The sequence below is a fragment of the Epargyreus clarus genome, unplaced genomic scaffold, assembly GCF_041222505.1.
Source record: "Epargyreus clarus isolate Ecla_fem2 unplaced genomic scaffold, WU_Ecla_fem_2.2 ptg000023l, whole genome shotgun sequence".
NCBI lineage: Eukaryota > Metazoa > Arthropoda > Insecta > Lepidoptera > Hesperiidae > Epargyreus > Epargyreus clarus.
In genome coordinates, this window is record NW_027332230.1 from 2,443,115 (window position 1) to 2,515,203 (window position 72,089).

Consider the following 72,089-nt stretch of genomic DNA (forward strand, 5'->3'; position numbering starts at 1 on the left):
TGTATTTATAGCAAGATAAATGAATATAAAATTGTAACAACTATGTATGAAACCAATTAATATGAAAATTGACCAAATATTCCTTAAAAACCTGGGATAGAAAAATCGCATTTACCTGTGAAACGTATAGTTCCGTGGATTATTTTTCCTTGTAACGGTACACTTGACAATAGAGCAAGACACTATATATTAATACTAGTTATTAATTTTGGTAAAACAATAAAACTAGCCGTAGTCGGGGGAGCTTAAGGCCGCTTATTATTAAATATAACTCCTTGCCGCCATTGGATAATTTAAACCAATTCGAAGTAGGACAGGAGTCGCGTGATAACAGATGTGTTGCTATCCCTGAGGATTAAATTCAAACTCCCGTAGTGTCTGCCCTTTTACAACAGTGAATAAACTAAAACTAACACAGTTATTTTATAAGCTAAAAGTATAGTCTGGTAGTGATATCCAAATATTATATTGTTTTCCTAGAAGTGTTAGTTAATTATTATTAGGTTTTGTTATGTTGGTACTTTTTTAAGATCCAAAAGCCATTGGGCAAATACGGAACAAAATTACTGCGCACTTGGTCAATTTATTGATTAATAAAATAAAAAAATGCTCTTTATTGTTGATACAAAGTAAAGCGGCATCACGTCTTTACAATTATTGTTATTATTTTAATCTAAAATCGATGAGAGATTATGTATTATAGTCATTGATATATTATCCTATGTATGTCAGTATAATCTATGATTATGATATATTAATTAATCTGTGTTATTTTCATGGTGTGTTATTTTTATATTAATAATAATTTATATAGCCACTGGCTGATACGATTATGAGTTTGAGTTACGATTATACGTGTATGAGTTAGCATAAAAAAGAAAAATAACGCTCTTGACCTTTGAGTTGTATTTTACGCGGGAATAATAAAAGTTGTAAATTAGTTGAAGAAAATTAAATAGTCTTCACTCGTAGATATTTGTTATTTTTTTTCACTATGACAAAATTATGAGATGACACATCTATTTTCGAGCGTAAATTAGTTCCTTTGACTAACTGACAAGCAGTAACCGGCTCAGTTCGGTGTCACACGCCACCGCAGCGCTAAGGAGTTAATTATTCAAATAGCGGCTCTCTGGCTGAATGGCACTTGACTTGACGAACCACATCACTAAAACTTGGTAAGATTAGCTCACACAACGATTTCGAGTTATCTCTTACGAGGCTGGAGTGTCAAGCGTGGTCAAGCTTTGAATGCGGTCATATTGTTTTTAGTGGGATTAGGGAAAATTATGTTTATAAGTTAAATCTTAACTACGAAAAAATGGCAATCTTAAAAGTATGAAACAAGATCCTTATAGTATGTTCAGAAGATAACCATATAGCCTTGGTCTAAGTGTAAGGATAAACCCTTAGAATAAAGTGACATTAAATCTTATTATTTTTTGTTCAAGTGTATGTCCTCTTGTCAGAGTCCGATCGGGGCATTGCGCTTGGAGGTCTCCGGTTGTGTTCCGTCGGAGATCCCGGAGTTCTCCAACAAGCGCTGAGGATGGCCACCGGGGGGGTTTTTGTGCGCTAAAAATCCCACATAACCCGGCGTCGCTTCCCCGTTGTCGGGTACTTTTTGAAGGTTTAGCCCTCGAAAAGAAAAAAAAAAGTGTATATCCTCTATGGAGCGCTATATTTAATTCCATTTCATTTGTAAAATGATGATAAGTAGTTTAGAAATTATGAGGGAACATATAAACTTACATTACATTTATACATACCAGTCAAAACCATAACCAAATAAGTAAATGATACGATATGGTTATGAGGGGCTTTGTACAATTTTATACAAAACAAGCAGAACCCGCGGCTTCGCCCGCGTACAAAAATATGATATGATTATTTGTATATAATTGTAATTGTAAATTTGTACCTTTAACAATTTTAACGATATTAATATCTCATCAATAAAAGTTTTTTTTATTAATTAAATATTTATATATATTTGAACAACAATACAAATTGCTCAAACTTTCTTCAGATAATATAATTTTATTTAAGTGGTACTGCCGTGTTTTGGTTTGACGGATGTCTTACGGGAGACATACTTTTCCGAGACATTCCAGCTTAGTCCTCAAGGGCTGCAGCTAGCAGCGCATCTGTGGCTTAGCTTAGGTATGAATCTAATCCTATCTGGATATCAATGGGCGATGACAGATGGATTGCTCGTCTCTTAGTCGTATATTATATTTGTTATAATATGTTTTTGTTAACTTAATATTTTCCAGTTAAGTGAACACAAAATTCTAAACACATTCATGATATTGCAGCTCAAGCTGTTCGATGATTTTGCAACTCAAAGACCATGCCGTTCGTGGCAGCGATATTGCAATAAGGCAAATAAAGCCAGCGGCTGCATGCAGATCAACTGCACTCGATACAGATTGAAATGGAGGATTTTCACGATGCATTTTATAGTGTAGTCTGGAGATTCGCTGTTTGTGAGATAAAATACTAATTGTAGATAGTAATAGCTTGGCTTTTTATATTGTTCTTCATTATCCTATTTCTCCTCGATTTGAACTATACATTTTACACTTTCCGTTCAAGGACTTCAAAGAAGATATTTATTAAAATTCAACACAAAAAGAAGGTGGAGAATATTATGGTAAAGCACATGAATAATTTAACAAGCCTTCAAAATAAAATCTTGGGTTCATCCCGTACATTGGATCATTATTGAAGGTCAGTCACTATATTTCGAATATAAAAAGTTCTCTTATTCTACTATACTTCATTTATACCAACAAATATTTATACCAAATAATTTTCCCCGCACGCTCGTTTTTTATATTTTCATGTAAAAAACCCATATCTTCGGAATCGGAATTTGCACGGTTATCTCTATAAATATTTTTGTATCTCTGTAAACTTTTTCGAATTGACGTTCAAATCGTTTCAGTAGTTTTTAAGATCGCGTAAATTAAATCGCGTAAAATAACACGACTAAGCAAATTATAAACATTTTTTTTTTAATTTGAACCAAGATTCATTTAACGACATTTCAAATTTTAATATTCAAAAAGTTGTTTATGGCCTAAACGGGACAAAACATAGACATAACATCTTTCGAACTCCGAAAACTTAATTCTTCTTATATTATTTACGTTTTGGTTACGTAATTATAATCTTCCATTTTATTATAAGCAAAAAAATCAATCATCAGCTTCAAATGAACCTCAAACTGCGTTAACGTGTAAGAACTTCAAAGAACTGCACTTAAAGTTATGTTTGCACTTACCAGCTCGGAACTTGCTTATCCCGCCGGAATGATCCGATATGCAAATCGTATAGTGCAAACACACTTTACATGCATATAGCTCTGCTTCTGTTGAATATATGAATGTAAAATTGTCTTCTATCTCTTTTAGATGAGCAAAGTTCAAGTGTCTGTCTTTAAATTAGATACACTTGACAAGACTAGACAAGAGAGGTACCAGTCCCTCTTTCCTTTACTTTGTAGCCTAAAAATAAGGGATTACAGGGTTGTAAGGTTTTTGTAATATGTTATCTTCACCTGCGGCAGCGTCACTTTTATAAATATTTCTTAACACAGCAAAGTAGACCTTCTATGATCTGATTTAAACGATGTAGTAAATAACTAAGCCTATTAAAGGTCGACCACCAAAGGTTCTCCACCAAACGCTGAGGACGGCCACTGGGGGGGTTTTAGTGCGGTAAAAATCCCACATAACCCGGCGTCACTCCCATGGCGTCGGGTACCTTTTGAAGGTTTCCCCCTCGTCAACAAAAAACCTTGACTATAATCTTTGGTTGACTTTAGGTAGGAAGTTGATTTTTATGAGGCTGTAATCAACCCCAGATAAGATGAGATTCCTATCTTAGGTTGCCAGAAATGCGTTGAGATGCATCGCTTAAGTTTCCTTTACCATGTCTCTCAAAGCGATAACAACAGCTCATAACAATGCCTTTATTAGACAAAATAGGTGTTGCGGTGGTGCCCCCTGAGTCGAACCACAAAGGTTTCTACAACCTTCACATCAACGTTCTGTTCCCAAGATTTTACAGTTTCTTAATATAATAACATAAGCCAAAATATCTGAAAGTGTTCGATGAAAGGTATTTAACTTTTGGTGTTTGATAGTAGGATAGATAGTTGAAGGGGACGCAAAGCCAAGTTCCATATAAAAGTGAAATGCGCAAAGACGATTAACTCGAGCTTGGGATGTTTAATGGAATGCTGATCGGATTGCGAGAAGGCGATTTATGTCGGAAGTGGGACATGGAACTTTGGTAGTGAATTAGAATAAAACTAGGTTTTATTTGAAAATTGCTGAGGTATTCTTTGTGAGTGATAGATTACAAATGCTTATAAGCTTCAATACTGAAAAATAGAGGAATGAAAGTTGTATTGTTGTATGTATTTCCATTGGATGAACTGGTGAGCTTAGTACTAAGTTAATAAATAATTTGGAAAAGTATCTAAATAAGAAAATGTTATAGTTTGGAGTTATCTTCAAACTATGAAATTCTTCTTTTCTTATTTATCAGTACTTATATACTATTAATATATTCTAACTGAGTCTTCGGGGGTAACACTGGGTCTAAGGCTGATCGCAGCGAATATTCAAGATCAATTTATGATTGCAGTTGTACTATCAGGTATGCATTTATTAGATACTGTAGATATCCATGGGCATAGAAACTTGATGGTAAATTTAAAGACCGTATGCCAGTAGCGGCAATAAAAAAACTTTATAAATATAGATTTAAATGTTCAATATGTGATGTTTCAAGTCCGAGCAAAAGTGGAAACCGCATAGACGATTAACCCGAACTCGGGCTGTTCAATGGAATCCTGACACGATTGCGTCCGTTGCGAGGATGCGATTTATATCGGAAGAGGATTTCGAACTTGGCTAGGGAATTAAAATAAAACTAGGAAGGTTAACTCTTTAAAATATATTTCATTATTCACTGGAGATATTTTAATACCGTATTTACGTATACTTCGTGCGACTGAGGTGGCATCTCAGACTGAAAAAAGTAACGCCTCTTCGCAAGGATATTTATAGATGTAAATCTTTGAACCCAATGTTGTATTAGATAGGTTAAGTCATAGATTAGTAAAGATTACTGTTTTTTAACAAAAATGTAACCAGTTTTGACAATTGAAATTGTCACTGTCATCTATTTTCGTGTTTGAAAAATATGAAAAAAATGTAGTTATTATATCATTAATTAATGAAACAATATTTCTCCGTACTTTTTCTTCGATTTCGTGTCTTAACTGCGCATGTCGGCATTGTTCCGCGCTGATAGAATTGTCAGTTGTTTAAATAATTTAATGGCTTCCTTCAATTAAAAGGCGGTGAGATATCTATATTTATCTATGGGTTAAGTTACCTTTTTTGCTTTTAAAGACTTCACTGTGACGCGTCACGGTGGTGCCCAAATTGGATCATTGTACAAACATATTTCTTAAATAGTTTTTAACGCCCGTTATTAACAATCAATCTATCTAATTTAATGCCTACCAAAGACCAACATTCGACAATTTCTTTATAGACATTGGCAAATTTCGAGCTTTGGTAAATAAAAATTGGATAGATTGATAATAAATAGGGGCTTAAGTTATCTCTGACTGAAATATATCCTACATTAAGGCCAGAGCGGGCCTACGGCTAACCAACACACAATTTATGACGAAAAACTTCTTAGCCCAAACAAATACGATCCCAAAACATAACGTTATAACTAAAACCGACGTTTAGTTGTAAATGAAATATGAGTGAACAAAATACATTAAACTTAGTTTCGAATTACTCTATCAACATTAATTTCGGCTCGCCCATTAGTCGGCCTTGCAGCGTAATTAATTTCAATTCAAATTCAGTAAGCTGTTTCAAATTATTGCCGTCCGGGGCCTTTTATTTATGCCCCGTAATGTATTCGTATATTAATGACACGTAATTTGCTTCGCTAAAAGATAAATACTATCTAATGAGAAAGTCGAAAGTTATTCGCTTACAGACGTTATTTATTTTCGGACAGGACGGACGGTAGTTATTTTCGTATTTAAAGGTATAAAGGTTGTATTGATCCATATAATCTGTCATAGATGTGTTGTCAATTCTGCAGACATAGATAGACATAGACATAGTCGCCGCACGTGTTAGTCAGCCGACATCCATATCATTATATGTGTTTACTTTGTCCATGACTATCAACATTAAACATGATTACAAGTAGAGTTTCGTCTCATGTCGAGCAACTCCGTTCTGCGTTTGTCAAACTGATCTAGTAGCGACGTTAAACTGTTGCTATTAGGTATGATAGAAAACATAACACATGTTTTACATATAATAAACAAAAATTTTACTTTATAAAATACTGACACTGATTTTCTGGCAGACGACAGGCAGCAAAAACTGGCAGCTCTTGTATGATTAAAATTTGCTCTGGGGTTTCTTAAATTAAAATGAACATAAGATAGGATTTATGAAAGTTTATCTTTTGAAAAGAGGATGAAATCTAAAAATTTCATTGTAGCACCATTTTATCATTAACTGCAAACAAAAGATTTCTTCTTTTTGAACATACTTGAAATATCACCCCGAGCTACCCATATGACCAAGTATGTCGTAAAACTAATCAACGCGGCTCAAAAATTCAACACCACGAGAGACCTCAACATTAATTAAAACCCCAACTGTCAGGAGCACGATAAGCATTATAATTAATGGCACTATCAACAGTTGGGGAAGTTGGGACAAGTTGGGACAAGTTTGTCGAGACGCCGACGTATATCTAAATTTACTTTGATTTAGAACGTAAAGCTCTTTACTGATTAAGTGTGTTGATAGACTTATGAGATTCTCATTCTTTGGCATGCTTTACAGCCAAACAGCTTCACAGATTTTAACATAATTACGAGGTGTCGTTGGATTTGTTTTAATCTTGAGATACACACGCTATAGAATTTTTAAATATGGTCAATAGATAAACAAGACGGAAAGGAGACAAGATTCAGTTTTAAAATTATTTATTGCGAGTATATTATAATACTTTTTTCCATGTAAAATCTTGTTAAATTTTGTTATATAAATAAAAGATGTTATTGAAATTACTACCGATAGGATAACGGGAAGCCTGCCAGCCACGGTTACCTATGTTGCAGATTAGATTGCACTATAGGCTTTTAGAAGATTACAATCAAGTTTCATATTCTGATAGGAATGTAGGATTTAAATTATTGATGGGTTTTATTATTAGAAACTATTACAGTTTGAAATTTCGACAATTTTGTTACATAAGAGTGATCTTGGGTGTCAGTGACTATTTACCATTAAATGGATTGAGGCAACTCCACACAGTCCACGGGGATAATGTGGTTCAATTAGCTGTTCGATAAAAATAGCAGTAATTTTTTTTTTCATTTGAAACATTGACCATAACCCTTAAAATTAAAGATGAAAGATAATAATTTAATACTTGACAAACCTTCTTTTGCGTTAAAATTACCGGTAAATAAATGAATAAAATTATTTTTCTAAGTGAACTTTAAAAAATCATAACTGCGGTGCAGGCGGCAATAAGAAAATCTCAATTTATTATTGCCGCTAACTTTTCAACACAATAAAAGGTTGTTATTATGAAAAACAATTTCAAGAAAAACTGGAATTCGCATTCCGACATCTGCGAGGAAGGCTTGGTGAATTTAATTACCGCGTTAATTAAAATTATTCAACTTAACATTTCCATTAATGAAATGCCTTATTAATTAACTATATTTTGACGTTAAGTAATTTAGACTCTTATCCCTCGCTGAGATGGTACCGTACCTTTTAAATTGCGAGATGAAAATCGGTTCATAAATACTTATTACAAATTATAAGAATGCGTGTTTTCCATTTTTTTCTTAGAAACTGATTTTTTTGCCTATTTAGATTGAATAGGACACTCTCTGAATCTATCATCCAATGCCGATCGAACCATCTCAATAGGTTAAGATATAGGGACTTCGCGGTTACTTAATCGGTGAATCGACTGCTTATATAACTTATGTTACTTGCATAGTTTAGACGAATCCAACGACAGCACATGTGTTTAAATCCGTAAAATAGTTTGGCCTATAGTGTACTCTAAAGCATGAGGCATACATAAGCTCGAAAAACATTACACTCCGCAGTCTGGTGAATAAAGACATACATCCGACCATAATATCTCCTCCTATTGCAGTCTGTAAAAAATATTATGGTGCCTTATTTTTGAACCTCTTACGGTTCAAAATTCGAATCAATAAGAAACACGTTTAGTTTTATAGTTTTTTTTTAAATATTTTTTGAAATATTTCGAGTATAACGACAATAATAATGAAGTACCGAAGCAGGTTATGAAATTCGTATCGATCGTCAATTAATCGGTGAGTGCACGAATAATTAATGAGATTTCTACTTAATGCAGTACTTATAATTAAATTATTACTGGCCTCCGCTAGCTTTTATAATTATTATAATTATTGATTCGCATCAATTTAATGGGACTTCCACTAAATTTTCAATTTTTAATTGTTCATTAACCATTCTAGATAACACCTATTAAATTTCTTAAAATTATGATAGTACACTGAAATTATATTTCTTTGCTACTAAAATAAAAGCTCATCCTATAGAGCAGAAAATCCTATAGAGAATTTCACGAAGATTGAACGGTACCACATAGTTAAGAGGCTGTTAATTAAATGCCTAATTTAGCTACTTGACTATGTCATGTATATGTCATTTTGATGACAATAGGTTACTATTTGGAATCTAGGAGCCCAAATAGTAGTACCTTAAATAGATTACATCTGTAAATAAAAATCATAGATAACATTTTATAAAATACATGCACAAAAATCTATTCGTACCTAGATTTTTGTGGGTTCATTGAATAATATATGACTGGCTATACATTGTGGGATCATACCGTCGCCCTGCAATGTAGTATCTCGTGGGAAATTTATTCTCTTTAGACGATCGTAAGTCGCCCTAATGTACCTTTAGTGGAGGGTTACGCGGAATTATGATCACAATGATCGGAAGTAGTATAATTGTCTAGAGTTTGGGAGGTAAATAATAAAAATAATATATTTATCTGTATTTTCAAAAAGTATTTGTTTATCTGTTTCGTAGAGGCTCGCGTACAAATTTCTGAACCCATTTTACCCGACTGCGTAGGGTAACGTTTTTTGAGCTTAATGAATCTATTTCATTTTTGCCGCTTTGCCGCCCGCTTTGCCAACATGTCTCGGCGGATTTTGAAATGTATATGAGGTATCAATTGACTCGTCTAAATTAAGGTAGTGACAATGGCTATATTTTTAGGCATTTGGATCATTAGCTTTTATTATAGTTTTCTAGTTTATATTAAGAAGTCAGGTTTGAATGTTACATGTTCAAAAAAATTTTAATAAAAAAATACAACCGACTTCTATGTCACTACAAAGTAAAAAATAATTCAAATAAATGTTGGTTTAGTACATATTTCTGAAGTCGGCGCTCATATTAGACACGCTGTTTACAGCGTTATCCAACGAAATATATTGAGACTTAGAATCCGGTTGTATTTTTTTGTTAATTTTTTTTCACCCTTTTTAGTGATGACATAATAACATTTATATTAATACAATATAAAATTGTATAAACGTGATCATGAATAAAGGTTAGGTCTGAATTTACATTGATTGGAACCGCCCTTTATATTGTCTTTATATTCCAAACTAACCTAACTAAATAGTCAATGATAAACTGGTTTTGCATTTTCTTTAGAACCTACACCAAATATCTTCAAACAAAACTCAATTATACCCATCAGTTGAGGAGTTACATATTTTGTCTCCATAACCCACTCTGATCCTTATCATATTAAATGGGACCAGCTTGTAGCAATTGTTCGCACACGAAATTAAAGGCATTAAAATAAGTTCATAAACGGCTGTTATATTTACATGGGTGGAGGAGTTCCCCTCATTTTCTCTAGAACCCATCGATGGATTCTGACCATATTTAAATGGGACCAACTTCCAGCTCGTCTCTATACAAAAAAAAAAGAATTATTAAAATCGGTCCACTAACGGCGGAGTAATTCGCGTACATACATAAAAAAATATACCGGCCGAATTGATAACCACCTCCTTTTTGAAGTCGGTTAATAAATAGGATTTTTTTTTTTTTATAAATGATATTTAAAGCCGCGATAAAAAAAGTCAATAAATCCCTTCACAGCTTCCTGCTTGTAATAATATGACTAGAAGAGTTTGAAATTATATATGAAGCAAGTAAGAATAAGTCATGGGCTAAAACATTCTCATGATACGACATCAACGGAAGCAACGTGACACGATGCGGCGTCGTATAGGTACAGTGTATGTATTTTAGCCGTTAGGGGCCATCCATTAATCACGTGATGTTTTTTTTGGCATTTTTTGACCCCCCTCCCCCTTGGTGATACGTGGCGAGGTTTAAGACTACCCCTCCCCCCTCCCCCCTATATCACGTGTATTTTTTCGTACCTGCAAAGAATCTATTTTTACCCGACTGCCAAGGAAGGGTTATGTTTTTCGCGCGTATCTTGTATGTTTGTCTTTCTTTATTTGGTCCGATCTTACAAACCGCTGGATAAATTTCGACAGTTAAGGTGTCATTATATTCGTCTCTATGACCCGAGTGTCCTTAGATAGGTGTTAGAAAAAAAAAATCAAAAGGGCGAATTTTTGGCGCGAAATAGTAACACATTTAAAAAAAAAAGTTAACCGAACCTATCGAGTGGGGTATCAAATGAAAGTAAATTAAACGTAGATTATAAAAACATATTTGTGTATATATAAAACAGCAAGATGACTGACTGACTGACTAATTAAATGACTTTTTCATTTTTCAGAAATCAACGTACCGCCAAAACCGCTCAACTTAAAGTTTTGTAATTTTGCACATGGGTTCGCTATATAGCGTAAATAAGTACTAAGAAAGGCCTTTTCGAAATTCCACCCCTAAGAGGGTAAAATAGGGAAAACCAGTTTTTTTGAAATCCTTTAATTTTGAAGCAACTATTACAAAATTTAGTATTTAGCTTTCTGGGTAGGAACAAGGACACATCTATCTATCCCCTTCCGAAAAATCAACCCCGTAGAGGGTAAAATAAGGAATAAAAGTTCATTTGAACAACCGTCAATTTTGAAGCAATAAGCATAAACATAATGAAACGCCTATTTCACTGTTTTTGGAAATTCTACTTCAGCCTGTTTAGTGCAGTCGGGTTTTTGATTTTTTAATTAAATTACTTGTTTATTTTATTTATAAAAAAATACTGGTATAAGTATCATCTAATTTTATTATAGATAGAAGACGTATAATAACGTCCAGAGGTAGACAGAAAGGTTGCAGTTTGTTTTTCACTGACATAAAAATAATGAAAGAAATGCGAAAAAGTTTTTTGTACTACTTCATGAACATTATTTTTAATGTACAATATTTTCGGACCACGGATTAGCAAGACTTTCTTCAAACAAGTGATACACGTGATATATTACTTTACCCCCCTCCCCCCTTGTGATATTTCGTGATTTTTTATGGACTCCCCCCCCATTCGAGCCTCACATGATTATTGGACAGCCCCTTAGCTAAAAGTTAGCATGCAACCGAAGTAGTAAAATATAAAATTTCAAATTTAAATGTTGACGTTCGGGCGTTACATGCAAATTCAGACATTCGGAAGTTATTTTTCGTCACGTCAGGTAGAAATATTATGTGTTGTATTATGATACATGCCGTTCAATCGCGCGATTAGCGGAAACTATTGTGAAGAGTAGTGCTTATTTGAGTAGTTCAGTCGCTGTAATTCGGTTTAATGGTATGGTAAGGAAGACATACTCAATTTATAAATAAATACTTATCCGAAGCGTTCCAATATATTTCTGAGTGATAGCAATATATCTGTGGCCGATTTCAAGTTACTAATCTAATCTTAGCTGGGGCAGACAGTCATTGGTGGCAGTAGCCACTATCATGTGTCCTGCAATTCGTTTGCTTCTTCTACTTTTAAAAAATCTTCTCATCAAGTCTAAGTGTGATTGTTCTCTTACCTTATTCATTATAATGCGTTTCTACTCTTAACGATTAAGTTTGAAATCCTCGTGTAAGTCTGTTTACCGCACCCAGCTTTACTTTATGCAAAACTCGCCCGATCTAGTTTTAGCGGCGGCTAAGCTTAGACGAAGGTTATTCGCACGATATAAAATATGAATCTCATGGGAAATGTATTCCTGGTAGACGTTTCTAAGCCGAAGTAATATTCGTTCAATGTTGGGACCCCCACGGAATTAGCGGTGGGAAAAATTGAAGCATATTTTTCTACGAAAGTTTGAGAGAGAATGCCTGTAGAGGACTTTGTTGGATGTACAGTGAAAGGAGAATTAAAATTTTGGGTGAAATTTCAATATAATTCTAAATATAGAAACAATATTTTATAATAATTATTTTTAAAAGTTTATCAGTACTCAAAAATGAGAAATAATTAACATATATTTTGATATTATTTAAAACACTGGGAGTGGAACGTTCGCTTCTTTGTATTAGGCACCGTGGACTTTGAAGTCTTCAAATATGAAGAAATTCTAATTGTCTTCATGTCGAACAAATTTCTGTCTCACAATTGAAAGGTTCTCAAATGTGTATTTAGCTACTGTTTTAAGCTAGGCTATTTTTCTTTGCCTTTAAGAAATGTTTGTATTACGCGTGCACAAAAGTGGGGCATTTATGGTTTGTCAATGAACAATAAACATGACGCAACATGTTATATTCGCAGCAAAAACATAAAAGGATCGTTTCTAAAATAAAATAAAATGTATTTTGAAATCCAGTTTTAAATCCCAATGCAACTAGTTGACAAATATCCAATCATAAAGTTGAATTGCTTTTTTCGTTTCGCAACAAGTTCATTGGACGTGAATAAAAATAAAAATAAATTTTCCACATGATAAATCTTTAAAAGGCTCCGTGGCAAACTAGAAGTTTGTATTGAAATTCAAAACAAACCAAATGTATTGCGTTTTGTTTTAAGAATTTTCTGTATTAACTTATATAGAGACTAGGGTCTTATATAGAGACTGGAAAATTTTTCATTGAAGCCAAAATAGTCAAAAAGTCTGCGCTTATAAAATGCGCTAATGGTTCTTTACAGGTATTTTTCAGTCCATTTTATTTGTAATCGTATCTTAGTAATCCAGATGTATTCACTGTCTATTCACACCTCGCTCAAAGCATAAAACAATAATAACAAGAGTTAGCGAGGTACAACTCCTTATAGTTCGACTCCGAAGACCTCGACAATACACCTATTTCTGCCAAGTAACAGCACTTTTATGCGTTGCGTTCCGCTTTGAAGAATGTGGTAAGGGAGACATAATCCGAGAAGTTACAACTTAGTCCTCAGGGGTAGCAACGCACTTGTAGTCAACGTCAGGTAACAATCTAATCTTATCGGATTAGAGGTCCAATATGTCTATAGGCCCATAAAATGACGTGTAGGAACAGCACGAAATTTCTTCATGATACTGAAATATAGCGAAGCACTGCGGGCACAGTTCCTGCGCTATGGGACGAAATGAATGCCATTTTTCCAAACATGCAGCCCAACTTCGGATGCAATATCCCTCGGGAGCGTGCACCTGCGTTGAGCGATAGTCAGAGTTTTTGTAATCCTCATATTACGATAGGTTTTCAAATGTACTCAGATTAAAAAAGTCCATCATCACTTTGAATACGTGTGTTTAAAAATGATAGTACAGTAGTCCCCATACCGGTCAGATATTTCATGGATTCTAGGTTCCATGACACAGTGAGTCATAGTATGGTAAAAGTTCTTTATTTACTATGGTATAACTGACACTATATCTGTAGTTTATTTACATTTATCATACAACTTAACCTTCAAATTCAAGGAGATAACTTTCGGTGAAATTGTATTATAGTCCTTTACTTATTATTGAATACAATAATAGAATCGGATCATGTGTTGTCAAAACCAAATTTTCTATCCTAACAATTTACTGAATATTAAATGAAAGTTATAGTCTACATATAGTCGTGGACATCCCTGTAATTTTCGACATTCTCTGTAATATGACTGCCATTTTTCCAAATATGCAATCCGATCCTTGGACGCAGTATCCGTCGCGAATGCACCTGCGTCGACGATAGCCGGAGTTAAATTTCCAATCCGCATATTGCGATAATTTTACGATGTGCCATATATGTCAAAGCAAACATGTGATGGTTTTCTCGATAACTGAATTGCAATTTCATTATTTTTTGGTGATGTTTTACTATAATTTTAGTAATTATTGTGTAATTGATGGTTTAATACATATCATGTGATAACTTAATTTTATCAGTAATATTTATTTTGTTTCGAATCCATATCGCATACATTTTTTTTTATAATATAGGAGTAGCAGACGAGCAGTCCACCTGATGGTAAGTGGCTCTACTGCCGCCCATGGACATCTGTAATCAACCCCAGATAGGATTAAATATTCTTACCTGAGGTCGGACACAGATACGCCGCTACCCCTGAGGACTAAGCTGGAACGCCTCGGAAAAGTCTGTCTTCCTTACCACACCACACCACACCTTCAAACTGGAACATAGCAGCGCCTAACACTGCTGTTATTAGGTAGAAATAGGTGTGGTGGTGGTGCCGCCGGAGTCGAACCACAAAGGGGGCCTTCTAGCCACCTTCTAGAGCCGTCGACTTAATCTAATAGCCAATGTGTGTCATATTCTAAACGATACCTCTATAAAGTAATAATGTAGTATCGCATAGTTGGCATCCCTGTCCTTTGCGACAAAATGACTGCCATTTTTCCAAACATGCAATCCAATCCTCGGACGCAATATCCCTCGCGAATGCACCTGCGTCGGACGATAGCTGGAGTTCAATTTCCAAACCGCATATTGCGATAGTTTTTCCCTCAAAAGCGTGCTCAGATCAAAGGAGTTGTGTCATCAGCTTACATGCTATGTCGATGGCTGAATGTTTATAACGTGCAGTTTAAAGAGTGGTTTTTATTGAAACTTTTCTAGTACTAGTTTTTCATTCGACACTCATGAAATAAAAGTAGATTATAGAAGAAAATTGCTTTTCCATAACCTTACAAAACTAGTGAACTCTAATTCTAAATTTTAAAGAGATCATATACCTTCACATCGTCATCACAATTTCACCTTGGCAGCAGTGTGTAGCTTTGTTGTTCAGGTTTGTTGCACTAGATAATGAACTTATATTTCGTACGAAATGCACCTGAATCTATGTTTCTTATTTATCGTACAACCGCGACTTTAGTTTATTAAGGGTAAGCTTAGGAGTTGGTTATAGATGACCATGAGCGGCAGAGACTATTCCCCATCATGTGGCATACATGCACGTTTGCTCCTTCGATCTTAAAAAAATATTTTCTTTTTGTATCGTCCATTTACGCCTATTTTATCGTCTATTTTTAAATATTAACGCCAGTACTTGCCACGTTGTTTTGCTAGGTCTTTGTCATTATTTTAAGTGTAGGAACTGTGTCCCCCGCGTGTTCCCATGCTCCGCGCAATCATTTTTATGGATGAGTGTTCCACAAAGTTGGATGAGAAAGTTTTGCGACTTGCATTATTATGTACTGTGGGCATAGTTGCCAAACAAAACTGAAAATCTAGACCTGCTACACATTACACTTGGTTGGACATTTAGGCTGACTACCGAAAACATCTTTGTTATTAAATAACTCTTGGGCCATATTACTAGGCCGTACCAGCATTACGATACGATGCTGCAACACGACGAGACATTGAATGTTACCCTTAACGTTCTTCTTACTTACCTACGTCGAACTTCTTAATTTTTTTTAACTATTTGCGTATGGACCGGTATAGCGACTACAACACAGGGGTTAATAAAGTTGTTTACTAGCTATCGAACATTATTTAATCTCGACTATATTCTTGGTTAATAGCCTAACAAATGTAAATGTAAATCGGAAGTGTATCGAAGTCGGCGTTCCTATCGGAGCGGTCACTATGTCATGCAGGGTTCCGGTCTTCCCCCACAATATGTGTAAGCGTGGACCGCTTCACTTCCGTTCCCGCTAAAAATACACTCATACTAATATTTGCCCATATATTTCCAATCAGCGCCCCTAGTGTACTGTATCAGAAGTGATCGGAAATGTATGGGAATACATAAACAAATACAAAAACAGCCATTTTTGTAAAAACGTAACTGGTACTGTTTCGTCAGACGTGCCGAAGGATGTATGATTTCAAAAATTGAGGCTTTAGTTCTTGTATGTCTGTGTATAGGGCCTGATTGTGTATTATTTAGTAGATTCCGATCTATATAAAAAAGCATTTGCAGTCACAGTCGGAAGTAGGATGAACGACGTCTAGTAGCAAGTTATGCGCTTCTTCGTACTTTAGAGGGACAGGTAATGCCGTCTATCATTTTGTAATCATTGGACAGCACTCGATAAATCCTTAGCCTTACGGGCACATAAGTACTAAACATTCGTCGTAAGTTTTTCTTGTGTCGCCGCAAACACCACTGTTGTTTCACTTGTTGTTGTAGTTTTCATTTGTTGTTGGACACGTTTCTTTGCCATAAATAGGTTAATAATTTTTAATAATAAATGTACAACTTTAAGTATACGCAAAATATTTTATTTGTCTTTCCTTAATCACGACTAGACAATTAAATTAAATCTTTGGGCTGCTCTTCACAAAATCTTACATCTAACATTAAACCTATATCAATATTCTCGTATTTCTTATTTTGTTACTTAATTTTACTGTGATACAAGGTATAATAATAATGTTTATTGTATTTCATTATCATAGTTACAATTTTATATTTTACTGTAAAGACTTAAACATTAATGGAATATTTATTACTCTGTTGATTGTTTGGGTTAAAAGTACCCTTAATAATTAGTACCTAATTATATTATTATTACAATCTATTTATTTACAAATTTATTACATTAGATATCAACTTATATGTAAAGAATAATACATTAAAATAGATGCCAGGACAAGCGTAGGAGTAGCTTCATTCGTAACGCCTGTAATGAAAAAAAATAAACATCGAAGTAAATGATATTAAAGTAAATATTAAAAAAACTTAGCGACTGATAATGACATACTATTTTAATAACTTGTGCGACTACATTACTAAGTGAGCGACTGGAAATATGGAGAGGCAACTTTAGTATTAAGATAGATTAGGTTTTTCTAATTGAATTGGTTAGGTTAGGTTGGAACATATAAGACAATATAAAAATTGGGTGGGCCCAATGTGTATGAATTCAGACCTTACCTTTATTCATGATCGATGACATGAGCACACAATATTCTACTTATTATAGTATTTTTCAAAGTGGTTTTTGTATTAGAAACACTTCATTTAAAATAAAATGCTGCTCAGTATTTAAAAAAATCATTTGCTAAATATTGAATAAAACGCAGGACATAATGTTTACGCTTAGACAAATATTAGGTCGCTCAAAAATAAATGAAGCTTCTCATTTCGTATTTTAAGTAACTCACATTAATGTTTGTAAGTCGCTGTTGTCTGCTGTTGATTTCTCGTCGCTCGCAGCCAGTCGCTCACTTAGTAATACTGTCACTTACTTAGTTATACTATAACCACAATTCATTATTTTTGTCACTCAAAACTTTTATTTGCAGTCACTCGTTTAAATACTACCCTTAAAGTAAATGTCTACATAGAGAAAAATTACGCATTTAATACGGCGTCTGCACGCTTGTTTCTTAACGTAATTCCAAACCTCTACGAAGGTTTGGCTTAATCAAAAAGTATGCTAGAAGTGCTTGCAAACCTACACAAACCAAGTCAAACTTTCTATCCCCTTGTTTCAATTTGTGACGGTTTGGCAAGCGTCCGTTATGCGACATAAGATATTTTTAATATTTTTTGCTACACCCTAGAAGATGTAACAGTAGTATCTTCGCAGTCGAACCATATTGGTTCTGTCACCTTTCAAAATAAATTTATCAAAGTATAACGCATATTATTTGCCGTTAATAAACAAAACTGCTATAACCAACACAAAGATCAGCATAATTCTGCAACATCATTTAGCAGCATTCGTTGTACCGCTTCGGGACATAAGCTCAAACGGGCCTTGTAATTAATTCATTATCAATAAGTGGTAGATCAAATATACCAAAATAACAACGATACGGCCACAGAATACACAATATGCCAGAAGTGCCGTTAAGTTCATCTTTGTTACTCGAGTTTGACAGAAGGAGGGTTATTGTTCAAGTATGTTCACGTTGTGTACAATATGTCTACTTCTTAGACTCGGGTCCTTATGACTTATGACATCATGTGTGTTATCAAATTGGTCTCAGGTGGATAAAAAACATTACAATTAAGAGTCTACGAGTAAATAGCTATTTGAATTTGTTTTCCTTAGTAAAGTATAGTGGAACACTAGGAAACCCTGATAAGATTAATCATACCCTTATGTTATGTGCAATTGATTTACTTATTTTTCAGGAGTCCATATGAAGACGTATATAATATTAATTTTGAAGTTGCAAGAACCCTTTGTGATTTGACTTCGGAGGCATCACTGACCTACCTTAACAGCAGTGTTATGCGTTGCTGCTTTTTGATTTGAAGGCCAGGTTGATTCCACGCTCGTTTCATACTTTTACACTATAAAAAATAATGTACAGTCGTTTTATGAAATTGTATCTTAAATTACCTTTGTCGGGGGCGGTGAGGGTGTTGGGGTGCAGCGACTGTGTGGACAGCGGTGGGTCTGCGGGCATAATGCGTTGTTATTAATTAACAATCTTTGATATATATTTCGATATAAACTACTCAAAACGTATGTAACGTAGCTGTCTGAAATTTGTACTGGAAATAAGCATAACTTTTTTATTTACATGTTACTTATTACCATGTTAAGTAGTTCTTTGAAGTGTTGCCAAGAAAATTTCTTCGTGAGATTTGACCGAAAAAAATTATAATATATATTACATGTTAAAAAAAAAGGGTCAAACAAACATATTATAGTAACTATACATAACTATACTATAAATTCAAAGGTATGGGTAGGCTATGTGACTTGATTTATGTACCAAATTGTATCAAATAAATTAACCAAAACTAAGCCTAATTATCTGACAACAGACAGCTATGTTTGTAAGCAACCTGTTGAAATCCACATAAAACATTTCTCGTTTTCTCGTTTGGTTAGGTACTACACCTAAGCAAGCGACCCCGGACAGATGGCGGTATGTGTGGTCGCATACCGTCGTAAACACTACATGGTGTGGGAGGAGCGAAAACTGCTCCCCCAGGCCAGGCCCGAACGGGGCATCGCGCTTGGAGGACTCCAGTTGTGTTCCGTCGGAGACCCCGGAGTTCTCCACCTAGCATTGAAGACGGCCACCGGGAGGGTTTTAGTGCGGTAAAAATCCCACATAACCCGGCGTCGCTCCCACGTCGTCGGGTACCTTTTGAAGGTTTCCTCCTTGTAAACAAAAAAAAGAAAAGCCTAAACCATTTTTTAGTCAACCGATAATATATTTGCTCACCTCTGTAAAATATATCCCTCTTCCTGCTGAAATAGTTAGCAAGCGGCACTTGCATGTCGCACAGGATCTCAACTGTAGGGGGTAGGGAGTCGATCTTCACTACAGCGGTAGTCAGCGCCGTATACCGTCCGTCGATCAGCTTCACGGACGATTTCGCGTTCAGAGGCCTGGTGGATAAAGAAATTTGTTATTCGATACGTACGCATTTCATTGAACACCCGCGTGGTGGAGTTGTCGTTGTACAGATCTGACACGCAATGGGTTTCAGGTGCCATCGGCGTGATATATTTTTTTTTATAATATAGGAGTAGCAGACGAGTATGCAGTCCACCTGATGCTAAGTGGCTACTGCCGCACATGGACACCCGTAATCAACCCCAGATAGGATTAAATATTCCCAATAGTCGGCCACAGATGCGCCGCTGCCCCTGAGGACTAAGCTGGAACGCCTCGGATAAGTGTGTCTCCTTTACTACACCCTTAAAACCAGAACACAGCAGCGCTTAATAGTGCTGCTACGAATAGGTATAGCGGTGGTGCTGCTGGAGTCGAACCACAAAAGGTTCTACCACCTTCCTAGATCTAAGTGGTGAATTTAAAAATCTAGGTGTTGTTTCTATTCTCATACATTTTATTTTCATCATTTCAGAATTCTGTGTGGTGATATGGGCAGATATAGACAGGTGAGTACCTAAATCTATCTCTCATACGATGTAAAAATTTAAACTCACACATTCTTAGATACTCGTACAGCCATCCTAGGTATATCGTGAATCGAATCTGGAACCTTTGCTTAAGTATTCGTTGTGGCACGCGTGACAAAATTAATACAATAACTATCATTGGTTCAATGATTTGTCAGTAGATTACTACTGAATATAATTAACTTTCATCTTGATAACAATAAGCTATGGACGAATATGCGGTAATAGGCATTGTTAGCAGAAACATTTATTGAAGTCAAATAGACACATTAGGTGTGGGCTGGAACAAAACGCTGCTTTCTCGTAAATACGAACAAAAATAATTCGTTTTTCCTTAAGCCAACAGGTGGAAGCCCAGACGAATGATGATTATGAAGGATTTATTCCGAATTAATTAGATGTACTGGATTCTATTATTATAACCTTTGTGACAAGAGTGAAAATATTTTGCTTGTTAAGTTATATTACACTCATTTATATTTTCATCGTAAACGGATTTTGTTGCTTTTTTATTTATTCAAATCAAATTAAATCAATTTTTTTTAAATTCAAAATAGGCTCTTTACAGAGCACTTTTTGAATGTCAATACAACTACCACCACTTCACAAGGCGTTTCGTTATGGAGAAGAAGCGGCGAAAGAAACTCCATAACACACATCTTTAGAAAAATGTTTTTTACAATGTCAACTTAACGTAATGGTACATGTGGAGCTGGAGCTAATTCAGACCACACCGTTTTGTTAGTAAAATAATCACTTAGTTTATAGTACGCTTTTTTACATAGCGTTTGTTCAACGACACGTTTGAACTTTTTTTCTGTGAGATTCAAAATGTGGTCGGGTATTTTATTGTAGTAGCGAAGTTGCCATTGAAAGATCTAGCCACCTTACATAAACTATGTTTAGGAATTGGTAATTTATTTCTATTTCTGATATTAAAGTTATGGTGGTTACTATTTTTTTCAAACATATCAGTGTGTTTTCTTACATAATATTTTCATAAATGTATTGACTATGCACCGTCAATATATTAATAGTGGGAAACAGTTCTCTTAGGGGCTCACCACGCCGCAGACTATATATAATAATAATAATAATAATAAGCCCCTCAAAATCTAACTTCACGTCCGGCATGACCACCGATGCCACGTGAGGGGCGGACGCTGGCAACAGACAATAAGTCTTAATACTAACCAGCGACTAACGAAGCTCTAGTTTCCCGTTATTCAAGTTGACCTTGAGTGTTAAGTACCTGATTAATATCCCTAGACCAAGGGATATTAATCAGGTACTTCATCTTACCTACTGAAGCCAAGGTGGAACTGCATACGCCGAGGGCTGCATGGCTGAGGGGAACTAAGTCGTTAGTATGCGAACTTTGGGCACCAGGGGAAACCCAGTTTTACTTACCACGGTGAACGCAGGGCTCTGCCGTGGTCGACGCTTACAGTCCCTAGCTTCTCGTGGGAATAAAATGCTTCTCATTTTCTCAACTAGAATAAAAAATAAAAAATAAAAATTCTGTCCAGTATGCGACTGCTGCAGAATCATCATCTCATCCATCATCACCAATATCATCCACACATAGCTTATTTCAATCTACTAATTCAACTCCTCTTTCATTTGAAAATCAGAGTAATTCAGTAAGCCGTTCAAGTACAGTATCGCCAATGTCAGCAGATATTGAGCAAACACAAAATATTACACTTCCAGCCTCTGCTGTTGCGCGGGGCGCAAATGCCTTTTTGCCCTCGTCTACTAAGGCTGGAAAACCAAGAATACGCATGAAATGGAGTCAAGATGTAGATAGAGAGATAGACTACACGCACAGACATAACCAAGTCACCAACATAATTCATCGAAGTCTTGCACTAAAACATAACCTCATACAGAACACAAACACACCTTTTTACAAATATACTCCGCAATCTATTATAGAAAACACGTCTCATAAACTCTATTACGATCGCGCCATACTTACCGATAGAACTATACACTATAACAGACCGGATATAATTGTACAAGACAAATTAAATAAAATTACTTACCTGATAGATATTTCAGTCCCCAACACACATAACATTCAAAAGACAATAGCTGAAAAAATAAAGAAATACGTAGAACTTAAAGAAGAAGTAACTAGAATCTGGAAGCAAAATAAACTATATGTAGTCCCTGTCGTCCTCTCTACCACCGGAGTGGTACCTTATCATCTCCATCAAAGCATCAAACTCATCGGTTTAAAACATTCCATATATATCATTTTACAAAAAGCAGCCATATTAAATACTTGTCGAATTGTGAGAAAGTTCATGCAAATAGATGAAAAGGAAGTAGGTCCCCCATAAATACTGCAACATTTACTTGGTTTTACCCGTAAATGTTGCAAATCTTACCAGCTTCAGCTGAAAAATGCAAAAACTTGCAATAATAATAATAATACGTTTATTTCAGACGTTGGTACATCCATAATTATGTTGTTAGTGTGTTAGTAACAATTGTACTTATATTATATTACTATTGTTAGTTATTATATTTCTCTTATACCAATTTTTATACATTTATCTTAGACCAATGGCTATCTACCTATTGACCTTATTGCTCTTTTTTGAATAGTAAATATAGAGTCTATGTCAGCAGCACTACCCCAATGTAGAATGCCATAAGACTTAATGCTGTGAAAGTAACTGAAATAGACAAGTCGGGCAGTGGGGATGTCTGTTAACTATCTAATTCTTCTGACTGCAAAAGCTGCAGTACTAAGTCTGCTGGACAAAGCAGAGATGTGAGGACCCCACTGGAGTTTAGAATCAATGGTTATCCCCAAGAAAACAGTTTCAGTGACGGATTGCAAAGTCTCACCATTTAGAGCGACATTCATCCCCGTACTCCTTACATTTGGTTGCATCAATTTAATACATTTAGTTTTATTAGAATTCAAGAGTAGGTTATTTGCATCAACCCAGTTCTGAATCAAGCAAAGAGTTACATTAATGTCGTTCGTATCCTGTGATTGTCGTTTTACTCTAAACACCAAGGAAGTGTCATCAGCAAACAAAACAACGTCAGATAAATCCTTTACTACATTTGGCAAATCATTGATATAAACTAAAAATAGAAACGGACATGGGATGGAGCCCTGAGGTACACCTATTTTAATATTAGAACCTGCTGATAATGCTCCATTTACTTGCACTCGTTGGACTCTATTGTTTAAATAAGAATTTATCAAATTTAGAGAATTTCCCTGAATACCATAATATTGTAATTTTAACAATAAGGTTTTATGATCAACACAATTAAAAGCTTTAGACAAGTCACAAAAAATACCTATAACATCATGTGCTTGTTCCCAACAATCAAAATATGTCGCAGCAATTGAACACCAGCATCTGTGGTAGAACGGCCTTAAGTAAAGCCAAATAGCTTTTGGTGTAAAAGATTATTTAGTTTAAAATGAAGCAACATTTGGTGTAAAAGGAACTTTTCAAAAAATTTACTTAGAACAGGCAGTACTGAGATAAGTCTTTAATTGTTGGGATCTTTACTATCACCTGCCTTAAACAATGGAATAATTTTGCTATGTTTCATTAAATCAGGGAAACAGCCCTGATCAACACACATATTAAAATTAGTGACTAAGTAGGGAGCTAAAATTTTAATGATTGATTTACAACCTTTTACTGACATTCCCCAAATGTCCCTAGTATTTTTAACTGTTAATTCTTTAAAAGCTTTTAATATGTCATTAATTACAATATGTCTAAATTTAAATTTAATGTGACACTGACTTCAATTATTTTTAAGGATGGCCACTGCTTTAATTGGGGATGATTTTAAAATATTAAATAGTATTAAATGATATATTCGAGAAAAACGTTTCAAATTATTAAAACGTAGCTTAAATTTAATCTCGATAAATCTTAGCTTAGATCTTAGATGTAGATCTTAATCTCCTAGTTTTTTTTATAAAGCAACAAAAAGATAATGTTTCAGTGAGCCTTAAGTAGTTGATCTGAATTTATAATAATAAAGGAAAAGTCGTTAAACATTGTTTGAGATTACAAGCTGTTTGCCAACATCAGAAGTGGGTGTCATATCTAATTAATTCGTTTTAATGTAATCGTGACCCGCGTGCATATATTTGCATGTCAAGAAAGATATCCATCTATCGTTAAACATTGTTTGAGATTACAAGCTGTTTGCCAACATCAGAAGTGGGTATAATATCTAATTAACTCGTTTTAACGTAATCGTGACCCGCGTGCGTATAACATGCATGGCAAAAAACATATCCACGGAACAATTGGAGAGTGTGAGACCACTGTAAATCCGTATGTGTAAGTAAATAATAATTTCATTTAATTACAAAAAATCATGAGCCTGATAATTAAAACCCGTAGTCGAAAAAGTCTAATGCACTACACACAAGTACGAGTAATAATTTAAACAAAACAATCATTTTAAGGATATAAAAATTATGTTATAGGAGTTGAGTTGAATTCAATACCACTTTTCTATCACAATCCCTACTAATATTATAAATCCGAAAGTAACTCTGTCTGTCTGTCTGTCTCTTCTTGACGCCTAAACCACTGAACCGATTTTAATGAAATTTTGTACAAAGATAGTCTGAGACCCGAGAAAGGATATAGGATAGTTTTTATCCCGGAAATCCCAGGGGAACTAGGAATGGCGATCTAAGATCGATTAATCGGAGAATCGATCTTTTGGACCAAAAAAGTCGATTATTTTAATCGATATTAGTAAGTATTGAATCGTAAACTATGCATTTGATCAGGTGATGATCTTTAGCAAAGTTGTTGTCCATGTGCCCACGAAGGTTCCAGAGTTGGTACGATCAATTTTCGTCAGATGGCGCCACTGTCGTTCCAATGAAGGTACGAATTTTCAGGTATATGTATGTTAGTATATTATTTTCTTTTAAACGCGGGCGAAGCCGCGGGCAAAAAGTAGTATGACATAAATTAGTTCGTAAGATCACATTAATTCGTAAGTTTTACACAACAACACTTACGAAGTAGAACGAAGTCCTAACGTAAGGGGAATGCTGAAAGCACGTTGCAATGGAGCGAATACCATCACGACAAACTAACGGAGTTCGTGGAGTATGCATCGGTAGTGTGCATGTCTGGGTTGTTAGCCAACTTTCGCGTAGCATCCGAATTATTTAGTCTTAAACTCTGAAGAATTTGTAAACGCACGGGCTGATAGTTGACGCGTGAACGCACGTTTTTTGTTAACAAACTTTTATTTAACGTGATTTGATACTTCGTATGTAGGTACTCGTATGTGAGGGTTAAGTCTTGCAACAAAATTTTAAATCAGTTAGTTTCAATCGATTGAACTTAAAAGATTGTATATAAGTTTGGTTTGGATGACAGTGCTTGATTAGTTTAGTGACGTCATTCTAAATGCAATATGACGGAGGCTCCAATATGACACATAAAATATTGTTTTATTCATGAGTAGGTAATAAACGACTATTAATTAAAAACATTTGAAGGTGGCAGAACCCTTTGTGGTTCGACTCCAGCGGCACCACCGCCACACCTTAGGTAGAAATCCTCATAACAGCAGTGTTTGGCACAGCTGTGTTCCGGTTTGAAGGGTGTGGTAAGGGAGACATACTTTTCCGAGGCGTTCCATCTTAGTCCTCAGGGGTAGTAGTGCATCAGTGGTCGACCGCAGGTAGAAATATCTAAACCTATCTTGGTTTGGTTACAGATGTCCATGGGCGGCAGTAGCCACTTACCATCAGGTGGACTGCATGCTCGTCTGCTACTCCTGTATTATAAAAAAAATATTTTGAACAATACGTTGATTCTTGTTAAAATAATGCCATAGCCTCGTTTTACTATTATCGCAAAAAGTTCTGACATTCCGAGAAGAGTCATGACTCTTCTGACATGACCGCTGACATGTCAGCGATGTTATTATTTTGAAAATCGAAATAGCAAATAACTCTTTGCCATATAGCGACACAAGTAAAATAAAGAACCATTTATAAACAATATTCTAGATTTACTTGGTATATATGATCAAATTTTATTAAAATTTTGTACCTTTGGACTAGGCTACGCTAAGTGTTATAACAAATAATTATTTTTTAAATAATTTAGGTAATATCTGTATATGAACTTGTAAAGACAGTCTTATTTGCAATATCTTCACGTATATTTTCACCATAGACCCGATTTAGGCGCCACTGAAGTTCATCTGGCGCGAGTGCACTCAGTTGTGGAACCTATCGGCGTTCCTGCAGGTCATTGAATAGGTATCAGCTATTATAACTAAGTGTCTTAGATACGAACTTCGAAACTTGTTCTAAAGCCATCAATAATAGTGGTATCTTTGTGGAACAATATTGTCGTAGTTGGCTGAGTAATATTGCAATGGCTGATATATTTGTTTGAATTATAGCAAAATGTGAGTATAGTTATATTTAGTATGTTTAGGGTTTCTTAACCAATGAATAAAAACGCAACTATATCACTAAGTCTCCACTGTCTGTCCGTCTGTTCATCAGTCACAACAGTTTAGGAGATATATTCCTGATACCATATCTTCTAAACAGTAAAAGATGGATAGTTAAAACAAACATAGAGTATGTACGACTCGACATAGTCATGTCCGCGAAGGAAGACGCCGAGCGAGCAAGGGAGCGCGCTGGACCCGCTCGAAGGAGTCGCTGCAGGCGTAGGTAACGCCCACCGGCGCGGTGTCCCTGTAGTTCCGGGACCAGAATAGGGCTACGGTATCCCCTGCCTGTCGTAAGAGGCGACTAAAAGGGGCGTTCCGGGGTTGCGGACGGCAAGAGTGGGAGCTCGAACTGCCCGGCCAGCAACCCCGGGATGGACGGCGGTATGTGTGATCGCATACCGTCGTGAACACCAGATGGTGTGGTGAGTTTCAAGCTCACTTGGGCGTAGCCCGACGGGGCAACGCGCCAAGTTGCGCCGTTGCGAGCCAAGGTGCGGTTGCGTTCCGTTGGAGATCCCGGAGCCCTCTACGCAGCGCCGAGGACGGCCACCGGGGGGGTTTTAGTGCGGTAAGAATCCCACATAACCCCGTGCCGCTCCCACGGCATAGGGTACCTTTTGAAGGTTTCCCCCTCGTCAACAAAAAAAAAAAGAGTATTTAGGACTATGGCTGCTTCGACAATAAATACCTATTACAATAGAAACCCGTATTTCCCGACGTTTTTATATTGCACTATAATATGTACACTTTAAAAAAAATACTAAAAACATTTAGAGGAATGGAACTTTCCGCATGTGCAGTCGACTATCATTTGGCCACTTATAATTTGATTTTCAACTTTCGTATTTTTTGTCAGAAAGAGTAAAGCTTGGAAATCGCTATAATCAGTATAGACGGGACTTTCGCTCAACGATTGATGACGGAATAGAAAGTGTCGTAGACTTCTTTAAGCTTATAAAATGTTTAGGGTATCTACGTAATTTTTACTGGGTTTATTAAAACTAATTAAAGCCTGCGATAAATTTTTGACATGAACTTTTAAGGTTTAGAAATATTGTATACTTCTTGTTATACCAAAAATATTTTCATTATATAAAAAAGATGAAAAGTTCTTGCTGATACAAAAAAATAAATTGTGATTTAAAATCTTTTTATAAGAATTTAAATCACAATTTATTTTTTTGTATGTTACCCGTAAAATACCTTGAACCCTATTCATATTGTTATGTCCAACATCTAGTTAATTAGGGCATTGTTGAACCCAATTCCATCGAGAATATGTAACAACTGTAACAATCCTATTCGGATAGAACGCAAGGCGTTCGCATCGCTCACCGAACATGCCACGACCGCCCAGATTGAATTACGATGACACTGAAATGCATACATATGTAGAAGGGTCTGACAGATCCGATGTATTACGTGTTTGTAATCGATTTTGTAGAAAAATTGTAGTTATAAAAAATACCAGCAAAACACTATTGTTAATAAGTGACTCATTTGAATAAAAAATGTCGGCCTCCTAAAGAATTGAGATGGTTCAAATTTGGCGAACGTATTGCGTGATTCTTGATATTAAGAACATCATCTTTATGAAGACATTTCTTTCCCACTGGGCAGGGTTTCTTACTTTCTCTTCGGTTATCATTTTACAATAACAAAATATGTCCATGGGTGGCAGTGGCTATAAGATACGTTTGTTCAAAAATAAAATATTTCAAACACAAAAAAATAAATACAGGATTCTAGATTTACATTTAAAAAAATATAAAGTTTAAAATTTAAACATACCTGAATTTATTTTTCCAAACTATGTAAAACCAGTTAGATATACCAGCACTATTACAATTCTGTAGAGCGCCAGAAAGCAATCTCGATGGAATGCAGGGGATTCCAGTGATTCCTACAGGTCGAATTAAACTAGATTCCTGATGAATGCAACATGTCTAGGCACTTACGTAGTGGGAATCTCTTGAAGGATTTTATATAAAACGACCAAAAAGTCCATGATAAAAAACGTTTGTACATAAAATGTTACATCCGAACTGATTTTGTATACATACATGTATAACATTGATGGTTTGAATAAACGGATTGATGGTTTTATAAATATGTGGTGTCGTTAGATTCGACTAAAATTTGGGCGTGACATATTTTTATATTTCTTATCTCTTCAGTAATTTATTTCTAAGCAGTCTGATTTTTATTTTTATAAATTGTAGTATAGGTATTTATCAAGTTACTTAACCTAATAAAGTAGAGAAGTATTATATTCTCACCTATTTCCTGCCAAAATGACCAGTTCTGGCATCGGGAAAACTCCTTCCACGGAGCATATGATGTTCAGGAAGCCATCCTGAAGCCTGTCTTGGATCATGTCGAACCTCGTCTCTGGAACTGAAAAATATAATTAGATTTGAATAAAGGTTCTATCAATTTATGTAGATCCGCACTCGAAGGTACTCGCTTGACCTCTTAGTATGCTTTACTTATTAAGTAATAATAATTTTAAAACCTTTGTGGTTCGACTCCGAATCTACCACCGCTACACCTATATCTGGTTAAACTGCAGTGTTAAGAAATATAGACATTTGCAAGCAAGATAACTCGAAACACTAGATCAAGAATATACATTGTAACGTATGAATCAATACAACAAAACAGCCATATGCTAATAATAATCTATTGAAAATCGATTATCGTAATTTATTCACCGGAAGGAACAGCTTATATTCTAAGGAAATTATGCAAGAACCGCCGCGGGTCAAACTAATACGAGCTGCGAGGAGCATGCTAAGCTAAAACAAAGGAAGGGAAGTGAGCTAATGGAATACAAATGACCGTTTTGCTTATACGATAAAATCCATCAATATTTGAAGCGATCGGACTGAGAACATGAATGTAGAGAGACAAGAAGCGCCACTGAATTTTAAGCTATTTTAAATTTTGAAGGTGGTACAACCTTTTGTGATTCGACTCCAGCGGCACCACCGCCACACCTATTTCTACCTAATAACAGCAGTGTTAGGCGCTGCTGTGTTCCGGTTTGAAGGGTGTGATAAGGGAGACAGACTTTTCCGAGGCGTTCCAGCTTAGTCCTCAGGGGTAGCGGCGCATCTGTGGCCGACCTCAGGTAGGAATAACTAATCCTATCTGGGGTTGACTACAGATGACCATGGGCGACAGAAGCCACTTACCATCAGGTGGACTGCATGCTAGTCTGCTACTCCTATATTATAAAAAAAACACAATGTGTCGTCTGTAGATTACTGTCCCACTGCCGGGGATGGATCCACCATACTGGCCAAATGCTAATTAGTAAACTTCTCCACCCTTGAGAACTTTTTTCTTGTGTTGTTTTTAAAGTTCTCTCAGGCGTGTAAGTTGCCTCACGATGCCTTTGCATTTTAAGCAAGTGATAATTAATTTTTAACACGCGCATAATGAATACGCACTAACACAGCGTACTGTAAAAAATGTTATACCTTTTTTTTCCAAATAATCTTTGATTTATTATCATTTTAACATTAGTTAATTCTCTCATTCATTCTCAGTAATTTGTTTGATTACATAAAGTTCTAATGAATTTGTTTGATTACATAAAGTTCTAATGAACTTTATGTAATCAAACAAATTACTGAGAATTAGTGCAAGAGTTAAATTAGTATAAAACTTCTTGATAAGTTGTTAATAAGGAAAGATATACTTAAAGAATCAATGGATAACCTATGAAGGTTCAAAATTCCGCGAACCATTATTCAATTAATAGTATGAAGCGCTCCTCTCTCACCTTGTTATATTGTTATTCGAGTTATTTCTATTTCATTGATATCGGTGTATTCTCAGCGGGTATCCATTACTGCTTGCGTGCGCACAGCGCATTGTACGCTGTTGCTAAACCAAACCCATACTAATACTGAAATTTGTAGATACGATACGAAATTATCGTATACACATATTTATATGTACTATGTTCGGATTTTAGGTACAATATTAACTTCTTAGTATAATTTGCAAACAAGAATTCAGGTAGGGTTTTATGTCTATATAAAATATTTTTTGTTGTTTTTACCTTACTACACAATAGAAAGAATTTCATGACATCATTTCAGTTGTGAAGTTGTCCTCATTTTTTTAAATATATGCCAACGGAGTTAAATTACAAAGATTTCTACCACTCTTATGCTTTTCAAGTCTTATTTATCCTGTTAGGTTGCTAGATAGCCGCTAAAGTCTTTATGAACACGGGTCTAAGCATCATCTCGCCGAGCCATACCTAAGCGGTTGTGTGCTAGAGTTGCCAAAGTAATTTCCGCTTCGTCTCAATTCACAAAGCGGACTGCCGCATCGCTGATGTAATAATGTTGTCGTGAAGTTATATCACGTTTAGTTCTCGGCTTGTAACTACAATTGCAGGTAACGTTTCAGAGAGATACCTCAAAGTTATTGTTACTAAGCCGCGCTTTAACGTGCGCAGTAGACTAAAATAACAATGGGCTTAGAATTTGGTAATTTATAATAAAGTTTTGAGATACGATATTATTGTAGATATCTATTTGTACTATGTATGGATTTTCGATATATGATTTACTTTTTCGTCTAATTTGCAAACAAATAATGCAGATTATATCTCATGTTTCTACTTGCCAATCAATATATTTCGTTGGATAACGATGTAAACAGCGTGTCTAATATGAGCGCCGACTTCAGAAATATGTACTAAACCAACATTTATTTGAATTATTTTTTACTTTGTAGTGACATAGAAGTCGGTTGTATTTTTTGTTAAAAATTTTTTTTCACCCTTTGTAGTGATGACATAATAACATTTATATTAATACAATATAAAATTGTATAAAAGTGATCATGAATTAAGGTAAGGTCTGAATTTACATTGATTGGAACCGCCCGCTCGCAGGGCGCTGCTTCGCCCTGCTCGCTTAGTTTTATATTGTCTTATATGTTCCAACCTAACCTAACTAAATAGTCAATGATAAACTGGCTTTGCAATTTCATTAGAACCTACACCAAATATCTTCAAACACAACTCAATTATTCCCATCGGTTGAGGAGTTACATATTTTGTCTTCGAGGCACATTATCAGACCCTTAAATAGTCAATGATGAACTGGCTTTGCAATTTCATTAGAACCTACACCAAATGTCTTCAAACACAACTCAATTATTCCCAACGGTTGAGGAGTTACATATTTTGTCTCCGAGTCACATAATCAGACTCTTAAATAGTCAATGATGAACTGGCTTTGCAATTTCATTAGAACCTACACCAAATATCTTCAAACACAACTCAATGATTCCCATCGGTTGAGGAGTTACATATTTTGACTCCGAGCCACATTATCAGACCCTCAAATAGTCAATGATGAACTGGCTTCGCAATTTCATTAGAACCTACACCAAATATCTTCAAACACAACTCAATTATTCTCATCGGTTGAGGAGTTACATATTTTGTCTCCGAGCCACATTATCAGACCCTTAAATAGTCAATGATGAACTGGCTTTGTAATTTTATTAGAACGTACACCAAATATCTTCAAACACAACTCAATTATACCCATCGGTTGAGGAGTTACATATTTTGTCTCCAGAACCCACTCTGATCCTCATCATATTTAAATGGGACCAACTTGTAGCAATTGTCCACACACGAAATGAAAGGCATTAAAATAGGTTCATAAACGGCGAAGTTATGGCTGTTATATTTACATAGGTGGAGGAGTTCCCCTATTTTTCTCAAGAACCAATCGATGGATCCTAACCATATTTAAATGGGACCAACTTGCAGCTCGTCTCTACACAATAAAAAAAGAATTATTAAAATCGGTTCAGTAACGGCGGAGTAATTGCTGTACATACATAAAAAAATATATATATACCGGCCGAATTGATAACCACCTCCTTTTTGAAGTCGATTAAAAATATATTTATATTAAACACTGAAGAGTAGGAATCATTCCCAATTTAGCCTAGTAATGTACATTTCCACTTTAAATAAGATTTAAACATTACATATTAGCAATAATGAATCCCAACCTTCCAAATTGACTCTATTTAAAATTAATTTACCTAAATTTTAAAGATAACATAATTAATTTCCGCTTAGTCTTCGCTCAAAGGAAAGTGCCGGATGTACCGCTTGATGCAATAATGTTGTGTGACGAAGTCACGTGCCGAGAACATTGTTACTATGTACTATATGGGGTTAATTTTTCAAGTGAGCGTGAATGGCAAAACCCGAAACTGTAAGGAATAACGAAATATGCTGAAAATCATTAGGAGGTCGATTTTGATAAAAAGTAATAAATATAGTAGTTTTTATGACTTCATCAGATGGTGTCGTTTATAAGGCTCAAATTCTAGGAAGCAATTATAAATAAAAACAAAGCAAGATGATATTTTTTAAGATTTTTTTTTGCTAGCAGTAATTTTTAGTTTTCTTTTTTATTTATTAAATCATATTCACTAACATTACAGGAATGCCTAATTCATTTTGTTACCCTGTGCCAGTAGAAGTTTAACAGAACATTCTATGCGGCTTGTTTGCCAGTGTAGGTGTAAGACACACACTAAGACAACTTGATACCAAGGACCTATGTATATCCAAATTGAATTATAAATCAACTGATCAAACAGATCTCAATCTCATTCCAATCGGTACATGGGGTATTGAATCGTTGGATTTCATTTGTAATACAAACATGCTTTGGGCTCGTTGATATATCCCTTTTCTCCACATGAATAATAAGGTTATGTTAAATAAGTAGTACGAGTAGATGCATTGATTAAAATTAATTTATTTGATGTCTTATTATGAGATTGAAATATTTGCATAAATTAAACTGCATGTATTCCTGGAATTTGGTGACGCACTGCGTGCTTCTTGGTGATCAATATAAAAAAATGTATTTTTAATTTTTTTTTTTAGTAAATTAGTGTTCTTTAGTAAACGTAATAATTACTCGTACGTAAACTCTTCACCCGTATTCTGATTTTAGATACACATTTTAAGACCAGAAAATCCTATGTATGTAATAAAAGTAATGCATTTAAATTAAACTTAACATTTAAGTAGAGATTTTTTTTTAAAAAGAAATATACTATAAGAATTTAACTTTCATGATTTTGACGAACGATACCTCATAATATGTTAATGTTCATAAAGCCGTTTGGATTTTAGGGCGTGCCAAATTATTATTAAACATACCTATATATTAGATAGTTACATTAGATACATACATAATACATACACTCGAAAAATCATTACCGTCCGCACTAATAACCGCACGAGAACAAACTCAGCATCGAGCTAAATGAATTAGAAAATCACAAAACTTCGCTGGAAAAATAAGTAGACGCGATATTATTTAATAAATTCATCGAATGAATGAAAGACAAATTGAACGAATACAAGGCAAATTGAAAGAATGATTAACGATCTGAATGAATTAACTACGATGAAGTAACAATGGAAAATGCATTAAGGAATCATTTAAAGGAAGTTATTGTTTGGCTATTAGTAAGGTGAAACGCTATGTTATGAAAGGTGATTTATGTAATGATAATGAAAGACTTGTACATAGTACAATAATTGTACAAATCAATTTAATGTCTGTGGTATTTAAAAATAATGTTAACTTGTGAAGTGTTTGTTTATTACATTTGTTTATTTGCCTTATTTTATACTAGATTTTTCCCGCGGTTTCGCCCGCGTTTAAAAGAAAAAAATATAACATACTAACATATATAAAACTGAAAATTCGTACCTTCAACTTTGCTAAAGATCATCACTTGATCAAATTCATACTTTACGACTCAATCCTTACTAATTTCGATTAAAATAATCGATGTTTTGGGTTCAAAAGGTCGATTCTCCGATTAATCTATCTTAGATCGCCATCTCTAGATCCCGTGGGATTTCCGGGATAAAAATAGTCTTAGACTATCTTTGTACAAAATTTCATTAAAATCGGTTCAGTGGTTTAGGTGTGAAGAAGAGACAACCAGACAGACAGACAGACGGAGTTACTTTCGGATTTATAATATTAGTAAGGATGGTATTTAATCGAATATCTCCTTTCACTCGTATCACACCACACAACAGGAACATGATACCTGCAAAAACTGACTTTGTGTGAATAATTCGCTGCAGATTTGTGTACTTACGTTGTAGCAACTACTACGCAGCTACAAACAAAATGTCTATATGATGCGCGGTGTCGCTTGTAGTTTTGTTGTGGTTGCGAAGTTGTTCATATCGTCCACGCTGTTGATTTTAAGGGCATAATCTGTTGCGTGAGTGTAAAGATAAACTATGAATTTTTAGGTAAAGCGCCTGTCTACGCAGTTGTCGCTATGGTGAGCTTGTATGGTGGGAAGTGGTATGTATGGTTAGGCATTAATACACGATTGATCTTATTGATTCAATTTACTTTAGCTTAAGCCTTCATATCCAACGTTAAAATATAAGTAATATATGTACAGACGGTGCACCTTACGATATTTCATTTATTGAACGATGTCAGCTCGACATTTCATGCCAACTTCAAAAGTTCAATATGATACTGCAATTGTGAAGTGACTGTCGAAGCGTTATTATGAGCCGGGGTTAGAAAGCACTTTCCTAGAAATGGTATTGCTTCATGTCCGTTTTATATGAGATATGAAACGAGTGGGATAAAACGAGGTAAATATTGGAACAGTTTCGCTTTTGACTTTTTATATAATACGAGTATGAGCAAAAGTTCGTTATTGCAACATATGTTTTTTTTTATTTGAATAATGTGACGCCATTAGCTTAGTGATAGTAAGCATTTTAATTAGGGAATGCAATTCCGGTCTCGCGGGATCCCGATCTCGCGAGATCCCGTGTAATTTTTCGGTATCAATCCCGAAGCAGAATATGACGAGATCTTGTTCGAGATTGTCGGGATTAGGCGGCAATGATCAGCGATTACACACATCCGCTCGCGACAGCGTACAGTTGTTTTTTTCTTAAATTACGCCTTTTTTGTTGTTTATGAACACTTTAAGAGAGTTAAATAAATATAAATGTAACTTTCATCCATAACTACTTTTTAATTTTTAACTATTCTATACCTCGTTTTGATTATTTTAGTAAAACTGTTAATTATTTCGTTACTTTAGTTAAATTAAAGGATAGGCTTTTATTTCCAATAATATTTTGTTTTATTTAACCTCACTATAACCAACAGTTTTCATAATTTCATGTTATGAAGGTGGTAGAACCCTTTGTGGTTCGACTCCGGCGGCACCACCGCCACACCTATTTCAACCTAATAACAGTAGTGTTAAGCGCTGCTGTGTTCCGGTTTGAAGGGTGTGGTAAGGGAGACAGACTTTTCCGAGGCGTTCCAGCTTAGTCCTCAGGGGTAGCGGCGCATCTGTGGCCGACCTCAGGTAGGAATATCTAATCCTATCTGGGGTTGATTACAGATGTCCATGGGCGGCAGTAGCCACTTACCATCAGGTGGACTGCATGCTCGTCTGCTACTCTTATATTATAAAAAAAAAAAAAAAAAAAAAAAGTTTACAGTGATGTGATTTTTTTAATTAGACGAGATCTCGAAAATCTCGGGATCCCGCGGGATTGGTGATTTCTAATCCCGCGAGTTAAACTACTATCTCGAGTCGGGATTGCATTCACTAACTCTAATAGTTCAAGTGCGGCCTCTAGATTGAGAGTATCAATCCTAGCCAGATATTTCAAAGTTACGTATTAGGTATTAATAATCACTTGGTTTAATGGTGTAGGAAAACATCGAAAACCTATTTTATAGCACTCTGTGACCTAAACCCGCATTTTAACTACGCATTTCTGTGTCCAAAGTAGCCGATTTTTACACCGTACGAATATTAATACACTACCCTCACAGTTGTAAAAAATAAACATAGCTATGAACGTTTCATACTTTTAAATTCCATTTAAAAATTAAAAGTGAGTAATGAGTATTTTGTTTAAAGCTATAATTATTTTAATATTTTATTTTGGACGTATTTATAAATGTTTTTGCCATTGTGTACATACTAAGCAATAGCATCACTATAAGACTAACTATTGGGCTTTATCGAATTTTATTGTTTGTTGTTTGAGCATGCAGTCCACCTGATGGTAAGTGGCTACTGCCGCCCATGGACATCTGTAATAAATCCCAGACAGGATTAGATATTCCTGTCTGAGGTCGGCCACAGATGCACCGCTACCCCTGAGGACTAAGCTGGAACGCCTCGGAAAAGTATGTCTCCCTTACCACACCCTTCAAACCGGAACACAGCAGCGCCTAACACTGCTGTTATTAGGTAGAAATAGGTGTGGCGGTGGTGCCGCCGGAGTCGAACCACAATGGGTTCTATATAATATCTATATAATATGTAAGAGATCATAAAGAAATAAAAGAAACAAAATTTCACAAGAGTGTGCAAAAATACCCACACCCTTGACCGGTACGGTGAACTACGGTCCAACTCTTAAAAAGATAGCCATACCAAGCAATGGAACAATAATGTATGAAGACGTCAATACTCAACAGTTTCTAGTAAATCTACTTATAGGTGACTTTAAGTTATAATAAGTTTCTTACCAAATATAGTCATAGGCCGTGTCCTCTCGTCTTCAGCTAGGAAAGTGGAGATTACACAAGTGTAGTTGCCAGTGAGTTCGGTGCCGGGAGAGAGGATGCGTAGCGCGCGGTACTGAGTGTACGGGTCCTGAGAGACTTTGTAGGTCAGATCCAGCTGTAACAATTATAATGATAAAGTTTATGAGTCAAAGGTGCAAAAAACTTTCGTGATTTAACTCCAGTAAAAAGTTGCCTTTCACCCATTTCGTCGGGTAAAAACCTCCTCATCAAATCAAACATAGCTCTTTAAAGAAAACATAACTTTTCGTCTTAATATTGTTATCATATAGGCAGATGTAGGCGTGGCGGTGTTAACTTTCTAGTATTCACGAATTTCTTAAAGCTTTGTATGATATTTTGCAAACCTTATTTGTTACCCTTATGGGTGACACAACGTTGTCATTACGTCATTGAAGAATAAAAAATGTTTTCAATGCATATTCTTCAATAATATTATATGTCGTTGAAACAGCATCTCAAGCGCTTTACCGTATTATCTATGCCAGAATATTAAGAAGATTTTGAACGCGAAAAATTCCAGCAATAAAATATTATAGGCATCGCTTGCAGTTTGATCTCGGCAAATTTGATTCTCTCCGAGAATCTGCATATCCAATATTGTCAATCTGGGTTTTACAAGCTTAGATGAAGATTGCACTGATCTTAAAAAACATGTAAAATAAAATTTAAGGGAGTAAAATCCTTTGTGGTTCGACTTTGTCAGCGCCACCGTCACACTAATTTCTGCTTAATAGAAGGAGTGTTAAGCTCTGCTGTGTTCTAATTTAAAGGATGTAGTAAGGGAGACATACTTATACGAGGCATTCCTCAGATGCAGCAATGCATCTAGCTAACCTCAGATGAGAATCTTGTTTTATCGGGTATTAATTCCAGATGTTAATAGGCAAAAAGACTTGAAATCAGGTGGGCTACATGTTCAGTTGTTTAGTCAATATTATAAAAAAATGTATCTGTATGATTGTTACCTTATTCCTCAAAATTCCCAAGGCTTGCGGCTTATGGGGCGGGATCCACTGGTAAACTTGGTGCGAGCGATCCATGTAGAACCATTTAATCACGAGCCCTGTCACATTGCTCAGCACGTAGTCACAGTCTAATGTGATGGCATCTTTTGTCCCGTATTGGAGGACCTCGGGTATCCGGGTGTTCACTATTCTGACGGAGTAAACATCTGAAATAAACAAATGCATCAATCAGTTCTTGGAAGATATAGAATTCTACTTTAACAGGAACTTAGCACAGGAGTTGGTAAAAGACCTGGCAGGCAGGGAAAGTTTACTACAGGAACGGAGGTGATCATTATTAGTTCTTGAAAGTGTTATTTTTATTCGACTTTTTAAATATAGACATTCATAGAAACGGAATTTGATAGTTAACGATATTAATTACTTGTTATGTAACCATTGATAGCCTTGTGGTTGAAATTATTCCTCTCACTTCCCCGTCGGGGGATTCGAGGTTCGAATCTCAGGCATTTGAGTCACTAGCTATATAGGTGAAGGAAAACATTGTAAGGAAACCCTCACGCCTGAGTGTGTCTTCAAAAGTGTTCTTAAAGATCTGTAAAGCCTACTGATGTGTGTACCTAATTCTATTCCTAGTCTAATTCGCACTTGGCCAACTCAGAATATATCCTTAAACCACCTAAGACCACTGTACACAAGCAAGACGCGTCTACTCTCTGCAACTAAATAATTTATATCAATCTAAAGTAGGTCTCGTTCAAAGTATTTCGTAACCACCTATTCAATTCAGATTTTTTGAGATCATAAATTTACAATAAAACTGTTTGTATGGACTATATTAATTATATTTCAACAATTTTAATTAAAAGTAGCTTGTTATAAAACTTCATGTTTAAATGAGATAAGAATCTATTCTTTAATATTACAATTAGATATTAATTTTAGAAAATTAAGATATAACGTTTTTTGATGCTTTTGAAATGTGAGACGATTTTTAGGATTTCGAAAATATTATTTTCCCATCGTCATCAATCCATTATTGTCCCACGGGTCTCCTCTCAGAATGAGAAGGATTAGGCCATAGTCCACCGCGCTGGCCAAGTGCGTATTGGTAGACTTCACATACCTTTGAGATTTTTTTTATACAAGTCTCTCAGGTATGCAGATTTCTTCACGATGTTTCCTTCACCGTTTTAAGCAAGTATTAATTAATTTCTAATACGCACATAACTTTGAAAAATCAGAGGTGCGTGCCTGGGATTTGAACCTCGGAATCCTCATTCGAGGTGCCGAGTTTCTTAACCATTAGGCTATCACTGCTTTTTTGATATCAATTATTTTCCAATATTGTATATCAATTCGTGGAATATACGAATAAATAATGAAATAGCGTTAACTAAGGTTCATTTTTGTAGGTATAGATTTTTTGATTTTGTATTTACATATTAAGTGTTCTGAGTATTGTAATCATAATATTTCAAATTAAAAAATTATAACATCCTACATAATTTTATTTGAAATATTTTGATAGTTTGCAATTATCCTTCACTCGTGAACTTTTTTCTATCACTAAGTAGTTTGGAAAATATTGCATGCACTCAGCAGCAAGTCAGTTTTTTGGATTCCGTACCAAAGAGCAAAAAGGCTGTCTGTTAGTCTGTCACTGAGGTCTTTTGAGTCGTAATAGATAGAAACTTATTTTTTTGCGAAGTATGTGTAACGGCCACCGTTAACTGTCTATACTATGTTGTCTATAACAACACGTACTAAAATTAAACAAACACTTGAAAATAAATGGGGGTCGCCATACAAGAAACCACTATTTTAGACGCGTTTCGCTTTATCTATTGAACTATAATAGGTAAACAGTTCAAATGCATCTACTTCTATGATCGTTATGATAAAAATATTAAAAATAAAAAATAAATGAAAATTGGTGGGAAGGAACCATTCGGATGAGAGTTCGTCCCGCACCTAGCTATTATTTTACCTTTTCGGTCTACATTTGCATTTTTTAATCAACAGATTCCTTCCAATTATAGAATACTACGAGAAGAAAGATCCAATACTAACAAACCAAAATATTTGACGATGAAAAACACGGATTGCCGGAACGAAGCCGGAATTGATAGGAAACCGCGAAACAATGTTTGGTCGGCTCCTCGCCGATAATAACGAGGTTTCCACGCGAGAGGGCGCCTAATGCGCTTCAGGATATACACTCAATTTCATAAAGTATTATCGAGGAATTGCTCCATCGCCATCTATTAATGATTGTATCATTTGAGGGAAAAATAATTTGAATTGAAAGAAAGAAAAACAGAACAATTTTTTTAAAGTAACATAAATAATTTGTGTATGTGGTTCTGGTACTACTGGAAACATTCCCATAATTTAAGTAAGAATTTTTAAAGATTAATATTTTGATAATCAAATGTATACCTACACGGTTTGCACAGATTTTATCGACAACGGCGAATCGCAAAATAATCAACGTATTGCTATTTTACTATTCACTACTTAACCAGCTTAAACGACAAGCATACTCGTAGAAATTGGGAATAACTTAACTAATGCAGTTCTTCTTATATTCATTTTGACTACCCAGGTGCACAATTCTTGTACACACCATGGCTTCGTGCTGTCGTCGTATCCATCATCATTCATCTGTACACTCATCAACACCTTAAAGGCAGTGATAAGAAAACAGATGTGAAATATTGATAGACAGAAATATAATACTGTCTAATAAAATACAACAATATAATACTGTCTAATCAGTCAGCTTATTTCTAAGGCGGCGCTTAATTTAAGTATTTGCAAGTAATTTTTCAACAAGTTATTTATCTACTTGTGTCTTACCAGAAAATGAAAACTTTCTGGATGAAAAAAGGCAGGCCAACATATGGAATATTAAAACAATTCTTTCGGCATTTCATAAGATAAAACTGTCGGCTCGCCTATAATCTCTAAGGGCTAGTACGAAGCCTCGATCTGTATTGGTTTTGTGTATTTATGTACAGAGATCAAATATGAAGCAGAAATGTCATTTAACATTTTAGAATCTGGGATTTTCATAATCGCACAAAAATCATGTCATGACATTTACACGGAATAAATTATAGAGACATATTATTTCAAATTAAATAACTATGATTGCCCAGATCTCACCCGTTATGTTTTAGTTTACACTTACGTAAGTTTGGACTGGTGTATATTTACTTAAGTTTATTAAAATTTACTATAAAAACAAACAAACACTAATTGCAATGCACTTAGTATTTACTAGTTTTGTATGATTTAAAAAATGGCCTATCAGATGCGGGAAAGAATAACATTTATGCGAGTATAGCACCGACTCACCGCTCTACTGCACACCCCAGTTATGGTTGCAAGGTGTGCGTCTAACTATCGCGACTACGGCATGCGTTAAGCGTCTTTTTTAATATTGAAGTAGATACGGGTATGCAGTCCATTTAATGGTAAGTGGCTACTGCTATCCATAGAGATCATTAATCAACCCCAGATAAGATGAGATTCCCACCTGAGGTTGGTCACAGATGCGTTACTAAGGATTAAGTTGGAGCGCTACGGATAAGGATGTCTTCTTTACCACACCCTTCAAAATGGAAAATAGCAGAGCTTAGTAATATTGTTACAGGGCAAAAATAGATATGGCGACTAAACGATGGTACGGCTGTGGCTATTTTTTGAGTCAGGTAAATAAATGATTATAATTTGTATTGTAAACTACTGACCTACAGAAACAACAGGTAAAAGGTGGTAGAACCATTTGTGGTTCGACTCCGGCGGCATCACCGCCACACCTATTTCTGCCTTATAACAGCAGTGTTAAGCGCTGCTGTGTTCTGGTTTGAAGGGTGTGGTAAGGGAGACATACTTTTCCGAGGCGTTCCAGCTTAGTCTTCAGGAGTAGCGGCGCATCTGTGGCTGACCTCAGGTCGGAATATCTAATCCTATCTGTGGTTCATTACAGATGTCCATGGGCGGCAGTAGCCACTTACCATCAGGTGGACTGCATGCTCGTCTGCTACTCCTATATTATATAAAAAAAGAAACACTAATGAATTGAGATCATCATCATCTACCCATTACAGTCCCACTGCTGGGCACGGGTCTCCTCTCAGAATGAGAAGGATTAGGCCATAGTCCACCGCGCTGGCCAAGTGCGTATTGGTAGACTTCACAGACCTTTAAGATTTTTATCTCTCAGGTATGCAGGTTTCCTCGCGATGTTTTCCTTCACCGTTTAAGCAAGTGATAATTAATTTCTAATACGCACATAAATTTGAAAATCAGAGGTGCGCCTGGGATTTGAACCTCGGACCCCTCGATCGAGAGGCCGCGTTTCTTAACCACTAGGCTATCACTGCCACTGAATTGAGATACCAGATATTAAAATTGTTTTTTCAAATTATTCATACATATTTCTTATTTAAATAACTGAGTTTAATAAATAATAACGCGTCGTTTGACATAACCTAATGTTATGTCAAACGACGCGTATCGGGAATGCAAGCCGCTAGTGGGTTTCCATCATTGGATTCAATATATTTTAGGGTTGCTATCAATACGCAAAAAGCTCAAAGCCCTTTGACTGGCAGTCGGAAAAATTGGTTAGTTACCTTCGCTTTTAAAAATTAGAAGTAAGCTATTGAATGGGGATATAGTACCTATTGAATAGGCAGCATTCTTCCGTGTTAAGCTTTGATGTACTAAAAGGGTATAAATCAAAAGATCGTGAGGTTAAAGTACACACGTAAATACGTACACACTTAAACATACAAACACAAATATCATCGGATGCATTTAGACGATACAAGTTGAATTTAAAATAACGGATCAGTATTATTAGTGTACATTTGCTCAGTTGCGCGCAATTTAATATTCAGTGTGTAATTACATTTAACCTCAAAGTATAATTATAGAATTAACCAAAACTTAATTTAAACAGTAACATTACTGGCTCATCCTGGCACGCGTCCTCAATGGCACAAAAAATTCAAAAAATATAGAAAAAACTACGGCCGGGTGATCTACGTCTTGAGAGAGACGGCAACACTTTTGTATAAGGCGAGACAAAGATAGATACAAACATGTGTTTTAAAATCATGAGGTGTGACGGGCAACGCGCGTTCCACTTAGCTGCTTAAGCGTTGATAATGCGATGCGATATCGCCATCGCCATATTGTCTTCTTCTTGAGCGGAACCGAACCTGCACGGGCCTTTGTGGTTAATGCAAATGCAAGTTTTAGACCAGGACTATCTTTGATCTTGTTTAGTGTTTCTTTGTGGCGCATTTCATTTTAACTGGTAAAGGGTACTAACTAATTTTAACATCTGTTTGCTTGGATTGATCACTGCGAAACCACCAATTTTATAATTTCCATAAACTTAAGGGCAAATGACGCTATACTATCTATCGACTTATCTCAGTTACTCGTAAGTTTTAGGATATGTGTTATAATCAATAACAAGTTATACACTTGCCAAATGTTAAAAAATCATAAAGATATTAAGTTAATTTGTTGTCTGGTGTTAGTAGATAATTGTTTGCCTGTTATTGCAATTGATTTTTTTTGAACCTAGATACAAAAAAATCTGCATATAAGGTTGCAAGCAGGCGGTCGGCGCTACACTCCAGTGCTCCGAGACACTTATAATGATCGAAGTCATATTTTTGCCACGCGCGGTTTTTTTGCCAAATTCCTTACTTTGACGCCATATGGGAAATGCGCTGATGTTTTTACAGTATACGTTTTTATGAAATCATTATGTTGCTTTTGCGTAACTTCTAGAGATCAACAGTCTTCATCATCTACATGCTACACTTTAAAAGAAATGTGTTCAAGTAACAAAAGAAAAGTGTTATTAAGCAACACATATTAACAGCTCCGATAATATTGATCTCAAATGTAGTTGTTTGAGAACATTGAAGTAGATTCTCAAGAGTTGACAAAGTGATCAAAATTACTCCTCACAAATTCTTATGAAGAAAGGTACACGCGTTCTCCAAATAACTATAATTCATTCAAGAAGATGAACAAAGTATTAAGTACAGTGGAAAATGGTGCGTATGCCTTACTTTTTGCTACTTATCTTACAAAAATGCAAACTTTCAAAAGTGTTCAACATTAAACCAAAACATCTCCTTTGACCACCAACTTCAAGGCATCATGCGTCAAACAAGAGTCGTAAAGGAAAAGTGGCGAAAATTTGACGTTAGCAGGATTGTTGGAGGTACCCGTCTCACGTGTTTTGCAAATCGAGGGGATAACTTTGGCAAAGTTCGTCACAGTTTACACAGGACACTTGATAATAGGGTGGCAATGGTTTTGTGTGGATTTTATTATATTACATATATAAACATTGCATTGATTGTTACTAAGCGCATTTATGTTTTTAGGACAAAACGAAATTTATGTTACAAATGCATATTAATATGAGTTAAATGCATATTAATATACTAACAAGTTGAACTACGTTTTATCTTTATTATTATAGCTGTTTTTCATTACGATGACATTCTAAAGTTTGAATTCTTTTGTTATTTGGTGATCGTGGTGGACACTACTGAAGTGGTAATTATTACCGAATGTTTTTATAGGAAGTATTCTAAAACAAATATCCCTTGAAATATATTTAAATAAGTTTATCAGAATAGAGAATCACGGGACAGCACCAAAGTGGCTACCCTACACGGAATACTTTCGCCCCACTCGCCGAAGCCACTTAAAAAATTCAAACGCAAAAGTGACATTGGAGTGCCGGGTCCTTATTAAAATCGAGCGAGTCACTTTCGTGATCGCACACTTCGCCAACTTTGAATTATTCTTTGAAATTTTCCACACAGGACTCTTTCATGCGGAAAATACAAAGAAAGTGAATTTGGTAAAAAGAATCGCGGCTCCTAACGAATCGAATTGCGGGTGAAACGATTATATTCGCTCATTCGATCCAAAGAGCTCATTCAGTATTGGAGGTTTAGAAAAGGAAGATTTTGAATGGGTTTTTAATATACGAGCTTTCCACTGCTCCCGTTGCGAGGGAAGTTATTTAGCTTTTATTTTAAAAGTGTAGCTACGCTTAGAAGACTCACAATCAATGGGAAAGTTGGGTCGTCGATACGTGGTTACGCCTTGTCCCTAGTTCCGGGACCAGAATAGGGCTACGGTATACCCTGCCTGTCGTAAGAGGCGACTAAAATGGGGCTGCCGGGGTTGCGCACGGCAAGAGTGGGAGCTCGAACCGCCCGGCCAGCAACCCTGGGATAGACAGCGGTATGTGTGGTCGCGTACCGTCGTGAACACCGTGAACGTCGTGGGCAGAGCCCGACGGGGCAGTGCGCTGTGAGGACTCCGGTCGCGTTCCTTTGGAGATCCCGGAGTCCTCTACGCAGAGCCGAGGACGGCCACCGGGGGGTTTAGTGCGATAAAAATCCCATATAACCCTATGTCGCTCCCGGGTACCTTTTGAAAGTTTCCCCCTCGTTAAAAAAAGCTGGTTACGCCTAAGTAAAAAGTATGAGGCGACCTCCGACTCCTCTTCCAACCGTCGTCCAACTATGAGTAGCAGAAAGCAGACAACAGTTCGATAAATATGATCCATAGTTTGCGGTGTTATTCGGGGGTTCAGCACGTCCAATGAATAAAATTTTGTACACTTTTTTGTCACAGAAAAATATAAGTTTTTAGGGTAGGGTTTTCAAAACCAAGCCTAATAGAAGTATCTAAGTACTTACATTATGAAGGTAATAAAATCAGATAAAGCATTCGTGCTACGAACTGTTTGAACCGAATAAAAAACTGTAGAGCTACGTGCAAACATTTACACATGACTGCACACACATGTACTGGCCTTTGGTCTACATTATAGAAATACTTTGTGTAATAATAACATACTTTACATAGCGCCTAAGAAGGTATCCATCGGCATAAGGATGGATATGTTTGTTTAAATACACCTCATGAGAAAAACCTACTTTCAAGAGTCCTACGCCATATGCATTTTAAATGACTGATTACAAACAAATGGATACATAACACATGATTACGTATGTGTGTGGAATTATTAACTAACTTAAGAGTTACTTGTTGTGAGCAACAAGAATTTAATAATTACTACACACACATTAGGATTTTCTGTGTTTATTTAAACACTGAATATACGAAATCAAAGACATAAAATACAATCGTATCTACATTGAATAAAAAAATGAAATTTCCAAATGTGCATGTCTAACTTTGTCTATATCACATGTGACATACAATAGTCTCAGAATAGGTAGGTATACTTGGAAATTTTATGCTCCAATTTTTTATTGGGAACGCGAAATGTCGATGTCGGCACACATTATTAATCTAGCGTAGGCTACAATAAATTATTATCATTTTGACGGAATTCCGCACTCTGGAATTGCTTCGGTTCAGAGGACGGAAACTAAACTTCAATATTTTTGTCACGCCTACAACAAAAACGATTTTTGGGCATACTTTCATAGTCATAAGGCACGTAGTATCTGTTAAGCACACTTTATTTTTCATACACCTCTTTGTGAACCATTTTCTTTGACTTTGATAAAAATGATGCATTCTTTCTGTCTAATAACAACAGTGCTAAACACTGCTGTTATTAGACGGAAAGATGCGGTGTTATACTTTGGTATGAATTCACAAAGGGTAGGTTAGGTAAAAGGAGGAGCTCTGATAAGTCCATAATAGGAATCGCGAAGAGAGCTAGTGCGTTCTCATGGTCATTGTGAAGTCTTTACATACGATAAGGATAGTTGCGAGAGTATTACTTCTTCGGCTTCTAGTAGAACGAGAGATTAATCATTTCACATTATTCAATAAGCAATAAACTAACCATCGAATTATACACCATAAATCTCGGCGAGTCAACAATGTCCTACATCATTCATCGTGGAATTACTCGTACGCACTCTCGAAGGACGGGATGGCTGAGCTATAAGTCAAACTCGCAGAGCAGTATACCATCGGATACTATTACTATGTAGAGGTTTACGAGCACTATCCCAGTACTACCGTATAAATCTAGCAGAAACGACAATGATTTATCATTTATGGCGGAATTACGCACACTCGAATGGCCTTGCGGTTTAGTCGCGTCTGGAATCTGAAATTCAATTATTTTGCCGCGCTCACCGTTTACCTCTTATCTCGATTTTGGTAAAACGAATTTTTCGGTGGATCAACATTACGCGGTGTAATTTGCTTTGCGCCACCTTATTTAATTTTAAGGTTTAAGAGAGGGTGTTACTATTTTGCCTTAAATATATTTTGGGCGTTTTCCTTAACACCATTTTGTTTTCCTTTTTTTTTACGGAAGGTGCAAGTAAGCGTATATATCCCATCTTATATTAATTAGTGTTCAAAGCATTGCTCCTCCTGAGGACTGCGATGGAAAACTTTGAAATTTTCAATCTTTCTTTTTAGTAATTTGTGATTATGTGAAACACATCCCAAGACATACTAAAGGCATAGTTCTGATGTTCCTGCTCGATCCACTTGAATAACAAATTTAAGCATGTGTAACTGTGTAACATCTCACAGATAACAGAGGAAATTAATGTAACAATGAAAGCTAGTTATCGTAAAAACATTCTGTAAACTGGAATAATTGATGCAATAAAATAATCCATTAAGGCAAAAGCACATCAACTCGATGCACTCACAACGGATCGGTTAAGTCGACGTTAAGCCGATGGCATCCGATAAAATAGCATCAATATCCAAATTACTGCTTCAGCTTAATTCTGAATCAATTTGTTTTATTTGTAGCATATATGGAAACTGTTATGCGCATATTCGTTTCATTTGATTGTATTTACGGAAAATAGTTTTATATGTCCGTAAATGAAATGCGATTTTACGAATTTTCTCTACTGAATATTTAATGGTTCCTAGAATTGGATGACAAATGAAGGAACGTTTTGTTACTAGGTGAAATATGATGAAATTGAAACAAAAGTATCATGTAGGATGTGTGCCTAATAATTCATAGCGGAACACAGAGGCGCAACAATACAGAGGAGAATAATAGTAAGAGTGGGAGCTCATCGTCCTGCCAACGTCCCCGGAAGACTCGTTGTGTGGTCGCATACGGTCGTAAATACCTCACGATGTTAGATGTGCATGATGCTTTTGGGGCATGGAGATCGCGAAATCCTCTACATAGAAGGAATAGGAAGGCAATCGAGGGTATTTAAGTGCGGTTAAAAAACTCTTAATTATGGTCTCCCATCTCCTCCCTCTTCAAATCAAATCAAATCAAATCAAATTCGTTTATTATGGAATGTAGGTAAGCTAGGTACATGTACAGTCATAAAATGATATTCCTCTACATTCCCGCCGCAAGCGGGCATATAATAATTATAAGAAATACAAAAAAATAAAAATATTACAGCGTGAATGATAAAAATTATGTTCATAAATTTAATTTAAATTCCAAAAATTTAATTATGATATGATACAAAAATTTAATCAATGTCAAAGATAAAAATTACATACATTTCATTTAGATATTATTATTAGTGCAATATGTCATCAGTTATGGTCAAAATAGAGTTTTATTATATATCCGAAAAATATTCATTTATTGTATAATAGCATTTTCCTAATAAATAATCATGGAGTTGTTTTTTAAAATTTACTACATTAACAATGGTACGTATTGACTTTGGTAGTTTGTTAAATATAATAGGTGCTTTGCAGAAAAAGCTTTGTCGCAAAAGTTGGGTATTAGATGCTACTGTAGCTAGTTTATTATTATTTCTTGCCCTGTCGAGTAATTCGAATAAAGTTTTATTTGTTTTTATTAAAATACAGCATTCTAAAATATAGAGGGAAGTTAATGTTAGGATTTTTAACTCTTTAAAATAAGGTTTACATGATTCTCGTTTGTTTATGTTACTAATAGCTCTTACACATTTTTTCTGGGCCTTAAAGGCATGATCTTTATGTATTGAGTTTCCCCAGAATATTATCCCATATCGAAGAGTAGAGGAAACACATCCATGATATGCGGTTAATAATGTTTTCTGATTTACAGTTTTCCTTAATATCCGAAGAGCATAGGAGATTTTACTCAATTTTTTACAGACATTATCAACGTGCGTTTTCCATTTCATATTAGAGTCGATATACAGTCCTAAAAATTTGGTTGATTCTACTTCTTCTACTGTCGTACCATGATAACTTACATTTATTTTCTGATTTGCATGTTTTCTTTGTTTGAAATTCATTATTTTTGTTTTTTCAAGATTAATTTTTAAGTTGTTAGATTCTAGCCATTTCACTACATTTGTTAATGATAAATTAACATCAGCCTCCAGAGCTTTGAAATCTTTATTTGAATAGAGAATTGTACAATCGTCTGCAAATAAAGTCATTTTATGGTCAGTTACTTTTGGGAGGTCGTTTATGTGTATAATAAACAAGAGTGGTGCTAACACACTACCCTGTGGCACGCCATATTTAACTATTTGATGTTCTGATTCATAGACCTCTTTACATTTAGTTTTGTAACATATTTTGCTTATTTGTGTGTATTGTTTTCTGTCTGTAAGATACGATTTTAGTATATCATGCGCATTCCCTCTTATACCATAATTGTATAGCTTTTTTAATAATAAATTATGATCTACATGGTCAAAAGCTTTTGTAAGATCCATATAAAGGGCAGCCGTCGGTATCCTTTTATCCATTTTCTTCATGGCCTCAGATAGAAGATTCTTCTTCTCCTCAACAAAAGACAATTATACATGATCATATTTGTATTTTTTGAAAGTATTAGAAACTTTTCACTTCGGAGGCACCATCGTTTGGTATTTTGGCGTAACCGTTTTACCGCTGTATTATGGTTTGAAGGATGTGATAAGGCTACACTTACACGAGGCGGCAGTGGCCACTTATCATCAGCAAACTCGTGTACTACTTTAACATTATAAAAAAATGTGAAAACGATTCGTTTGACTTATAAGAATAATAACTCTAAATACGTCGTAAACGATGTGGACCATTACACTGAGTAAACTGATGGAGTTTACCTATATAGTTGAACTGTCAAGGGTCACTGCAATTTAATATTTTCATTGTACCGATGCTTCGATTTTTTTTAACACGCGACACGATTTCCGTACGACTTTTCGTACAAATTCCTACAGCGTTTTTAACAGCACAAAGTTTTAACAGGAACACGTGTTCGTTTTGTATATTTTATTGAAACGATTTTACAAAACTCTGTTATGGTATGATTGGTGTTTTGAATATGATATGCTAATTATTTCATTCCAAAAACTTTATGTTGTAAAGCCCGCTCCACATTCTTGCTAGAATCTCGATGTGTGAATGTGGAGCGGGCTTAATAGTGTAAGGGACAAGGGTATGGTAGTGATTGATGATTAATAGTAATTATTAATTTGGGATAAAATAAATTAAATACTGACTTTAATCGTGAACGTAAGTGATAAATAGGTAATATAATTTTTCTGATGAAACGATATTGTTTAGGGTTCCATACGTCAAAATGAAAAAAATAAACGCTCTTAATATCACTCGTGCGCCACTCCTAATCTACTCGATGGATTAAAATATATACTGTATTTTATTTATTTTAGCTTCCCTTTTTCTTCTCGTCGAAATATGTAAACGCACCTATTTGGTGCGTTTACATATAGTTCAACAAGCTTGTGCATGCCTTTAAATTTTTAATTCATCAATCGACTGACAGTTTAATATTTCCTTTGTAGTCGCATTTCTGTTTAGAGAGCCTTATACATTATGCATGGTATAAGCACAGACCAAAGCTCCAACTATTAATGGAAAATGGTTTGTAAGAAACGTATAATAATAGGAATTTGTAGACAATTGCCTTACTATTCACTTTCTCAGTTTTATAAGACTAGCTTCGGCCCTTGACGCTAACTGTTTTTACTTCTGTGTTATAATCAAGAACTTAATGTAAATAAATTACCTGTATGTTTTTAAAAACGAGAAATTCAATGACTTAAATAAATCGCATAATATTGGTCGCGCCAAAAAAAGTTGAAGACGTTTTCTTTATTTTTTTGAAAGTTTAACGTTAATCTAACCATACCTCATAATATATTGAAATCCATCTAGCCACAGTCTGTGGCAGAGTTATAGGTGTACAAGTGTAAGTGTATGTATGTAACACGAAAACCATAATCTGCCGCGTGCGGGTAAAAATAAACTGACATTCTGTGTCTCTTTTTCATTAATGTTATAAACTAACTGATAAAAATTAAAAAAGAACACCTTTTATTTACTCACAAAGAAATAATATAGGACAAGCAATAATAATTAAAAAATTAAGGCGTGAATAATAATTATTTACACGGGTATTTTGTGTTATATATTCATGGTTATTTTGTTGTGCATAAATAAATATATGTTATTAAGGCAAATTGCTTCATATTTGTGATCGCAGACATACGTTTTATTTTGAAAAGAACGATTTATGAAAATAGATTACAAATGGCGGTTATTTTCAATTACGTTTACGATCAGGTATAACAATTTTATTTAAATGTAGAATTGTAAATATGTGTATAAATATTTACTTACATTGCAAAACTACTGTCAGCCTGAGTAGCCGCCACATTCTGAAGTTGCTTATCACTAAACCACTATAAATTCCGCTATCATGCTATCACAAACACTACACGTCAGGCCAAAAAAAACTATACAACAAACGACGGAACAAAGTTTAAAATTATGGCTTTCGAAAAATGCAATTTCAGAGCGAAAAGTTCAGTTTGTGAACCGTTTTTGTTTTGTGTTTGTTATTTTTGTTTTAATGTGAACGTTACCGCGGTTCTAGCGTGTGTGGGGTTCGATTCTGGGGTACGGACTAACCGAGTAACCGTCGGAACAACTGACGTCCGGTGACGAGCGGACCGTGTCGACGCGGTGTTGTTCAAGTGTTGAGTAATTCATTCTTTGTAAGGGTGATATGTTTCTTCTAAACAGGTGGTATATGAGAATCAGATGTAGAACTTTCTCGTACATTGCGCTACTATTAATTATAGTCACTTAATTTGCAAAACTTCGAAGTACTCAAAACGTATATTGAACAATACGAGTACGTTCAAATAGAAAATTGCATTTTTCTTACATTTCCTTGTTTTTAGTGGATGTTAATATGTAGATTTTATTAGTTTGATTTTTACTAATTATATTTTATACGTAATGTTTATTTTGTTCTTAGTAAATTTGCAAAAAAATGGCTAAGGAGACGCTGTAATTTATACTAAGTGTTCTTTTACATATGTTTTGGCGATACGCATAGCGGAGGGTTTACTACTCGTATACCGATCGAAACGCTTAGGGGTTTCGGGCTCGATGCCTGGCCAAACAGATAATTTTATCTAAATTCTAAGTCTGTTCTGTGTCTGGTTTTTTTTTTGTAGTACCAATAATGCATAGAATCGCAGTGTAGGACATTTTAGGAGGAGGCAAATTTTACGTAAAAAACGCCATTTTCTGTTTCTTATAAGTCTTTGAATATTTTTATTATTTTATTTGCGTTAATGAAAAATGGCGACAGTGACTCTGACTATATGCGCGTGTGTAATAATTGGCCACGTGCGATTGACTCTGACACAAACCACTTTTACATTTTCAGTAATTTTTATCATAGTTACTATAAATTAAAAAATAAAACATTAATTAATTAATTAACACAATAAATGCATTATGAAAGTGTCTACTTTTTTTACGTTCAAAAGATAAACTAAAAAACGCCGAAATGTACCTGTGATTTGTATGGAGACACAATTTAATTCAAACCTTTTTTTCTTTTAGAAGATCTGTTGTTTGTCTGGCGCACATACCTACAGACAGCGAAGGTTTACTAATAGGGTCCCGTTTTTATTCTTGTGTACGGAACCCTTAAAATGACAGGATCAAAGGTCATTGTCCCGGATGATCCCGACACGCGGAATAGCTCCGTATGATCGTTAATTTTAAGCACGTGTTTCATTTTCAACGGACGAATAACAAATACATATGATAAATACAGAAGTGGTTAATAATTTACAGCTTTATGTAATGTAAAATACATTATAATATTATAATTTTTATTTCTTGTAAGATCTAAGGTTAGGTTAAAACTAGAGAGATAACTTTGCATGATTAGTTGCAACTATCAAACTCTATTTAATCCTCTTAGGGATGGGATATCAAAGTTCCGTCCATTGGTGCCAAGTCATACAAAGTCATAACAGTCTCATTATAAATTAAAAAGCACGGAGTGCGTTCCCAAATTTACAACGCTGGCATAGATTACACAATAAGTCACAGAAGAGTTTATACTGATCGAATTAAATATCGTACACCCTTTAATGCTGCAATTTTCCGGAGGCAACTATTTCGATACGTGTAGAGGCCATCACCCGAATTGCCGGTCAGTGGACGCACTGTCGCGTTGCTAGCCATGGCTGCCCAGTGGTAAAATACTGGTAATACGAAAATCCGATGGCTACTAACAAAAATTCGACAGAAAATAGCTCTCGCGCTGGCAATCCAATTCTGGTGATAGAGTAAATGCACTGTCATAAAGTAATCCGTTACACATTCCGTTCGATGCGTGTTGTGCGAACATGTGGCTGCGTAGCTTAAACAGAACGTTATTTTAAATATTCGCATGTGGGTGTAGTATTATATTAAATAAACGACCTTACGTAGACAATTTATCTCTGTAAATTATTGTTATTAGACTGTAAACTGTTAGACGCTCTCTTAGAACAGTGTTTCAAAGTGAGATCGCAACCACTTGGGAGTAGCGGTAAATCCCGAAATCTCAGTAAAAAGATATAAAGTATAATATTAATAATTATAAATTTACCTATTTACGAAAACAAATTTAGAATGGATATCGATGTCTAATATTGTAAAATATAAGCAATGATAGCCTAGTGGTTAAGAAACTTGGCCTCTCGATCGAGGGGTCCGAGGTTCAAATCCCAGGCACGCACCTCTGATTCTTCAAAGTTATGTGCGTATTAGAAATTAATTATCACTTGCTAAAACGGTGAAGGAAAACATTGTGAGGAAACCTGCATACCTGAGAGATTTATAAAAAAAAATCTCAAAGGTATGTGAAGTCTACCAATACGCACTTGGCCAGCGTGGTGGACTATGGCCTAATCCTTCTCATTATGAGAGGAGACCCGTGCCCAGCAGTGGGACAGTAATGGGTTGTTGATGATGATGATGAATATTGTAAATTACGAGTAAGAAATATATACCGCCTTCGTCGTGTCAAAGGTGGCTGACTTCGAGCGTGGCTTACATCAAGTAGACTGCTACCATTGGCAATGACGATGCATCAGGTTAACATGAATGCTAAGCGGTAGAATACACACACAACCTTTCTAGAATATACCGATTTCTAAAACCGTTATTACAAGTGATAATTCCAAATAATACATACATATAAGTAGGAATAAATAAAAAAACCCTTTAAACGATAAAGAGTACCTACATTTAAACGGGTCCATAAATACTTGAGTTATAAGAAATCGTATTTTTACGATTTTACAAGAAAACGGTTAAGAAAATCAATATGTATTTTGTACTTAAACCTTCCTTGTAGTATGTTTCCAAGTAACAAAAAACACGCTAAATTGAGTGATTAGTACATTAACAGAAAATTTCGGATATACAAACTTACATTAATACATAACACTTGAATGCAGAATCTCCTTTTTTGAGGTCAATAATAATATTTTGGGAATCAAACCTCGGAATTTGGAAGACCGATACTACTAAGCTGTTGCTAGTTTAAAAAAGTAAATCAGATATGCAACGGATGTCCACGGATGAATACAATAAGTATAACGAAGCTTAATTAATATTTATTGGTGTTGGTCGGTGTCCGCCGCATCCTTGAGGAGTCTATTGTGTTCGTATTATTCAATTGTACAAATAATAGTTATAGTGTTGTCTTTCGTGTATTTCACCGTTAAGTAAAATTTCCATCGCACCCGCCAAAGGGTCATTCATATTGAGCTTTTAGTTCTGTTTGCACGGTAATATTTATGTTTTCTATTCCTGGAATATTAAAACATGGAGCTTTTTTGTAAACGTAAAAATGTTTTTTTTAAAATCGGCGTTTTTTTACGAACTCATATGAGGATAATAATGCGACGTGGTAACGTTGACCTTAAGTCTTTTTAGCGATGCTGTGTTCAGCTTTGAAGAGTATGGAGATATATTTGCCTAAGGTGTTCCAACTTAGTCTTTAGCGGTAGCAACGTAATTGTGGCCACCTTTTTTATTTTTAACTACTGTAAAAATCTTATCTAGGATTGATCACGGATGACCATGGGTGGCAGTAACTATATACGGCACTAACCATCACGTGGACTGCATGCTCGTTTGCTAATTCAATGTTGTAAAAAAAGAACTGATAAGAGGTATCACAGAGAGAGTTGAATGGCAATGACCTTGATTAAGAATATTGTGTATAGGAGCACAGGAATGCGTATGGTGCCGGGACGCGGACGTCCGGCTGCCGTGCCGGTTCCGGCCCGTCACAGCTGACCGGCCAACCGATCAACCCTCCTCTTAAGCTTGCGACCGGCATTATTGGTACAAAAAATATATTTTATTTTTTTAATCATACAAGCAGTGATAGCTTAGTGGTTGAAACTTGGTTTCTCTATCTGGGTCTGAGGTTCAAATCCCAGACACCTCTGATTTTTCAAAGTTATGTGCGTATTAGAAATTAATGATCATTTGCTTAAACGGTGAAGAAAAATATCGTGAGGAAACCTGCGTAGCTGACAAATCTTTAAAACAGTTTTCAAATGTATGTGAAGTCTACCAATACGCACTTGGCCAGTGCGGTGCCCAATCCTTCTTATTTTGAGAGGAGACCTGTGCCTAGCAGTGGGATATTTATATTGATGATGATGATACAACAAACAGCACCGTAGATATACTAGATTAACAAAAGCGAGTCCAGTTCATACCATATATATAACAATAGATAGTATATGCAACACTTACCACAATATTTTACTTTTATCTTTTAACGAGAATCCAAGCGGGACTCGGGCCGCATACGTTTATTTTATTTATTTTTATTTATTTTCTCTCATAAGGTACATTCACACATACTCGTATATTATTAGTCTGCCAAACTGTGTAACAGTTTGTCGGCAGTGTTCCTGTGGATAGTTGTACACCTTAAAAGATACAATATACATATATATACCACAAACCACTACTTTTTAACGCATTAAAAATGATACACTACATGAAACATGCACATGCATATCATAGACCAGTAAAGATACTTCGTCGCCTTGAAATTGAATGAAGCCACAAACCGCTTATTAGTAAGTTCATTTTTGAATTCTTGACAAATAAAAACATTTTTAGAGAAAATTTACGAATAAATGACCAATACTGCGTAATTTACATAATAAATAAATAATTATTTCAAATATTTTAGGGACATTTTAGCACGGAGACGTGGCAAAACTTTTTTACGCAACTATTTCAATTCTCAAAACTGGGTACATTTTCTTGTTAGGAGTGAGTAATCTTTACTAATCCATGACGCATATACATAATATGTTGTATACAGGGTGAATTTTTAAAACGGGCCTTCAGGGCCAAATCCCAAACTATAAGGATTAGCGAAAAATACTGAAAAGAGTTACGAGGCCGATTTTGATAAAAAATAAAACTGCATCATTACTTTTTTTAAATATCTTTTTCCCTAGCCGGGAATCGAACGAGTTCATTTTGAAAAAAAATACACCCTCTATATTATTCCACCATCTCATAGTGTTGCTTATAAGGATGTTTAAAACCAACTTCGTAAAATGTACTGGATCATGGCACGAATGTCTCTCAGCAATAAACTTGACTACTACAAAGTCATACTAAAACCAATATGGTCATATGGATCTAAGCTTTGGGGAACCGCATCCAACTCGAACTTGGACATCACACAACGCTTCCAATCCAAAATGCTTCGCATGATAGCTGATGCTGCAGAGATAACAGGGAAAGAGGAAGTGAAAAATAAACTAAAATCATATACTCGTCATATAAAGACACCCCAATGAGCCTGCTAGTGAGCGTATGAAGTCCACCCGCACTTTTAAGTTCATCAAAAGGAGAGCTACTCAGGATCTTCTTCCATCATAGGAGCGGCTTCCAAGGAGGCAATAATTATAAATGGGTATGCCACTGGGTGTATACCATATTAAACCTCATAACCACCAACAAATTAAACCTCATAACCATCAGCTTTATGTCTAGACAGGGAGATTGCAGGGAAACAGGAGATAATAATGAAAAAAAGGATACGGATATTAATATTATATTTTTCTTTTAAGGTTTAAATAAATTGTTTAGTTACAAGTAAAGCTAATATGAGAAGGATTAATAATGATTCAATAAAACAGTTAAACTGAGACAATATTTTTATTTAAGCACTGGAATAACTCTAAGTTCTATCCTATCTATCTATAATATTATATGCTCATATTAATTTAAAATAGAAAAACGGCTATGCAATTCATTTCTATAATATTTTAGGATATACTAGTTATAGAGAGCCATATTTAAATTTCAATACATTTAAAGTATACATTTTCAAATGATCAAAAGTAATTAAAGTCTATAATGCAGTGATAGCGCGTAGTGAAGTGACAAACAGCTGATACAGAATCCGCCATTTTATTAGCGTTTACGTTTTCTACCGGGTCGGCGCGATCGCTCACTATGACATTTATCTTAGAATACGCTTCGCTAACAAATTTGACAAAAAAGTCAAAAGGTTGTCAAAGGTTGTCATTTGTATGGAAAAACGCAATGACATGGGCATTGTAGAATCGTTAGCGTTCTATTCTATCGTGTAACTTGGCTACGACTTTTCTACTTCGCTATTTTGATCACGTGATCATTGATAATTTCATACATTTTAGCGTTTCTATAGCGTTTCTACAGCGCAAGCGACTGTAGAATGTCAACTTGGCTAGCCCCCCTCGTCAGAATTGGTTGTGGCGTGTCGGTAAATTTGGCGACGCAGTTATAGGAAATATCAATTTATAACTATGTATCTTTTCATGCGCCATCATGAGTCAGTATTTATTTATTAAATGGAGCTAGAAAACGAGCATGCGTTCTAGTATTAAATAGTCGTCGTGAACCCAATTGTCCCACTGTTGGGCACGAATCTCCTTGAGAGCAGATAAGGGCCCTCCCCTTATATTATATCTCTAGGGCGAGGGCTAAGTGATCATCGGGCATGATTGGTAGCGCCCGTGCTCCAACAGTCTCAGTTCGGAACTTGTATATAGGCAATATGTTAAGAAATCTTCTAATCGTGATTCAGAATACGTGTGGCGCCATTTCTTGACGAGTAGTGGGAAGTCGCTACATACCAGAATGTACTAATACAGGTACATTTCACACGCCTTTGAGGACTTTTTAAAGAACTGTCAATCATGCAGATTTCCTCATTATAGTTTCATTCACCGTTATCGCAAATGTTAATTAATTTAAAATAAAATTTAAAAAGTCAGAAGAGCATGACTGGGATTCGAACCTCGGCTTGGACCTGTCCATAAAGAGGGCATGTTTTAACCAATAGGCATTTTTGCGTCTAAGTTTCTACTTATTTGCTTTTAAAAACGAGAAATTTCTGAAAAATAACAGAAAATATAATTATGAGCCAAAGACATATAATGGAAAAAAACTTTTTAAAAACGAAAGATGAGCAATACTTGCACGAGATACCCGTAACGGCCATTACTTGTGTTCTGCTCTAATTCATGTATTTCTATACGTATGCGTCAGTATTTCACCAGAATTGTAACATTTTGTATAGCCGGATACAACGTAACAAAATCCGAAGCTTTGAATAAAGGCGGTATAACTGAACGTACAATGCAGGCTATGCTTACAGGCTTGTGGTCACAGGTTCACCGCTGAACCGACCGCTACAGAGCGAATACCTTTTGCGGTGTGAAATTGATAAAACCCGAAAACGGAAAATTCTAGTTAAAACTAAAACGCAACTTTTGGTTCGTAGTTCGCAATTATAACATATTCTAGTATTTGAGCTGTGATCTCTAGCGGACTAAGGGAGTGGGGGGCGGAAGGGGTGGCCCGCTCCGGGCCTTATATGCTGGGGACCCCCAAACTCAATTGCTAAAAAAAATGTCGTCAGAACCAATCTGTGAAATGTATATAAATCAGCGGAAAAAAAGGACACGTATTTGTCGACGAATAAGTCTATGACACATTTGTATTTTTATAAAATCACTAGCTGACCCGGCAAACTAAAAAAATATTAAGGGTGAACGACCCTTATCACTTAGGGGCATGAAAAATAGATAGTAGCCGATTCTCAGACCTACTGAATATGCATAAAAAAATTGGTGAAAATCGGTAAAGCCGTTTCGGAGGAATACGGTAACTAACATTGTAAAACGAGAATTTTATATGTATATAAGATATCATTGGGTGCCTCCATTCAACTTTCCGCCCGTGGCTTCCCACGACCTTATTCCGCCAGTGGCTCTGAAGGCTACATTTTGCAGGTTGTCGAGGCTTTTAATCTTAGGATGTCCATTTTTCAAAATCACGTGCGCATATTCATAAATTTCTCAATAGGTTTGTCAGAGATACTAAGGTTTGCCTGCTTATAATATACTATAACGCACCAGGTACTACCGGGTGCAAAATCGCATCTCAATTAGCCCTGTCACTTTGAGTAACAATGGTACATACAGACACACATATATATGCATAACGTGTAACTTTTTTTTTAAATTATAGGTGTGGTAGACAGGCATGCAGTCCACCTGATGGTAAGCGACTATCTAATCAGATAGGATGAGATATTCCTACCTGACGTCGGCCACAGATGCGCCGCTACCCCTGAGGACTAAGCTGGAACGCTTCGGAAATGTATCTCTTCCTTACCACACCCTTCAAACCAGAATACAGCAGCGCTTAACGCTGCTGTAATTAGTTACAAATAGGTGTGGCGAAGATGCAGCCGGAGTTGAACCACAAAGGGTTCTCTACCTAAAACTTTTGCTTTGTCGTTTAGATGTAAAAAGTAGTTTTGATCATAGATCACAGAAACGCATATTTTTACTAAAAAAACGGTTAGTACATTTAAGACTGAAAGTTTGAATTCAACATGGCTCTATAGAGATCGCATTCGTTAAAACGCGCTCGGCGCTCGATTGTGCCCTTTCAGAGCGCTCTTTCATCTGTAAATAAGATGTTTTGCTTGTTTTCTCTGAATGGCCTTTTGTTGCGACTGATTTTGAGCACTTTTTTATCATGAATATATTGTGTGAATATAAACGGAAGAGCGGAAGAACGGAACAGAAGAGCTTAAAACGGTTTTGAAGATATTAAAACAGTTTCATGTTTCCACTGAAGAGCTATTATCGTAATACTTAAATAACAAATTATTTTTGTTTGACGTAGGCGCTGCTGGACTCTAGTTTGAAGGCGAAAGGTAGACTTCACAAAGATTTTTTTCTATAAAGCATTCTTCTTTAAGACTTCTACAAATACAAATCATTTTAACTTTGTTTGTTTGTCTCCACGCCTATCAACGCATATCCGCCATTCTCTGTTCTCTGGCCCGCGGATCTCAGCTAGGTTAGGTTTTATTTGAGCTGAATAAAGATATCCATAAATAACAGCAGACCTCATACCATCAGATGAAGTGTATGCTTTTTGCCACTTAAAATTCAACAATGGAGGCGGTTTTAATTTTTAAACGCCAGAATTTTTACCAAGCATAAATAAAAATAAATAAACCACTGTTCAAATAGAAAACCGCATCCCATTGTCCTGTCGCTTTCAACAACAATAGTACATATTCACAAACATACAAAAAAGTGTAACTTTTAAATTGTCGTTTTGTAATAAAATGTGAATCTCATAATTGATAACTGAAATTCATATTTAATTAACCTCAATTAGGATGAAAAGTGTAGCAATGGAACAATTTCAAAATCACTTGACGATACTAGGAAAAGAATTGTACAGGTCAATTAACTGTAGTGATTTCAATCGAAAAATCTGTTAGAGGGAGTACGTTGTGCAATAGAGTAACGATTCTGAACTGAAAGAGTACAAAAGTGCATACACGAGAGCATATGGGGGTACCATGTAGGGTTTTAGAGTTCGGGATAAGTCCTGATCACTGCTATTTTTTATAATAGTAAAGTAATAAACGTGCACGCAGTCCACCTGATGGTAAGTGGCTACTGCCGCCATGGACATCTGTAATCAACTCCAGATAAAATTAGGTTCCTACTTGAGGTCGGTCTAAGCTGCGTTGCTACTCTTAAGGACTAAATTGTAACACATCGGCTAAGTATGTCTTCGTTACTACACCTTTCTAAACACAACATTAGAAATATGTGTAGCGGTGGCCTTCGAAATCGAACCTAAAATCGAAATAAAGATACCACGATGTAAATGTATAAATGCTAAAATATCTAAATGTTGGTGTCATCATCATCATCAACAATACTGTTCCACTGCTGGGCACGGATCTCCTCTTATTAGAAGAAGGATTAGGCCATAGTCCACCGCGCTGGCCAAGTGCGTATTGGTAGACTTCACATACCTTTGAGATTTTTTTTTATAAATCTCTCAGGTATTCAGGTTTCCTCACGATGTTTTCCTTCACCGTTTAGCAAGTGATAATTAATTTCTGATACGCACATAACTTTTGAAAAATCAGAGGTGCGTGCCTGGGATTTGAACCTCGGTGTGTATTTAGAATATTAAAACGATTTTAGTTTTACTAACCTCAAACGTTTGGATACCCTAACTGAACCTATGTGTTTTCCAATAACGAAAACAGTGGCTCTTTGAAGCCTTTTTTGGGAAGCATATTCGCAGTGTTATTACTCAGTGTGCTAAAGGCTACAGTGGAGAGGATTTGGGGTTAAAATTTTATATGATTGATGATAAACGGTAACAGAAATCGTCAAATTTTGTTTCGTTGTATTTTATGTGTATCCTCTTAGTTCAGTTACATTTTTTATAGTTTAGAAATATCAAACGAGTAAGATATCCTTGTCCTGATGATATATATAGCCACTACAGCCCTCATATATCTCGAATCACTCAGATAAGATTAATGTCCTATCTGAGCTTGGCCCCAAATGCATTGGTACGTCTAATGCCTAAGTAGAAACCCCTTAGATAAGTATGTCTTACTTACTACACCTTCCAAACCAGAACATAGTAGCACTGAACACTGCAGGTTATTAGGCAGAAAAGGTATGGCGGTGATGGATCCGGAGTCGAACTGCAAAGAGTTCTACCACCATGAAAAGTTCTTTAGTTTTTAATTAAAAATAGTCCATCTGCTTTTTACAAATGTTCCTAGTTACTGTTATTTGGTTGGCTGATGACGATGTTATGGGTAGGTACTAACTATAGCCATAACGGCGATAAAGAAAACTTTCAGTTTAAGAACACAAATCAGTCATGCCAGATCTCGAACCATTTCTAACTTATGAATAATAATGATATGAGTCAAATCAGATAAATAATTTCCTAACTAACTAACATTTTTAATGAAACCATTTCAAGCGAAATAAGCATAATTTTCGAGTAAACAGAAACCTGTTGCATTGCCATTAGCAAACGCATTAAATTGATTATGTTCCCGCAGTGTGCGCTAAATTATCTGATTAAAATATTACCTACCCAATGTTCTATGCTTATACGGTTTATTAGAAGAACATTACCTGTAATCTCTCTTATTTACGCGTGCCGGCTTATATTGAAACTAACAAGAGAATTATTATGAAAACAAGGAAACCCGACAGCTTAAAAATAATAAACATACTTTAGCAGTGGCGTTAGTTATTTTAGATTTTACAGAATAGGGTTACGGTATCCCCTGCCTGTCGTAAGAGGCGACTAAAAGGGGTCTGAGGTCGCGGGTGTCAAAAATCGGAGCTGGAATTGCTCGGCCAGAGACCCCGGGAAGAACGGCGGTATGTATGTTTCCATACCGTCTTACGCATCAGACTGTGTGGCGAACCTCAAGCTCACCTGGGCAGAGTCCAATGGGGGCAGTGCGCTAAAATAACTCCGATTGCGTTGTTTTGGAGTTCCCGAAGCCCTCTACGCAGTACCGAGGACGGCCAGGGGTTTTGATGTGGTAAAAATCCCACATAACCCTGAGTCGCTCCCATGGCACCGAGTATCTTTTGAAAGTTTCCCCCTCGTATACAAAAACAAAAAAGAAAGGTATTTTAAGTTCTGCTTAAAACTGAACAAAATGGATTTCCATTAGGGTGCTTATCCAGAGTAACTTTGGATATGTGTCCAGTTCAACAATAGCCTTGATATTCAATTCTCATTAGCTTAGCTGGTGAAAATGGGATCAACGAAGCTATTTCTTTACTGTCCTACATTACGGCTTTTACGGTTTATAAGAAGAAATAAATGTTAATGATGAATGATATCAAAATAATTGCATTTTATAAGTTCATGAGTATTTTTTAAATAGTTTGGAACTGTCTGTCTGGATCGTACAGAATCGTAATTGGATGACTTTCGTAGTTGAACTTTTTCTGGACATTTTCACAAAGTTAGGTAGCTCTACAAAGTAAAGAATCTTCGAGAAAATAATAATAATAAAATATGTAAATAATAAATAAGAGTAGATTCTTATATAAAATATTTATGATATTAAATTTTACTTTACTTAAAGAGACTAAATTACGACTCATCGCAAACGCAGTTTAAATATTTAATAGATTTATATAAAAATTGTGAGACTTATACATAACTTATCCATAAGTCAACATAAGGCCAACGACTTATGAATATCGTGTCTTCCAATTTACAGCTGTCCACGGTCTGATTGCACGCTGATTTGCGTCTGCAATAGCCGACGTCGGCACCTACTCGCCTCTAACGTTTTTATACCTCACGATATAGAGACGGTACGACGGAACGACTTATAACGTTATAGTGCTGGTTTTGCATCTTTGTACATAAATAAGTCGTCGTCTATTATACGCCAAAAAATCGCCGACATCATCTGCGGTCCATCTATAGGTTGGTGGTCATGAATGTCTATATTTACTATCTATATTTAGAATGAGGGTTCTACCTAAAGGTTTGTAGATAAGGGGGTTGATGCTTAAGGACTAAGATCGTCTTTCCACAGAAAGGCAAGAACATCTCCGCATTCTAATCATAATTTCTAATGTGGAACCTCCCTGTTCGATCCAAACTAAAATTATTTCCAAATTATTCCAAATTAAAATATTCATATCAACTTAGAATTACACAAATGACCGAAATGTTCAGTTTTGTTAAAATGCTTATCAATAATTTAGCCGGGTGGTTTTCGCCTCTAAAGTTTGACATTTTGGATTCGGCAGAGTAACATTTTAAGCCGTCGATTATGAGCTTTAATGGTACCTATAAATTAGGAGCTCAGTTGTATATTTTGTCCTAAAGTGTATATATATATATATAGAATGTTTTTGAAGTATACTTCTTATATTTATATAATAAATGAATAAAACATAAACTTGGTTTATGGACATTTTTGAAAATTTTGTGTGGCTTATGTGGCAACACTATCCGATAGTAGGTTATAGTTTTTAATTAAAATCGGCATCGTAACTCCTTTCAGTATATTTCGTTCATCCATATAGATTCGGATATGGCCCTGAAGACCTATTTGAAAAAATCATCCTGTATATGAAATAAGTAGCTTGGTATACGAGTATTGAGTAAGTAAATAAACAAATTGAAAACAAATCTGTTTCGACCCCTTCCTTGAGTACTAAATGGACCAGTCCCCTTGCTGCATAAACATCTTTACGACAGTTCCGTAGTTCGCATTCGCAGATTGCCCCTGCATCCATAATGCCCGATGCTTGTCTGAATCTTAGCGCAGTACAGCTCCGCTAATTGCTGTTTGTAAACCGAAGTGCGCGTCACAGAGAGGGAAATCGGGCTTTGATGGGCACACTTCTATGAGTCGCGTTAATAACCCAATATTTAACGTGAGTTTCACATTCAAGGATTTTCGTAATAGTTTTCTATTTATAATTGAGGGTAAAGAGCTTCAACGGCCACACCGCCACACCTTTATCTACCTAATAATTTTTGGGGAGTATGGTAAGGGTAACATACTTGTATTTACTAATAATTGTAGGGATTTAATATGATCTGGGATTAATTACAAACGTCTACTGGATATATGGATCTTTCTAATGGGCAAATACTTTCTAACTAACTAACTAACTAACTAAAAGCAACAATTATTATGGATAATTTTATAATGCAATATATTTTCATCTCCGCTTATCATATGTGGATTTAATGTCCCGTATTCTAATAGCTTAATACTGTATAATCACATTAGTTTGTAAATAATGATACTCATAAATTTGTAGATTACAGGACTGTTATAACTGTGAGTACGCTGTAATGCTAATTTCCCTTAGCGAAGCGTTATTAATGCGCTATACGCTACGAGTATGTTAACAGAATAAATTAGTATTTGTAGCGCTACACTGCTGATATAAAGTAGAGTAGAGAGAAGTACATGTGGGAGTGGCTTCGTCCTGATACGTGGAACTCGAGAACTGGGTTTTTTTATAATAGAAGTTGAAAAACCACCATGTAGTCAACCCGGGTAAGTCGTCAATGCCGCCTATGGGCAACTGTAATCAACCCCAGATAAGATTAGACTCGTGTAAAAGTTTTAATGATTTTTTCGTTTTTAGGGCACATAAACAACAGTCATATTTTCATAAAAAAATTTGATGCCACTTTAAAGTTAAATTCGAACACGACCCGTCAGTAATGCTTTCTTTGAGCGGTTAGACGTGGACTATAACGATATTGTGATTCCGTTCAAACTTTATAATAAAAGGAACTTGAAAGTACTTAGTTAAGAAATAAAATTCTTAGATAGAAAAGCAACGTGGGCGTAAGTTTTAAAGTTTATTCCGTGATTGCTTTCTGAGTTTTGCGAATAAACACACTGAAGCTGAATTTTTACAAAGATAATGTAAATTGCTCACTAACAATAAGGATTTGAATATCATAAAATCCAGCACAGCCGTAACCTCGCACGCGAAGCGGTGTGCAATAAATTACTTCCAGTTGGTAAGTTGCCGTCAAGTGCAAAACGAGTGCTTTTTATTCAAATTTCTCCTCTGAATTATGACTGTTTAGTTGAAAATATGTTAGTAATTGCAACGTTCCGAGAAGTTTTTCTGTTTTAATTAATTTAATTTTCTTTATGCAATGTATGTTTGTGAGGAGGTTAAACCCTTTGTGGTTAGACTCCGGAGGCACCACCACCGCAACTATTTCTGACTAATAACAGCATTGTTAAACGCTGTTGATATGAACCGCTTTAAAGCTTATGTTAAGGACGGCGTACTTTGCCGAGAAGTTTCAACATAGTCCTCCGGGGAGTTGCTTACTTATGTCTTGCCAACGTTCACAATGATTTTGTTGCTTTGAATACTGTTCTTATAAGGCAGAAATAAGTGGTGGTGGTACCTCTAGAATTGAACCACAAAGGGTTCTAGCCCATTCAAACCTCAGCAACCATAACTTTGCTATAATTCACTTCAGAATTCAAGAACTAACAATATAAAATAGTTCTACAGGGCTTAATTTAATAACTTAAATTTTGTATTATAGCATGAAATTCTATATCCAGGGCAGCTATACGCTTCCGAAAGCTTGAACATGGTCATGACAGGAAAATCGTTCTGTACACTGTTATTACATGACTTGAGAAATAAAATTTAATGCTCTTTGTAAAATTAACTAAGGGTCTAACCAGGGGTCTATAAGGTTGACTGTAGTTGTGGTAGCTCGTATATTGGGCAGACAAAACGAGCCATATCACAACGCATTAAGGAACATATCAGCGCAGTCAAAAATAATGACCCTAAGAAATCTGCGGTAGCCGAACACATCCTCAGTTCAGGTTGTAACCACTGGATTGAATTACACAAACCTCAGGTGATCTCCACTGAGCGTCATTACTTTCCTCGTTTAGTAAGAGAAGCAATAGAGATCAAGAAACATCCTAGGAACTTCAATAGAGAAGATGGTTTTAAATTAGCCCAAACGTGGAATCCAGTGGTTAGTTTATGCAAGTCACAAATAGTGCAAAGTACGGTGCGTAAGGATATTGTCAGTGTTGTGTGTCGTGATATGAAACCTAGAAAAGAAAAACGAACTAGACGTAGGGTAGATAGATTAATCTACCACTAGTACTTGTCAACGGTTTCTCCCCTCCACTTCAGTTTCGCCGTGACCACGATCCATGCAACTGGGTCGAAATATCGGCAATAAAAAACGCATATCGTGAGTACCCGTTACATAATAAAATTAACTAAGATTTATACGTCTTTAGAAATGATTTAGGTTTCAGTTTAACTTGAATTATAGCTTTAGCTTAAGAAAATGGTATAGGATTAAATTTTAGTTGAAGTTTATTACTCTAATAATCTATTGCGACTTTTTGTAATTTACGGCTTAAAGTATTTTTTTAAGAAAGTAGGAAACGAACAAGCACGCTATCAGATGGTAAATGGCCACTGTGGATCTGCAATCCCAGATAAGAGTCCTACTTAATATCGCCCACAGATGCGTTGCTATCCCTCACCATACCCTTTAAACTAGACCATAGCAGCGCTTAAAACTGCTGTTATTAGGTATATATAGGTGGTAATGGTGCCTATTGAATAGAACTACAAAGGTTCTACGACCATAAGTACTTGCGAGCTTTATGTGAAGCCCTTATTCTACAAAGAGTTGGATACAAATGTCCATGAGTGGCAGTGGTTATTTACCATCAGACGAGCTACAGGCTCGATTGCTTCAATATTACTAAAAATAACCAATAAACGAAAACGTAATTTAATTTAATCTAATTAATTTAACTTCAATTCCGGAAAAGCACGAAGTCATTAATTATTTTGCTATCGAAATAATAGCAATCAATGACCGTGTGAATGGTACAGTGTGCAACCATGGCGGTATATAATTAATGTTGAATATTAATGATCTTAATCGACCCCTCACTGTTCTACTGCTGTGCGCTTAGCGGGCGTTATTATAATAAAATGGCTTTTACCAGCCTTAAAATTAATTTTAGATGTGGTAGGATTTTCCGAGGACTGCTATGCCACGATCATCAAAGGTAATGTCATTAAATAGCTACTGTGTTCTGGTTAAACTGCTGGTTTGAAGTGTTACTTAAATTATAATAAATAGACCACGGACCACAAAACATGTTTTTTTGTTTTGCCGAAATGTTTTGTTGTTATTTATGAAAATTCTAGATAAAGATGACAGAGTAAATGAGCATCAAACGTGTCGATTTGGTGATTAATATTTAGCATAACAATTTAATGAGGAGTCTATATTTATCATCTAGTAACCATAAAAATATTTTTGAGGGCTCGTAGTCTAAAACGCTGCTACACTTTGATTTAGTATATACATGAATAAATTAAAGGCGTCAAGGGTAAAAACAGCATATTGTGAATCCCCGCAACAATCTCATTTTAAACACATGTCGCGGAAGCGTCGACAGATTTCCGATATAAAGTTCATAATCGACACCGATTACGGAAGCCTTACGTACAAGTAATATCCCCGTCGGGCGCAGATATTGAACGTTCCCCATGACGTAATACTCGTCGGAAATATCGTGTAACTTTACATGCAAATTTCTTATAATTTAAAGCGTAAAGCTGCAGCTTTTGTAGACCATCTAATCGACAACGTTAAGGACCGAGAGGGATTTGTGACCGCTAGTGGTTAAGTATTATTCGCGATTCTTGGGAGAGTACACAAACAGCCTGACCGAGGGAACGGGCGAATAGTGATGCGGCGGGCGAGGCGACCTTCCTTGCATTACAATTTACATGCCATGGGCAGTGGCATTCGCCGTCGCGACCAGCATGGACCGAGAGTAAAACTGTCTTTATGAAAAATATGTCTTATATTACTTTAAGAGCAGTAATTTCATAGCCTATATGGCCATATGGCGCTATATGCGCGTGCGCATGCGACGGATTTTTGCACACGACGGGCAGCCAGCGCACGGTGCGTTCGCACAGTCTTATACTTTTCTCCAAATATTTTGTGCGCCGCCGTTACATATCGCGGGTCGCACGCGGCGGCTAGCTGCTCCGTGCACACGCGTCAGTTTTACGGACTCCCTGAGATATCGGTTACGGTTGTGATCAGCAGCTAGCAATCAGTAAATTTCGTAGTAGACCTAACGGGCAATTAAAAAATATCAAATTATCTGTATTTCATATTTTTTAATTGCCCGTGCAACTCACTCGAGCTTTCCATTACCAATCAGCATTTAAGGAGCGTGGTAGAATCCAGGTCTATCCTCATCGTGAGGAGTGACACCCAGCTATAGAAATAAAATGGCAGCCAAGCAAACGTTATATTGAATTATAAAAATTGCTTTACAGAGAGAAAATACAACATTTACGTAATAATTATAGCTGCTTAAGAAAGTTTAATTACATTTGAACTTATTTGCTCCTCCTGCTTATTTGCTAACTCCAACCCACTCCAATTTATTTTTCAGACACCAACAAAATTAGCAAACAAGTAATTAATTTAAAAAATCAAAAACCCGACTGCACCAAAAAGGCTGAAGTAGAATTTCCAAAAGCAGTGAAATAGGCATTTCATTATATTTATCCAGATAGCCAAATACAAAGTTTCATAGCAGCTGTCTGCTTCAAAAACAAAAGATGTTCAAACAATATTATCCTATTCTATTTATCCTCGTAGTTCTCATTTACGCTATATAAAGAACCTATGTCTAAAATTCCAGCACGCTTAAGTTCAGCGGTTTCCCTTTGCGTTGATCTCTGGCACAGCAACTCATTCAGACTTTAGTCAGACAGTCATCTCGATGTGTATATAGGAGTATTTATGTACTAGCTGACCCGGCAAACGTTGTGTTGCCATATAATAAAAAAATGTTAAGGTTGAACAACCCTTATCACTTAGGGGTAAAAACAAAATAGATAGTGGCCGATTCTCAGACCTACTGAATATGTATATAACATTTGGTGAAAATCGGTGAAGCCGTTTCGGAGGAGTACGGTAACTAACATGGGAATTTTATATATAAGATATATTATATATTGTATGTGTAATCTCCTCTTAATTTCCTTTCATCTTCATAATCTGCACATATACAAAGAGTTTTTATAGCTCAAAAAAAATGTATTCGAGCGATATCAGGTGTTCCCCACATGAGCCGTGTAAACCATTATTTCAAAAACTTAAAATACTAACATTGACTAGTATGTACATTTTGGAAGTATGCATGTTTGTAAGAAAACATACAAATCTGTTTAAAACAGCAGATCAAGTTTATGCACACAGCACTAGAAATACTCAAAGACTAGTTTTGGATAGACCACAACGTACTTCATTGTTTCAACGAAATGCATATGGCATGTGTGTTAAAATATTTAATAAAATACCTGACTATGTCAAAACACTGCCAATAAATAAATTTAGAATAAAACTGAAACAATTTCTCTTGACAGCAGTTTATTATGACATAAAATAATTTTTGAATGATGATGTTGACATTTAAATTAATTGTAATTAATGTATTTCCTTGTATAATGTATAATTTAATCTAAATAATTAAAATTTCAAACCATTTAATTTAATGTAGGTTGTATAGTTAATTTAATTTGGTTTAATTTAATTTTATATAATGTAATTTGATTTAATTTAATTCAATTTGCATGGTTGAAAACGCTGAATAAAAGGCTATTAATGTTGTATGTAACATCTTTTCTTACTGTTCAAAGCAAATAAATTATCTTTATCTTTATCTTTTTTTTGACACCCTACTCGATAGGTTTGGTTAACTTTTTTAAAAACGTGTTACTATTTCGCGAAAAAATCCACCATTTACGGTCTATAAAATATATAAATTCAGTAAATCAAAGTTTCGGTCTTTATTTTACCTCGTTAGAGATAGTATTTCATTATTTTTATCCAACAAGCCTGATACAAAATTTCATAGTGTTTGCTTCAAAATTGACGATTATTCAAATGAACTTTTAACCCTTATTTTACCCTCTACGAGGTTGATTTTTCGGAGGGGGGTAAATAAGTGCGTCTTTGTTCCTATCCAAAATTTTATAGTAGTTGCTTCAAAATTAAAGGATTTAAAAAAAACTGTTTTCCCCTATTTTACCCTCTTAAGGGTAGAATTTCCAAAAGGCCTTTCTTAGTACTTATTCACACTATATAGAGAACCTATGTGCAAAATTTCAGAACTGTAAGGTCCTTGGTTTAGGCTGTACGTTGATTTCTGAAAAATGAAAAAGTCATTTAGTTAGTCAGTCAGTCAGTCATCTTGCTGTTTTATATATATACAAATATGTTTTTATATTCTCCATTTAATTTCCTTTCATTTGGTACCCT

At 35.6% G+C, this 72,089-nt stretch overlaps 1 protein-coding gene across 1 annotated transcript; it reads right to left on the minus strand.

Annotated features, from left to right (window-relative positions):
- Positions 1-16,729: 16,729 nt before the first annotated feature.
- LOC140751893 (uncharacterized) lies at positions 16,730-52,480 on the minus strand. Its single transcript, XM_073085995.1, has 7 exons — positions 52,149-52,480; positions 38,520-38,725; positions 37,495-37,648; positions 29,152-29,269; positions 19,665-19,831; positions 18,827-18,883; positions 16,730-17,152 (listed from the first exon to the last, which is right to left on the minus strand). Exons 1-7 carry the CDS (start codon positions 52,183-52,185, stop codon positions 17,079-17,081), a joined length of 813 nt encoding a protein of 270 aa, XP_072942096.1. The 5' UTR covers positions 52,186-52,480; the 3' UTR covers positions 16,730-17,078.
- Between the last annotated feature and the right edge of the window lie 19,609 nt (positions 52,481-72,089).

What these genes read in the sequence shown, in the direction of transcription:
- LOC140751893 (XM_073085995.1), bottom strand. Translation starts at nt 52,185, where the DNA reads ATGTGGCGGCTACTCAGGCTGACAGTAGTTTTGCAAT. An exon ending in TGGGAATTTTGAGGAATAAG is followed by an intron (nt 37,649 to 38,519) that starts GTAACAATCATA and finishes TAATTGTTACAG; the next exon opens with CTGGATCTGACCTACAAAGT. An exon ending in CCTCACCGCCCCCGACAAAG is followed by an intron (nt 17,153 to 18,826) that starts GTAATTTAAGAT and finishes TTTTCATTACAG; the next exon opens with GCGTTACGAATGAAGCTACT.